This window comes from Bison bison, unplaced genomic scaffold (assembly GCF_000754665.1).
Source record: "Bison bison bison isolate TAMUID 2011002044 unplaced genomic scaffold, Bison_UMD1.0 scf7180017864063, whole genome shotgun sequence".
NCBI classification, from domain to species: Eukaryota; Metazoa; Chordata; class Mammalia; order Artiodactyla; family Bovidae; genus Bison; species Bison bison.
The window spans coordinates 7,472,116-7,544,204 of NW_011494635.1; positions in this window are offsets into that span (position 1 = coordinate 7,472,116).

Below are 72,089 nucleotides of genomic sequence, written 5' to 3' on the forward strand. Positions count from 1 at the left end.
TATAAAGAATTCTTACAAATCACTATAGGAAACAGAAAATTTAGTAGTATACTGGAAAAAAGACTTGTAAAGGCAATTGAAAAAACGTATGCAAATGACAAATAAGCATATGAAATGCACTCAATTTGATTAACAGTCAGAGGAATGAAAATAAAAAATACAATAAAACATAACACTCACTAGAGTGGCCAAAATTTACAAAAAGATTAAAATGTGAAGTTCTACAGAGCATGTGAATGAACTGGGAACATTACTGGAAAATGCTTTGTCCATGCCTACTAAAACTGAACATACCCATCACTGTGTACAGCAATCTCACTTTTAGATTACACTTAATAAACATGTACCCAAATATATATGGACCATGAGACAGACCAGCATGTTCCTAAGCAGCACTATTCCTCACATCCATAAAATGGAACTACTCAAGGGCTCTTCAGCAGAAGACTGGATAATCATGGTATATTTACTTAACAAAATAATATTCATAACAGGAATGAATGTCCTAAAACAATATACAGTAGTGAAATAAACACCCAAACATAAAGTTTAACAAAATAAGTGATACAAAAGAAGGAGTGATTATATAATTTATATCCAGTACATCCAGGAAAACATCTACTTCTGCTTTATTGACTATGCCAAGGCCTTTGACTGTGTGGATCACCACAAACTGTGGAAAATTCTGAAAGAGATGGGAATAGCAGACGACCTGACCTGCCTCTTGAGAAATCTGTAGGCAGGTTAAGAAGCAACAGTTAGAACTGGACATGGAACAACAGACTGGTTCCAAATCAGGAAAGGAGTACATCAAGGCTGTATATTGTCACCTGTTTATTTAACTTATATGCAGAGTACCTCATGCGAAATGCTGGACTGGATGAAGCACAAGCTGGAATCAAGATTGCTGGGAGAAACATCAATAACCTCAGATATGCAGATGACACCACCCTTCCACCCTTATGGCAGAAAGTGAAGAACTAAAGAGCCTTTTGATGAAAGTGAAAGAGGAGAGTGAAAAAGCTGGCATTAAACTCAACATTCAGAAAACTAATATCATGCATCTGGTCCCATCACTTCATGGCAAATAGATGAGGAAACAGTGGAAACAGTGAGAGATTTTGTGTTTGGGGGCTCCAAAATCACTGCAGATGGTGACTGCAGCCATGAAATTGAAAGACCTTGCTCCTTGGAAGAAAAGCTATGACCAACCTAGACAGCATATTAAAAAGCAGAGACATTACTTTGCCAACAAAGGTCCGTAGAGTCAAAGCTATGGTTTTTCCAATAGTCATATATGGATGTGAGAGTTGGACTACAAAGAAAGCTAAGTGTGGAAGAATTGATGTTTTTGAACTGTGGTGCTGGAGAAGACTCTTGAGAGTCCCTTGGACTGCAAGGAGATCCAACCAGTCCATCCTAAAGGAAATCAGTCCTGAATATTCATTGGAAGGACTGATGCTGAAGCTGAATCCCCAATACTTTGGCCACCTGATGTGAAGAACTGACTCATTTGAAAAGACCCTGATGCTGTGAAAGATTGAAGATGGGAAAAGCAGACAACAGAGGGTGAGATGACTGGATGGCATCATCAACTCGATGGACACGAGTTTGAGTAAACTCCAGGAGTTGGTGATGGACAGGGAGGCCTGGCGTGCTGCAGTCCATGGGGTGGCAAAGAGTCAGATACAACTGAGCAACTGAACTGAACTGAACTGATTCAGTACATAAAAGGAAGAAACAGGCAAAACTAACCTATACTATTAGAAGTCAAGATAAAGTTTACCCTTAAAGTATGCAAACAACTGAAGGGAAATGTGGGCAGAATTTTGAGGCTTGGATAATGTTCTTTTCCTTGAGCTGGATGCTATTTACACCAGTGTGTTAAGACTGTGAAAGATCTTTGAAAGGCACACTTCTAGGATATTTGCACTTCTATGTATATTACACAGCAAAATAAACTTTTACAAATAGAATGGAATGCCTCCAATTGCATTTAATTTCCAAGTTCAAAATTAAAATAAAACCATGTTAAAGATATCAGTTGCAACCAAAACAAACACACACAAAAAGGTTAGAGTTACAACTTGAATATCAAGCTTTTATTTCAAGACAGAAAAACAAAATGAAAGAGAGCAGTGAATACCTTTATAATGATAAATTTGAAATACACAATGGATATCTAACAATTTTGCATATACAGGCAAAAAATAACACTATGTTCATCCAAGATGGGCTTATAACAAGCTCTGAAAATTTGCATCTCCATAAAACCAACAAAAAAATGGCAATAATTCTCATAATCAACACTTTCAGGACTCTGGAAATCAATCAAAGACTAGCTACAGTAATAAAAAATTGGTATAGTATTGCCATAAGAATAGACATTGCCAAAGAAATAGATTTGAGAATTTAAAAATAAACCCATAGACCCACTGCCAATTTATTTTTGGCAAGCAAGGCAATGCCCATCAAGTCAGATAAATAATCTCTTTAATAAATGGTGCTCAGATAACTGGACATCCACTTTAAAAGAATGACAGTGGGCCCCCCACCTCCACCATATACAAAAATTATCTTAAAACAGATCAGTCACCTAAGTATATTGAAATTTTGCAAGAATCTTGGGAGGAAATAAGGAATGAATTAGGATAATTCACATCTTAGATCAAAAAGCTTCTGAGTTGAGAAACAAAGTTTATGGTTCAGCTCAGTTCAGTCACTCAGTCATGTCCAATTCTTTGCCACCCCATGGACTGCAGCACGCCAGGCCTCCCTGTCCATCACCAACTCCCGCTCCCACTGGAGCAGCTGTGAGGAGATACCCCATGCCCAAGGGCAAACGAGAAGCCCCAGCAAGATGGTAGGAGGCTGAAATTGCATATAGAATCAAACCCCATACCGGCCAGAGACGTTCGAAGGGTTCAAACAAAACATTGTTGGCACCAGGACCCAGAGACCCCATAGAGAGCTGCAGGGGCTCTGGGTGCATCAGACCTGGCTATGGCATAAGCTCTCTTGGAGGAGGTCGCCATTAACCCCACCACAGAGCCACCAGAACTTACACAGGACTGGGGGAACAGACTCTTAGAGGGCACAAGCAAAACCTTGTGTGCACCAGGACCCAAAAGAAAGGAGCAGTGACATCACAAGAGACTGACCCACCGTTGCCCAGGAGTGTCCAGGAGTCTCCAGCAGAGGCGTGGGTCAGCAGTGGCCTGCTACAGGGTCATGGCACTGAGTGCAGCAGTGCCTGCATGGGACCTTTTGAAAGAGGTCACCATTATCTTCAAAGTTTATGGTAAATAAACAAAGTCACTAAAGAGCCATCAAAAAATCTAACATAAACTCAGATTAAGGCATGTCGTCCTAGGTATGTTTCAAAGCTCAGAAAACAGGAGGAAAGCTACATCACAGCCACAGTCTTCAGAGCCAAAACCCAGAAACACTCGGAATGGTCACAGGGAGGCAGCCAGTGACCCGGCCCAGGAGCAGCCCCGGGGCGGCGAGGACTCGCAGGCTGCAGTGCCCAGGGCTGGGGCGGCCATCTCGGCCAGCGCCCTCCGCCAGCAGAGGAGGCCCTCACTGTCACCCCACTGCGGAAGACGAGCACGCTCACCTCGCGCGGCCTCCTGTCACCGAGGCACCTGCGGGCCGGCGTCTGGTCAGGGCGTTCTGTCAGGCGCAATCGCCTGAGGGCGGGCGTCAGGCCTGAGGCACGGCAGGCGCTGGGCGTTCGCCTCTGGTGCCGCAGAGCGCTGCCTCTGGGGCTCGGCTTTCGTCGGGACCCCAGATTTACGACGTGGGGCTTACCTCTGAGCCCTGGGTTTACGTCAGGACCCCAGTTTACGGCTGAGCCCGCTTTACAACGTGGGGCGTTAGACAAGGGCTTTAGTCAGGTGACGGTGTCCGGCCCCAGACCACGCCCTGAGTTCCCACAGGACCGTGCCCATCGGAGGGCCAAGGGGCGAGCTCTGCGGAGGCAGAGGCGACCCTCTGGGGCCCCAGCAGCTTCCCGGTCTCTACCAGGTGCATGTGCGGGTGACCGGGCAGCTCGGGTGGGAAGAGAGCCGGTCCGCCAATGGTGACCGTGGCCTGGGGTGGCTCTGCTGCCCAGCAGGCCGGGCCGTGGGCGCCCGGGGCCCTCAGGTTTGCTTGGGTTTCGGGGGCCCTGTGGTTCCAGGATTGGTGGTTGTGTGTGTACTATGCGTGTTAAGTATGTAGTTTATATAATACTTATAGTATATGTAATACCTATAACATTATAATGCTTATAGTATATATGGTGCATATATAAGAGTTATGTACAATACCTATAATATATATAATAGCCACTGTGATTCCAGGATCAATCACTGTGTGTGTACTGTGCGTTTTAAGTATGTAATTTAAATAATACCTATAATATTATAATACTTATAGTATATCTATAATATATATACCTATAATATTATAATACCTATAATATATATAATACCTATAATATATAGTATATATAGTAGTTATATATACCTATGATATATAGCATATATTGTGCATATAATATATATAACTGTGTGTACATATGTACATATATATACCTTGTGTGTTAAACACATTTATCAGAAAAGGAAACATGTTTCTTAAACGTAGGAAAAGATGCTCAAACTCCTTTTTAATAAAAGAAATAAAAATTTAAAAACAATTGACAATTTTTCACCTAGTTAAGTGGTAAAGATGATAGATGAATAGATAGGTAGATATACTTCCCACCAGAAAATAGGAAAACAGACTGTCTCATTTACTGTTCACGAAGGATAAGTCAGCAGAATTCAGTGAAAGGTAATTTTTACAATACCCAGTGTGTGTTCACGTATACACAAACATAAGTATGGAAATTACTTTGATCTAGCAGAATTTTTCTCCTTAGCAGTTATTTGCTCATATTCTTTCACCTGTGGGAAACGAGGCGTGCACAGATTGTTGCAGCGTGGTTTATACAAACACAAATTGGATGAGACATAAATACCCGTTAATGGAAGACTTGTTAAATAAATTATGTACATCAATAAAATTGAGAACCCTGTAGGGAGCATTTAAGGGAAAGAGGCAGCTGTATATGTATTTTAAGTAAAACAGTAGGAATAGATGAATGTGTGTCTATGAGTATGTATGCTTGCAAATAAAAATAAATGTGAAATAAGTAAAGCTTGTTACTTCTGAGGAGGAACATTGGATAGATGGGGACAAATGAACTTCACATTCTTTGTATACATTTGTGTATTACCTGTTCTACAGAATAAATATCAGAAAAGTAAACAAACACCCAGGTTAATAACAATGAGATGCTGTGCAGAGACTCTAGACCAGGGCTCTAATCTCTGACTTTTCCTTTAACAATCTGTGGCTTAATTAAGGTCAGTTCCTTAACACCTGGACATCCCTATTCTTATCAGGTAGATGAAGAGGGGACTTATAAAGAGCATTTTAGGGATCATTTGATTTCCAGTCGTCTATCAAGCTATTCATGTCATAAGACAGATGCAGCAAGACCCAGTGTTTTATGGGTATTGTGGTTTTTTGGGTTTTGTTTTTTTTTTTAAGTTGGGCCTGAAAAATGGCTGGGATCCAACTTGCTGGTAAAAAAGGTCAGTTCCTTCTGTGGAGCAGCATCGGTTTCTTCAAAGGCTGAAATTTTTGCGTGGGTTTAGGGTTTTTGGGTTTTGATGTCTCTCTTTTTTTTTTTTTTAATTGAAACCATCTTCATTGGTCAATATGCTTCCTGCACTGTCTGACGGAGGGAAGAGAGACTTTGCTCAAAAACTCCTTTTATTTTATTCATAATGTAGGTCAGTTGCCATACAAACACTGCCTTCAGTTTCTCCCATATTCTAAAAGAAAGACAATAGTCCAATCAGAGTATTATTCCTCATTATGTAATTTTTCTATCAAAAGCTTGGGAGGGTTTTAAGTTCTATCTTGATTTGTTTGCTGCTTCACACATATGTGCTGTAATTACATTCAAATTGACACCTTCAGAGTAAAAAATTTTTTTCTTCATGATCTCACTGCCTTAGGTAGTTTCTCAGAGTGTGCACACCCCCAAAATAAAGTTGTGTGATGCTAAAAATGAATTCATTATGCGCAAATTGTTGCCTAGGAAAAGAGCCATTTAGAGGAAATCGCAGATGCACAGATTTGAGTGAACAACCGCTCATCATTTTCCAATTAGTTCTTGTCTGTGTGTGTGTGTTTTCAGTCTTTAATGCTGTACCTTTCTGTTTTCGCTTTTTTGTGTGGATTGTATGGCAGGCTTATTTCTCTGCCTTCGAGCTGCTGTTGAAAGGTTTATGGGATGTTATGTTTGTGGATGAAAGTCTATTGGCCCCACTCGGAAATCTGTTGAAAACAAGCTATCTTGTGTATTCAATTTGAATCTTAAACTATGGAGTAGAGGATCTGGTGAGAATGGCCTTGGCTTATCCACTGAGGTGTGTGGAAGATGAGTTTTGTGAGAGAGACTGAGGAGTGCTGAACATAGATAGAGAATAATCCTTGATTATTCGACTGACAGGAATACATGGCGAGGCTTGGGAGGCAGGGATTCTTAGGTCATCTACAGTCATGTGTTTGCTTCCAGGACAGAAAATACTTCTATCCCCAAAAAGTGTTTTCTAGTTGAAGAGATGCTTGGGAAACTCAGGTGACTGAATTGACTTCCAAGAGGTTGTCAAACATAGTACAGATGTTCTAGATTTATTTTAAGGGGCATGGGATTTTCACCCTATTGCCCGCGTGCTATAGATGCCAGTAACACAAGGTGTTGCCAGTAGTGCATTCAGTAAAATGCCATCACGTTCAACATTTCATACCGTCCATCTCAACACATACCCCTTATCTTCACGTGTGACATATGGGCACTGAGCTCACATCCATGAAGGTACTCTGGGTGTGAATGGTGTCCAACAGAAACATTGCTTAAATCATGGGCAAATCCATAACGATAAGACGGAGAATATCCACGGAAAGAAGGCCAGCTATGGACTAAGGACAAAGATCTTAAGGCACTGTGTTTGAGACTGTTTAGGGAATAGTGAGCTAACCGTCCAGCTGTTTCTTTGTGAGCGCATACCTGCTAGGTTTCTGCTCCAGCCATGCACCACAGTGGGTGCTGTGATCCTGTGATTCCACCATAACTTGATCAGTGGCACTGCAGCTAAGTAACTGATTGTACATCAGGCAGCAGAGAGATCTTTGATTAATCTCCTCCTGGTATGTTTAAAAGATGGAAAACCCCCTACGGGTTCCCGTTTGCTCTCCTTCTTTGCAGAGATCTGAGACAAATAGTTCCTTGCCGTGTTATTCTTGTCTGTGTAAAGAGGATTTGTACAAGAAAAGTCCCTGGTGTAAACAGTATTGAAAACTTGTCTGAAGGATTAAAGCACCTCTAGTGATCTGCCCCCAGGACTGTCTTCTTGCAGGCTGCACTGATGATGCCAGGAGCAAGCTGCTTTGGATGGTGCTCAGCACCGGCATGGAAAATAAGTACAGACTGACACAGTACAAAATCAAGCTTTGCCTCCACATTTTATTGTAGGTATAAAAGGATGGCAGGCTCAAGATATTAGGATATATGCATAATGTATCAACTGAAATTAGAGATACAATGAGCTGTTTTTTATGGGTTCAGTGGGTGTATTGAGCTATGTAAATAGGACTGTTAAGAATAGAGAAAACCAAAGCAAAGAGAAATCAAAGTATAGGCACAACAAAATACTAACACTTGAAAACACTTTAGAGCTTGTGGAAGTAGGATTCAGGATTTTTTTCCTGCTACATCACAAAAGTAGTTCAGTGTCATTTACTAGTTCCCAAACAGGAAATTTGGTTTGACTGTCAAAATAATCCCTTCAGATCAGTAAATCATTAACAACTTAATCCAGCAAAGCTCTGCTTTTATTTCCAGGCCAAGGTTAGTAAAGAATGTTTGACACTTAAGCTGGGACTCACTGGCAGTCCTCTAATGCACTGACAACATTCTGAAGATTACAGATAAATCTAAAAATCACAGATAGAGCCCTGCCCAGAATGGCACCCATCTGTTCATCTTCTTTGCCCTCCAGAGTGCTCACACACCAGTAACCACCTTTGTACCTGCTCTGTCATGGGTGGGGGTGCTCTACTGACCATTTAAGCTACTCTTTAGGATGGGGAAGTTAGAGTGGAGGAGAGTCCCTGTGAGGAATCTAAACAGTGTCCTTTCTGAATTCACTGGACACTTCTACAGGCTCCCATTCACTTAGTGCTGCTTAGCCCATATTCACAAATATTTGAAGGAGAAAATGACTTGTTGCCAGTAATCGCACCACTTGAGGAGATACATCTATAAATATAGACACCATGAATCAGCGCACCTTAAAAAGTTTTTCCATTTAAAAATGACATTTGAGATGGGATCCTGTGGATTAAAACAAAAGCAGGAACCTGTGGGTTTAACAAGGTAGGAGAGTTGTTGTTTTTTTTTTTTTCACCCCTTAGTTTCCAATATTGTATAATATGATAATGTTTGTTGTGAATCTGCAAGATTACATTGCACATGTGTGCTGTGAGGTTTCTAACTGTTGCCTCCAGCTATTTCACAAGATTATTAAGTGCTCAGAGTAGGTTTACTTTGGATGTCAGTTGTCTAGGGAGCTTTAACTGGTATGCTTTGTCACATATATTTTACAGCATGGTTCAAAGATACTGGATTACTGGGAGCCTTTTCCACAAACTGCTGTCCCATTTCCTTGGCTCAGTGTGTCCTGAACTACATAATGGGGAGGGGCAATCATTTATCTTCCTCATTTTCTCTACAGTTGCACACACACAGGGATGAAACATTATATTCCTTGTGTCCTACTGCATTTTCTAATAGTCTGTAAAAATCATTAACATTTATTGTTAATATGGACTACTGTGGGCTTCCCAGGTGGCTCAGTAAAGGAATCCACCTGCCAATGCAGGAGACACAAGAGATGCAATTTCAATCCCTGGGTCTAGAAGATCCCCTGGAGGAGAGTACGGCAACCCACTCCAGTATTCTTGCTGGAAAATTCCACAGGTAGAGGAGTCTAGCAGGCTATAGTCCACGGGGATGCAAAAGAGTTGGACACGATTCAGCAACTAAACAACAGCAACATGGACCATTATACAGATTTCTACTGAAATGCCAGCATACATTTTCAAATTTCTAGAACACATCCAGTGAGGGACTGTACTCCACTGTGATTTTGCCATTTAGCAATAATTTACATCAGTAAAAAGTCACAAGAATGTTGAGAAGCCTTTTTTTTTTTCAGATTGCGTGTGGTAGGATTAAATGGGAGAATGTTGATGTTTCATTTTGTGATTCCAGAAAAGTCTTTTTCTTTTCTTAGTTCCATAAACTATAGGTATGGCATCATTATTTTTATCTGCTACTTTTACTTCATTTTTGTTGTTTGTATATATTTTTAAACTTCCCATGTTTTGTATATTCAGGGGGTAGATGGAAACTGCCAGAAAATCAGTTTCTTTACTCTTGGGCTCATATCCTCTGTGCTTTCAATAACTGGAAGAAAAAGGAAAAAAAAAATATTCAGTGAGAACATGAACTTTCCCCTTTTGCAGGCTCCCTCAAAGTGTTCAATTGTCTGCCCACTGAACAGTATGCTCTACTATAAGTTTCAAAATATTGCTGTTCTCACTTACTGTACTTTTTGTGTTTGCATAATTATAACATTTTCTTTCTTTCCTGTACTCCTCAGTTCAGTTCAGTTCAGTCGCTCAGTCGTGTCCGGCTCTTTGCAGCCCCATGAATGGCAGCACGCCAGGTCTCCCTGTCCTTCACCAACTCCCGGAGTTCACTCAGACTCACGTCCATCGAGTTGGTGATTCCATCCAGCCATCTCATCTTCTGTCGTCCCCTTCTCCTCCTGCCCCCAATCCCTCCCAGCATCAGAGCCTTTTCCAATGAGTCAACTGTTTGCATGAGGTGGCCAAAGTACTGGAGTTTCAGCTTCGGCATCATTCCTTCCAAAGAAATCCCAGAGCTGATCTCCTTCAGAATGGACTGGTTGGATCTCCTTGCAGTCCAAGGGACTCTCAAGAGTCTTCTCCAACACCACAGTTCAAAATCATCAATTCTTCGGCACTCAGCCTTCTTCACAGTCCAACTCTCACATCCATACATGACCACTGGAAAAACCATAGCCTTGACTAGACAGACCTTTGTTGGCAAAGTAATGTCTCTGCTTTTCAATATGCTGTCAAGGTTGGTCATAACTTTTCTTCCAAGGAGTAAGCGTCTTTAATTTCATGGCTACAGTCACCATCTGCAGTGATTTTGGAGCCCAAAAAAATAAAGTCTGACACTGTTTCCACTGTTTCCCCATCTATTTCCTATGAAGTAATGGGACCAGATACCGTAATCTTTGTTTTCTGAATGTTGAGCTTTAAGCCAACTTTTTCTCTCTCCTCTTTCATTTTCATCAAGAGGCTTTTGAGTTCCTCTTCACTTTCTGCCATAAGGGTGGTGTCATCTGCATATCTGAGGTGATTGATATTTCTCCCGGCAATATCCCGTACTCCTGTACTCTTACCACTCCATATACATATATATATAAAGTCCAGAAAAAATGACAAAAGAACCAGAGAGAAAAATCACAAAATTAAATTTGAAGCAGTTTCTATTCCTACTGCTTCAGCTGAACTTTCATTTCTGCTGCTCTGGGCTCTGTGGCCAGCATGCCAACTGCTTGACCTCCCTTGTCCTCATTCCTGTCCTCCAAAGTTAATTAGTTTGCACTTTGTGACTGGCTCCTGTTGTCTAGAGTCCCTGGAGTTAATCATGTCACGAGGGAGCGTGTGTTCACTCAGGGACTTTCTATCACAGTGCTAATTGTACATTTAGTCTAAGGCGGGTGCAGCGGTGCCCATGTAGTCTCTTGCAGAGGAGGGAGCATAAATCTAAGCATGGGCCGCTCTTCTCTCCGGCAGCTGCATGTGGAGGGCACGAGACAGTGCAGATTGCAATGGAATCCTGGTGTGGATTGCATGTCTATCTGTAATCTCTAAATACAGCTAGAGGAGAGTACTTGTTAAGCATTCAGGTACAGTAACTAAATAAAACATAAAATTTCAGGGAAAGAGTATGGGGCAGATGGCATTACCATATTATGACAGTGTCATATATCAGGACAGACAAGTGTTTCCCATGTTTCTCCAAACATTACAGATATGTGCACTGATGCTTTAGAAGACCCCTGAAAACATGAAAAAAATTTCAGTCTTTTTAACTTTACCTCTCCAGTGTATGTGTAGTGGTAGCTCATGGTTTTAAGTTGCAATTTTCTGATGATTAATGATCCTGATAACTTTCTGTTTGTTACTTATTTTTATATCTATATTTGCAATGTACCTATTCAAGTCTCTTTTTCAGTTTTTATACATTGGTTTTCTTTGCTTCTGATTTGTAGTATTTCTTTATATGATATATTACAATTAAAAGACCTTTGACAGACTTGTATATTGCAAATATCCATGGACTGAGATTCCATTTCTTAGTGTTTGTTGATGAACAGCGATGTTTAACTATGATGAAGCAAAACTTTTCTCCTTGTCTATGTCCAACACTTTTACTGTTTGCCTTGTTTATTTAAAAAATCTGCCAAGCTAAAATTTCTAGTGCTTTCTTCAAGATGGTTTATAGTCATGGTTTACATTTCAATCCACATTACTTGTTCTCTATGTGGTAGGGGTCAAAGTTAATTTTTTTTCTATATCAGTAGCCTCTTTTTTAGCAAAAAAAAAATGAAAAAAGTGAAAAAAATTTGTATGGACTTACCATTAGCTATTGAATTGCTTTGGAGCCTTTGTTGTAAATCAGATGACCAAATTAGCATGAGTTTTTGGACTCCATATTTATTCTATTGGTTTAATTTCCTAGCTTTATTGTAAATATTCTCCCATTCTATTATTTTTATTTAAGCTTAATTATTCTGGGTGCTTTAAATTTCCATATAAATTTTAGAATCAGCTTGTCAGTTTCTACAGATACAAACAAATACTGACACTTTGATTTAGATGCATGGTACATACCAAATAATCAGTGTGTGGATTAATAATAATAATCAGCAAAGATAATAATAATAATTAATAATAATAATCAGCAAAGGATATATGGGAAATCATATACCCTCCCCTCAATTTTGCTACAAACCCAAACACGTTCTAAGAATAATCTATTAAAAATGACTGAGTCTGTAGGTATGAAGGATATTGATTTTGTGTTTGATTTTTTTATAATATCTTTTTCTAGTTTAATGCTGGGTAAATGCAGACATAAACTGAAAGGTTGGTATAGAATTGTAATTATTCTTTCTTGTATGCTTAATAGAATTCACCACTGAAACTGTTTAATTTTTTTAATAGTTACAGAGTTAGTCATACTTTTCTTAAGTGAGCTTTGGTGATTTGTATCTTCCAAGGAATTTTCATCTATTAATACAGAATTATTTTTCCCCTTGTCATTCTTTTACTGGCCATGGGATCCTATGGCCCCCATCTCATTCCCAATATTAGTAATTCGTTTGCTCTTCCTTTCTTAGTGTATTGATCAGTATAGATTCAGATTTATTCACTTCACTGATCATCTTAAAGAACCAGATATTATATTCTCTTATTATACTGTGACTATTTCCCTTATTTTAATTGAGTTGATTTGTGCTTTAATTTCTTTCAGCATACTTACCTCACATTTATTTTGCTCTTCTTGGTCTAGTTTATTAAGGTATGCACTTTTCTCATTGACATCAAAGCTTTCTTCTTGTCTGACGTGAGCACTCGTTCCTATAATTTTTTCTCTATATTACTTTAGCAAAGCATCGAGAACTCTCCTGTGCTGTGATTTTATTCGGTTTCACGTAGGCTCTGTCTGGTCTCTCCCCACAAGGTGCTGCCTACCAGTGGCCAGGGGTGGTTGTAGTGCAGCCCATGGTGGGTATGTTATTCATAGCATTTCTTGTGTTTCTTATCCACATCTAGATCTTTTATAAGGAGTTGCATTTTCTCCCACTTTGACTAGGAAAACTCCAACAGACCCTACCCAATGTGACCTTTAGAATCTCAGTTCTTAACCTCAGAGCACTCTTTTTGCCGGACGTGATTTGCTGCCCCTCACCCTGAGCATAAGAGCCCTGCTCTGTGAGCTCCTGTTCTCCATGGCAAACCCTGGAGATTCAAGCCCCCACCCCTGCTCCACCCCCAACTCTGAGCTCTCAGCTCAGTGGTATCACAGCACTCTGCTCAGATGCCTTAGTTTTATCCTGTGGTAGGAAATTGCCCACAAGTGAAGAACCAGTGTGGTTGTGGCACTCACCCCACGAGCTTCCCATTTCTAAAGCAAATGCCCTCGGATGGATAGTGCCTTAACCACCTTTACCAGTGGTAAGAGCCTGGCAACAGTGCCTCATGTGTCTTGTCCAGCGTCATGGCTGTTGAGAGTGGAAGCAGTTAGCCCTGTGCCAGCTACTTCATCACAGCTGGACATCAGAATCTCCCTTGTACACCTTTCAAGTAGAGGGATCCTTCAAAAGACAGACCTGTTTCCTCCCAGCAAGTGTGATGCTTCTGAATTGTGGTTACAAAAAGAGCAACAAAAGCAAAAGTGTAAACAGCACGTCTGTCTCCCACAGTGTAGCCCTCACAGTCATGTGAAGAGTGTCAGACACACCTGCCACTGTGAGTGCCCTGCCAGACACTGACAGCTGAGAACCCATGCCTACACCAGTCACAGAAAGCCACAAGCCTTTAAAATCACACATCTGGGGGACATCTCCAGCTAGAGCCATTGGCAGTATATATTGCCATGTTTCCAAAATGATAGTAATAACCACAGAGTGAGAGCATTCAGAGGACACACCATGAAAAGACATGTCACTGGGTGCGTCCATCTGGAAAGGCAGGTTACTAGATGCATCTGCCTCTTATGTCAGCACACTGCTCTGTAGTTACGGGGTTTTTCTTTTTTTCCCAGATTTATTGAGATATAATTGACATACAGCCCTGTATATGCTTAAGGTGTACAGCATAGTGATTTGACTTACATATGGAGCATGCAGTGATTATTACAATAAATTTAGCGAACATCCAATTATAAGGTAAATATATGCAAAATTAAAGAAATTTTTAAAACATTTTATTTGTGATGAGAATTCTGAGGATTTACTCAATGTAATAATATGAAAACTGAAAGTGTTAGTCACTCAGTCGTGTCTGACTCTGTGCAAGCACATGTTCTGCAGCCTCGCCAGGCTCCTCTGTCCATGGGATTTCCTAGGCAAGAATACCGTGGTGGGTTGCCATTCCTTTCTCCAAGCAATCTTCCTGACCCAGGGATTGAACACGGGTCTCCCACATTGCAGCCAGATTCTTTACTGTTTGAGTCCACAGGGAAGCCTCAATGTAATAACATACCAGCATTGATTTTATTGTTGTTGTATATTATATTTCTAGTATGTATTTATCTTATAATTGGAAGTTTGTTCCTTTAGATTGCCTTAATCCAATTTTTTCTTCCCTGACCCCTTGATTCTGGTAACCACAAATCTGATCTCTTTTTCTGAGTTTGTCTTTGAAGCATAATTGATCTGCAACACTATGTTACCTCCTATTACACGAAATAAAGATTCAATATTTCTGTACATTTTAAAGTTATCACCATAAGTCTAGTTATAATATGGTTATTGACTATTCCCCACACTGTACATTTCATACCCATGTCTCATTCATTTTGCAACTGAAAATTGGTACTTCTCGTTCACCTGTGCAGGTATGTTTTTTTACTTCCTTAAAGAAACACCTTTGAATAGTCACCACATCCTATCTTTCTGCATCTTTATTAACACTCAGCTTTTCTCTGTTCTTCCTTCCTGTTTCTTGTCTTCTACTCACAGAGCACAGGTGAGTAGAAATCTTGAACAGTTGACATGGTCCACGTGTACTGGGAGAACAGGAAATCTAAGCAACTTGTTTCTCCTACTATAAGCCAGAGGAAATCTCAACTATGCTATCTGTGGAAGATAACCATGGCCTAGGGCATGGGTGCATTATCTAAGAATGGTGTGTCCAAATAGTGGAGTACTTTGAAATGCCATAAAACTCACAGCAACATTTATACCTCAGTTGAAAATTAAAACATAGATTCCTGTCTTTACCAAATACCAGGAATTTGTAGGAGGCATGTGTTTTTCCCCAGAGTCAACTTTTGTAAGATAATGAAAGTTGATATGCTAACCTCTGTTTCAATGAAGTAGTTAAGAATTTGTTGCCTGGTAACAGAGTTAGTATATTTAATATTTCTTGAGAAGTACACATCTTGATATATTGTTTAGAGATATTATGAATCAGGTGAAAATATTGATATTAAAATGGTTTATTTCTAATGGCTTTGAAAATTATAATAATAAATAGTACATGTTAGCTCAAAAATAATAGTTGTCTTTGGGACACAAAAAGCTCAGGGGCATATTTCAGGCAAACCCCAGTGGAAAATGAGTCCCTTAGGACAGCTATTGATTTGAATCTACTGTGGGCTGTATTCCCTGTGTCCATATTTCAAGGATTCATCTTCTTTATGTTTTTTCCTGTTTTCACAACAGCTCTTGCTCCAACTCAGGCTTGATGGGCAAAAATGATGTTTGACGCTGTGTACACATCTGGTCACTGCTGACATTAAGTGCTCTGAAAATCCATCCTTGTTGACAGTGGGGAGGGCCGTGTCCTCAAGGAAGTTACTTGCCACTTCGTTGTCATTCGGTCACTCACTCAGTCGTGTCCGACTCTGCCACCCCATGGACTGCAGCAGGCCGGGCTTCCCTGTCATTCCATTCTCTTATTTGCAGTTGCAGTAAGATAATTTTGTGGCCGATCTGGTGGCAGCGTAGTATAGCTTTTAACTATGTAACACTTTAAAACTGAACAGCTAAAACCATAAAAATACAGTGAAGCTTTATGTTTATTTTTTACACTTGTAACACTAAAAATGCACTAATATGGTGACATAAGACGGGAGAATGTCATGTGATTACATTAACTGTGACAGAAAATAAAGTGTAAACCTCTTCAAGTAAATTTTCATTGATCATTTTTGCTAAGCACCCCATCCAAAGATCCTTTCACTGTACTGGAACTCTGACTCTTCAGGAGAGTCTGATTGCAGGTGTGTGTTAGGTAGAGCTGGCATTGGCTTCCTGGAGCTCCTGGGGTCTCTGCAAAGAGATGTCCCCCTGACACCCACAGCCCCTCCCCATCCACTGCCTCATAGAGAGCCTCCTGCCTCCTGCAGCGTCTGAGCGGGTGGTCTGGGTCTCTGACAGCATACCCCTGAAACTCATCTCAGTTTGGATCATCTTTGTGTTGGGTTCAGTGAATATTTAGTTGTGTATTCTCTATTAGCTCATCCTTACCATGAAGTTCAAGTTCTGAAGTTTTAGTCAAACCAGAGGGAAGAATGGAAGACTCACTTTTACTCACCCTTATTTTCTCCCTCCCTGAGAATAGAGCCTCTTCTCCCATCTCCCACCCAGGACCCCAGGGACTGGCTACGATGCTTGTTTCTTAACATGGTAAAAACATCCTGATGCAGAGGGCTTCATAGGAGGCAGGCCAGGAGGGTCACCTGGATTGTGAAAACTTCGTGACACCCCTCACACCTGACCTGTGGTCAGTCTTCTTCGTCTTGCATTACTTAGTCATAAATCTGGCCTCAAGATATTGGACCCCCATACTGAGGCCAGGAAAAAAAAAAACCAGCTCATCATTGTTTCCTGGGGACAAGTTCACCAGATGTGTCCCTTAGGAGTTATCAGTTGGTTGGACATGGCCACTAAAGCACCTGACAGATCACTCCATCCGTCAGGCCACCTCCTCCACCCACATCCCTTGGACGCAGCAACAGGAAACAGCCACTCAAGAAAGGAGCGCATCACATTCATACCCACGCAGTGGCCTCCCCGACACACCGCATGGGCTCTTGAGGCTGCGGCGGGGCCAGGTCACCTCTGTAATGCGCTGGAGTGCAGTTTTAGCCAGAGTTAAAGGGGATCATCATTAGAAATTGTTTCCTTCCTAATGGCTGTGATGACGACCTTCTACTTAGATAGCTCCGCTCAGCTGGAATGGCCACAGCTTATTATGTACTTAAAATAATGCACTTTATCAATCACTAAAATGCCACTTCTTCCAGGCGGGAAAATCACTGTCCTATTAGAGCCAGTGGCCATTGGACCCCCACACTGAAGAAGAGGGGAAGGACATTACCTTCTGAGGAGTGACTTTGTTCTGAGTAATGTGTTTTGGTTTGTTTGTTTTACTCACAGTCAGCTGTGTCCTTTTCAAACATGCTAATGTTTAATTGTTTTCCTAAGAATACTAAATACAGGCTTCATTTTACAGCTCAACTAAAAGACAGATTCAGTTCAGTCGCTCAGTTGTGTCCGACTCTTTGCGGCCCCATGAATTGCAGCACGCCAGGCCTCCCTGTCCATCACCAACTCCCGGAGTTCACCCAGACTCAAGTGCGTCGAGTTGGTGATGCCATCCAGCCATCTCATCCTCTGTTGTCCCCTTCTCCTCCTGCCCCCAATCCCTCCCAGCATCAGAGTCTTTTTCAATGAATCAACTCTTCACATGAGATGGCCAAGGTATTGGAGTTTCAGCCTCAGCATCAGTCCTTCAGGACTGGTGGTCTTGAGGATGGACTGGTTGGACCTCCTTGCAGTCCAAGGGACTCTCAAAAGTCTTCTCCAACAACACAGTTCAAAAGCATCAATTCTTCAGCACTCAGCTTTCTTCACAGTCCAACTCTCACATCCATACATGACCACTGGAAAAACCATAGCCTTGACTAGACGGACTTTTGTTGGCAAAGTAATGTCTCTGCTTTTCAATACGCTATCTAGCTTGGTCATAACTTTCCTTCCAAGGAATAAGAATCTTTTAATTTCATGGCTACAGTCATCATTTGCAGTGATTTTGAAGCCCAAAAAAATAAAATCTGACACTGTTTCCACTGTTTCCCCATCTATTTCCCATGAAGTGATGGGACCAGATGCCATGATCTTAGTTTTCTGAATGTTGAGCTTTAAACCAACTTTTTCTCTCTCCTCTTTCACTTTCATCAAGAGGCTTTTTAGTTCCTCTTCAGTTTCAGATTACTCATCTATAAATACAAATAAAAACTCATCTATAAATACAAATAAAAACAATTGAAGTTCCCCCCTAAAATCTACTCATCTGCTGCCTATATTTTTTAAGGAAATGTATTTTGGAGAAAAAAATTTTTCTCTTACCTACAACAGTTTGAACTAAAATCCTCCACACTCAGGGTGTCTTCTTTTGTGGTCACCATTTGTTGGTATGTCTGAGACTGAAGTGCAGTGCTGTTCCTAAAGCTGTCCTCTGACAAGTGCACCTCACAGGGTGACCACCTGGAAACATCCTTGGAGAGAACTGCTCTTTCCCAGGCCCCGGGTGTCCAGCTCTGCCATCTCCCAAGGCACACAGATGGTGCCTTAGCTCCTGTGAATCCAGTCCTTTTTCTCAAGAAGTATATGGGGTTCATCACAGACACCCCCAGAACTCTGACTATGGCAGCCCCCACTCATCTCACTCTAGCCCTAATCCTAACCCTGTGACTACCTCCATACTTGTCTTATTACATGGCCCTTTCCTGAGTGTTCCATCAAGTAGTTCTGTTTTCTTACCTGGATCTGAACTCCAAGGGGGCAGAGATCCTCTCCTTTATCCAAACACCTATAGTCCATGGGGTCGCAAAGAGTCACCACGACTGAGCAACTAAACTGAACTGACAGCACTTTGCCCATCCAGGCTGAAATATAGCATCTACAGTGTTGGCTGATTTTGGCCATGTCCCTCCTGGAGTGGGCAGCACTGTCTCCATCCATACCCCATACAGCCAGGTACCTGCTAAGCATGTCACAGCTCTTGGTGTCTTTCTGGGAGGGAGATCAAAACCAAACGCCCCAGTTCCTGTGCTTTTAGTAAATGTATGTAGGACTCTCTTTTGTCAGAATGACTCAATAACATACATCACAGTTTGACAGTGAACATGGGATGGGATGCGGGGCCAGTAGTTGCAGCATTTGAAACTTCGAGGTGAACATTCTCTCTTCGAGTTTCTCTGTCTCTGTCTCTGAGGCTGTCTGTCTGTTTATTCTTTCCCCACTTCCGCCTTCCCTTCCAAACCCTTGAATGCAGACTGACTGACTGTGAACCAGGTGACAGACACCAGTTTCAGGGACAGCTTTCCAGGTCCTCACCACGTCAACAGGGATGGGAAATACAGCTGCCTTTAGCACTTTGTCTCCATCATTATCCACTGGGTTTAATCAAGTGCAGACTCAGAAGTGCATTTGGCTTCCAAGCTATAAATCATGAACAGGAACAGTATCAAGGCTGAAGGGGAACAACAAACTGAGATCAGCCCTACAGCGAAGTACAAACCAGTAACACCCATTGTCCCTCTGGAGAATTGGATGAGATTTCCTCATGGGAGATTGTCCACAATGTATGGCAAAGCAATTTCCACCCTAACCCGAGGGAACGGTTCCCAAGGGATGGGACATGGGTCTGTTTCATTTACATGCAGGTCAAACCTCCAATTGATTTTTAACTGTACATTTTATTGTTTGTCAATAAAAAAAGAGAAGAAGTCCAATTTTAGGGACTTGGTCCCCACAGGCAAGCTACTGTGTATGTAACTGTATCCTGTTTAGCCTCCCTCAGTGACAAGCTTCTCAGCCATGTGTCCTCCCAGCCTGGAGAGCTGTAGGCATGGCTGACAGTTCAAAGGTCATGGGCTGAGTCCTGGAGAAGGCTGTGCACAGTGGTTGTCAGGAGCCACAAAGGCTTTGTCACCTTCTTTACTGCTGAAAATGCCAGTCTATTCACTTCTGAGGTTAAAAGAGTAACAGGTTTCAACAAGTCATCAGCCATTTGTACCTGAGCATGAATTAGGTCCCTCATATTAACATGGAGCTTCCAGTCCATTGGAGGAGACAATGATGACAAGGGCTCAGAAGGCACAAGGAAATACCTAGAGTGTGGTTCTCAGCATTTATACCAGCTGCTCCAAATCACCTGGAGACACTTGTCATAACTGCAGAGTCCTGGCTCCATGCCCAGGAATACACATGCACAAATGGTCTGGTCAATGTGTCTGCTCTTTAATACAAAATATCCCCAAATGTCCTAGTCCAAAATACTGTGTTTTCACTTAAAACATCAAAACCTAATTGGGCCTGGTTGGGAAAATCCTGAGATATCCATGGCGATGTGAAGCAGAAGGCAAGCAGGGAGGAGGTGGAGGAGGCAGGCCAGTGCAGGCAGCCACCGCCATCCTCAGAAAAAAGACAGCACCCTCCATATAAGCATCCAATGTGGAAACAGCATGAGTGGGATCCAGCTGGTCTGATGTTGAAATCCCATGTCTAAGGGCAGAAGCAGGAGTTCTTGCTGATGGCTCTGTGTGTGCCTCAGTATACCTGAGCTCTGGCACCTTGTGCCACACTGCTAGAAATGGCATCTGCAGCCTCCATGATATCAGCCAGTGACGGTGCAAAGAGAAGCCAGGGGGAGAATTGTTGAGGGTCAACAAATCCAACTTGGGCCAAACCCAGCAAGACCTGGTGTCCAGATCAGACTGTCCTATAGACTACAGATGGGGAAGCTCTCTGTGATATTTAGAAGGAAAAGCTACCATGGTGAGGCACACAGATGCAGAACTTGATTCCCGATTGGAAGACATTTCTGATAACTCCTCCTGGCATGAGCTGCTAGGAAGACATTTCTAACACCTCCTCTGGGCATGAGCTGCATTCTGGGAGTGATTTCTCAGCATTTATTGCTAGAGGCTTTGGGGAATATCAGCTTCCAAGTTCATCCAGTGTTGGCAGGATTCGGTTCCTTGTGGTTGTAGGACTGAGGTTCCTGATTTCCTCGCTGGCTCTCAGCCAGGGCTGGTCTTTGCTCCTGGAGACCCCCAAATGTCTTCTCAGGTTTCCATGTTTCTCCATCCAGCCATGAAGGTTAGGTTTGCTTCTCATACTTCACTTCTGCCAGCCTCTCTTGTCTCCAACCAGAGAAAATTCTCTCCTCTTAGAGGCTCATGTGATTAGATGGGCACACTGAAAATCCAGGGTAATGTCCATGTTTTAAGGTCCCTGACCTGAACCACATCTGCAGGGACACTTCGGCCATGTAAAACAGTATATAATTAGGTTGCAGGAATTAGTGATATCACTGGGATCACTCTACTGACACATCCTTCCATGATGCCATCTGTATGGCATATGAAGAGACTGCATTTCAGCCACAGCAGAAAAACTCTGGCCACTCCCTGAAATGAGGATTCAGCAGGTTTGTGGCAGAGCCCAGGGATCTGAATAGCTTAAATGTCTCATTTGATTCTATAAAGGGCTTTGTCTGTATCCTACCACAAGGCCTCTAGAGAGATCTTGGGAGAATTGAGTGCTTGTGGGAATATTTGGAGAGAATAGAAACGATGCAGAGTGAGGTAGGATAAATGTTAAGAAAAATGCCATCTGATTGAAAATGAACGCACCACTAGGAACCTCACTCTGCCAAGGATTCAGCTGTACCTTTAGTTAAATTCCTGGAGGTACAAGTTGTGACGTGTTCCCTGGGAGAACAGGCTGACAGCAGAAGTCAACAGCAGGATGTGTATGGGGGTGGATTCTGAAGGACTGTTGGTGAATGACAGAAATGAAGGTGACAGAAGCAGTGTTTGGGGGTCAGGTGCACCTTGGTTTACATTCAGATAAATTTCTTTGAAAAGAGTTCATGTTCATTTACCAAAACTGACTTTTGATTGATATGAAAGGTAAACATCTGTGTCTATGCTTATCTTCTAATTTAGAATATGTCTTAAATGTCAGATGCCACAAACATTTCTTGATAACATATATTAATTATTCCTAATAATATAATACATTCAAAAATTATGAAAAGGAACTTTGTGGAAATGTTTCTTAAAGGTTTTGGGTCTTACTTTTATATTTGGTAAAGATCTAGAAGAAGTTTGAGCTAACCAAATGTAAAGAAAGATTTTTAGTGTATGAGAGAAAAATAAAATGCAAATTGTTTAACTGATATGACCTTGAGATGAATGCAAACATCACCACATTGTTAGTATATGGTGTGGTATTTATGCACATTATGTGGTGTGGATTTATATGCATTTATTACACTTGGAATATTTCTAATCAAATGAAGAACTGTATTGATTACAATAAATTATCTTTTGGTGAAGTCGATTCTAACCACTTGTTCTTTAATAGAAAACTTTCAGAAACAGAGAAGTTTATTACATAATAACCCTTGGCCACTCTTCCACATCCTGTGGGATTTCACACAGCAGAAACACAATTTCTCTCCATGTCCAGGCTTGATACCTTTATATATCTGATCAAGTTCATCTCACTATTAGGAGCAACCATTAAACTAAAATGGGAACATCTATCTGTGCAAAAATCTCTATTCACCTGATGTAGATACTGAATAAAGAAGGTGAAAGGAGTTTAACAGTTTGTTTGAAGTTATAGGCATGTAATTTACATACATAAATATGCAAATATTATTAAATTATTTAATGTTAAATTGATGTTAGCATATATAGAGACAGGCAGATGGAGAGAGAGAAAGTCACATTTCCTAGTGTCCCATGTTGAGGAATTCCAAACCAGACATTTGGAAAGAAGAGATGGTTCAGAAGATGACCAAATCCTTTGGTGTGGATTTTAAACAAATTTATCTACCATATAGCAGAGTCCTAGTAAAAAGGGAAACAATTTGTGCCACTTCATGGATACAGAAACGGTCCAGAGCATGAAGCACTCTTCAACAAGCAGCCTGGGTCGCTTGAGCAGAAGGCGATCTGAGGGTATGCAAAGCAGAAAAAGTACAAAACAAAACAAAGTAGAAGCTCATTCCCACATTGTGTTTACCCTCAAGGAAGTGTGTATGATTGTGTTTTAGGGAGTTCTATATTATTTATTACCATTACTCTGGTTATCTGGATGAAACTGAAAGAATGTCAGGTTTACAGTAGACAGTTTGGGTTTAAGGCCAGCTAGATTGCTGGACAGGCTTGGGCAAGTTGCAGACACACTCTGAGAACCACACAAAATGATGGAAACAAGCCATCTGCAGTGCCTGGTTTATGAAGGGACTGTAAATGTCTGTGATTCATCATATAAACCCTCGCTCCTGCCTGTGTTCACTATTCATACTTCAGTAACTCCTGTATCTTATTATAACACTGTCCTCATCTTCCAACCCTTGGCTCCTTTTGACTCCTCAAAGTGAGTTCTCGTTCATCAACACAGACCAAAGCAAGGTCTGACTGTCGGGAAAGGTCATTGTATTTGACAGGATGAGTCCCATTAGCTGCGGTCCACTGAACTCCAGGGGGAGAAAGTGGACAGCTTCCTCTCAGGCAGGATGAGCATGGACGCCTCCGGAGTCCTGGTGACAGCTGCATTCCTGCTGCCGTGCGGCTGGGCCTCCTCCTGCAGTAGAGAGGACTGGGACCTGGCCCCAGCTTCACCACTGATTCTGATATGACCACGGTCAAGTTATGCAGCTTCAAGCTTGACTCTCTTTATGTGTGAAATGGAGGCCGTGACAACCCCTGTTGATGCTGGCATTGAATGGGGGAGTCCACGTAAAAATCTTCAAGCTCACACTATTTAACACAGTGGGCCACTCGAGCAGGGCTGGTGGGTGATGGCCTCCTGGAACCCCATCCAAGAACATTCTGCTGTCACAGTGAGTCCCAGCCGTCCTTCGAGATGGGCACGATCATCCCGGGGGTCAAGGGAAGAAAATGAGACTCCAGAAACTTACAGCCAAAACCAATCCCAATTTGCACAACCAGAAAATCACCCTGGGCCCAAACCCGCATTGCCCTTGCGACTGTGTGTGGAATAGTCCTCCCTTACCTGTGAGAGGGTTATGTAAAGTCCCCGCCCCGTTAAGCTCAAGAGTGCCCTGACACATGGCTTTGGCCTATGAGCAACACATGGAAGCAGGTGTCACCTGTTCCCAGAAGCTTTCAGAGCTTGTGTAGGCTTTCTCCTCACCTGTCCACCTGGTCCAGAGAGAGGGAAGACATGGGCATCAAGACACACAATTAATGCTCCTTTCTGCTGAGTTACCCTCCCTCAGACTGAACCACATTAAAGGCCTATTGTCTTTACCATTTAGTACCAAGAAATGATCAATCAATCATGTCCAGTTACCAATAATCTCCTGCTTATTCAATTTGCAAAGCTTCTATGCAGTGCTTAGTGATTGGGATGAAGTGAAATTTCCATGTAACATAAATACTTGTTATTTTCACTAAAGTTGTGTTAGCAAACGTTTCTTCCTTAGGCAGTGAACAGTGAATAAAGCTAAATGTGAATTTAGTTATTTGGGATAAGGCACAATTCCACAGATTTAGCTTCAGAAACTGTTGAAATTTATTGTTATGATTATACATCTGAGGTGAATTAGTCTTTGAGTCTTAATTTTAAGAAATCCAAATTCAGAAATGAAATTGTTAGTCACTCAGTCTTGCTCGACTCTTTATGACTCCATGGACTATAGCCCATCAGGCTTCTCTGTCCACAGGATTCTCCAGGCAAGAATACTGGAGTGGGTTGCCATTCCTTTTTCGAGGGGATCTTCCCAAACCTAGGGATCAAACCCAGATCTCGCACATTGAAGGCAGATTCTTTACCATTTGAGCTACCCAGGGAAGTCAGAAATAAAATTAGATTTGGATAATTCACATTCAGTAGATTCTGGTTTGAATGTAACTGAATCATGATGCCATGATCTGATCTGGTAACAGCATTAACCAGTTACAGGGTAAGCTAATCAGATAATCTGATAACCCATAATATAATCCTATGAAGGATTCAACATTTAAAATGATGGGGACACAATATGTAAGGATTAAAGGTATCAGGTCAGAAGAAAATGACTAGTCACATGGAAAAAATGACATTTTATATAGTATCCTTGCTATGTTTAGGATTGGTCTCCTAATGTAATTTTTAAACTATAACACAAAAGGAGCTAGTAGATTTTTATATCACAGTGTAAATCAGAAGATTCCTATGCCAACTGCATCACCTACAGAACGAATGGGAAAGTCTTCCTAATTTTTTTTTTGTTTTATTGTGTGATGACTTTCTGTGTTTCTCCTGCAACTGCTGTATGGGGCACTTAGGAAGCACTGGTATGAAAGTAGGGTCAAAACCAGGAGCAAAGAAAAAAATGCATTTTTGTTCAGCAATACAAAGCATGAAATAGTAGAAACATTTGAAATATAAACAATGAATATATTGTAAACCCAAGAATACCTAGCATTCTGAAACACAAGAGCCAGTGTTTGAAAACACGCAAAAGTGACCATCAGGATGCCAGAAAGATGTGTGTGATACTGTAGAATATTATGCTCACTTTGCTCTCAATTTGATATTACAGAAATGGAACTTGAGCTGAAGAGGAAAGCAAGATCCATACTGACACTCCAGGATCTTACTAGCTCCTCAGAAAGGTTAGTGAAAGTCAGAAGCATTCTTTGAAATGGAGGAGTTGAAGGAGATACAGCTCCTTGAGGGGAGTAAACCTCTTCCGGGAGCAGAGGTCTGCAGTGGGTGCTGGAAGGCTCCTTGGACAAAAGTCATTGCGTTTGAGGTAAGAAAAGGATGAGCAGCAAAGGAGCCCAAAGGCTTCTCTCTTTCAGAATAAAATTCTGTGGAGACTTTCTCGCCCGTAGTTGATCTGGAAGTGTAGTTTCTGAGACCTTTCCGATTCAGAAGTCTAATACAATGACTCTGGCATCACAAGTCTTTTGCCCCATGTTAACTCCATTTATGCGTCATCCCCTCTTCATCAGTCAACAAACATTCGCCAAACTGCTCTCAACTGCCTGAGCCTGTGAAGGCACAGAATGGAGAGATGGAAGGGGCATCATACCTCTCCTCAGCAAAGTTTCTGAAACAAGGATACGTGTGCCCTGAGGACCCCAGAGGTAGGACTGCACTCTGAGCACCTATCTCAGAATCTGACATGAAAGGCCCAGCCCTCAAGTGGGGCTCGCTGAGAACAGTCCTGTGGCGCCTCAGAACATGGTCTGAAAAGAGCCACGTGAGGAAGCTACTGGTACCGTTAGTCAGTTTTTACCAATGGCATACAGAGATCTGGGATTTTAGGCATTTTTAATACTCTTCTTCATAAGAGATTTAACCACCAAGTTGAGCAAGCCAAGTACGTCTCTTGATAACTATTTCATTACATGCCTCCTGCACATGATTTAATTACACATTTTGCTGGGTGGTGGTGGAAATTTTAAACATCTGATGTGTTTTGATGTGGAAGATCTCAGTGACCAAATTAGTTTTATTATCTATCCAAGTCATGTCAATACAATCAATAAACATATGCTAAGGTCCATTAATATACAGAGATTATATAGATTATATCATAATATAATACAGGTAAAGAGATTATCTCGATAGATGATAAATAGATAGAGATGGTAGGCAGGTAGATAGATGACAGGTAGAAATGAGACAGAGAGACAAAGGATATCCATAGCTTCCACCTGGAGTACAGGGAATTCCCTTTATTTTTGAGGGTATCCTGTGACTACACTGGAGAATCTAATTTCATCCATATATTTTGTTATGAAAACTTTGAGGGAAATATATTAACAGTTGCCATTTCTGAGTTGTGAATATTCAGTTGTTTGCATCTCTTCCACATCTCTTTCACCTTTTTTTGTTTAGCTAGCAAATACCTTACAATTTTAAACAAATCTATTGATTTTCCAAAACAATTTTACATTTCCATATTTACATGCAGTTGAAATAGCTTCATCTGTCACATATAAAAAGCTTTCCTAGGAAGAATGTTTCTGAAAAGTTTACTTCCCTGTCATGCTAGTTTACTCCCAGAAGCTCTCTGCAGCAGGCATTTTATGAGGAAAGAAAGATTCAGCCATAGGGAGGAATGTGGATAAACATAAATGTTAGACACTGTTAAAAGAAACAGTTACCTTAACAGTACTTGCATTTATTCATTGGGATTCAGCACATACAACCCTATAAACAGACTGGGAGCAGAGGGTTATAATACGAGGCTGTTCCGATGGGATGGGCTAGGACGAGAGTGGGAGTGGGCCAGACCCATGGAACAGAGATGTTGCCTGGTCAGGTTAAGTGCACATGGTGACTTTCATAAAAGAATATTTTGAGAATGCAGATTGTGTCGGAATTTTAATGTGATAACAGTGGAACTGGCATACAGAATGGACCAATAGTGGATATATTCAGTTCCCACCATGACATTCTTGAGCTGAAATTTAATCTGAGGAAGAGACAAAACTTCCATGTGTGTAGAGTCTGGCATGAGCTTGAGAGAGCATCACTTCAGATCTTCACTTCACCCCTAAGAAGGAGAGGCCAAGAGAGACTGGCTCAGGGTCCTCCTCTGGTGACTTCCTGGCTCATGAAATCTGCAGAGCCTCTAGAGACCCCAGCCAGGACACACAAGCAGGGACCATGACCTCCTGTTTGGTTCTCTGCTTGTGTCTGTGCCCTCAGGGACCAGGCAGTAATCTGCGGAGGACCAGGAGGGCCACAGAAGTGAGTGTTTACCTCACTAGAGTGCTGTGGTGCTCTGGGAGTTTTGTTGTTTTGAGAACATTTATGTAAGACTGGCCAAGGGAGCTGAGACTGCAGGTGCCAATTTTATGAATCAGATAAATCCTTACTTGTTAGCTGCAGTTGCATACATTTTCCCCTAAAGACACTGTAGCTTCCAGTTTTATTAGTAAACATGACACACTGGAGATCAGGTTCTTTGTGAGGCTGGCCACGTGTCTGGCCCAGCAGTGAGTGTTGCTTGTGTCCAGACACACTCATTTCCTGTGAGCCAGCCGTTCAGGATCCATGCAGTGTCATTTGATTTTTTTGCCCCACTTTGTTCAGATATCTAGCTTTTGCCAAGAAGCTGGGAGATACTTCCGTCAGAAATGCAGAGCAACAGAGCCATTCTGCGTTCTGGAATCAGACTTGGCTCCCATTGTGTGCTCCCTCAGACTTAAGAGTTAGATGCCCTTGGCAATCACTTAAACCTCACAGCTTTAGTTTTCTCATCTGTAAGATGGGTAGGATGATATTCTGCATGGTTCTCAGGCCTGATGCATAGTAATCAAGAGCCAATATATGTTCATTTGGGGCATGAGAGCAGCAACAGAAAAATGTTAGCACAAGCAGTGCTTCTGTGAAGAGGAGGTCGTAATGTGACTGACCTGAGGCATGGCTGAGTTGAAGCATTCTCGGGGGGAAGCCACCATCCCATGAACCCTCCACAGATTGTCTACAGAACAGTTTCTTAGAGCAGCTCCTCCCCACACAGGTATCATGAAAACTCATGGCCATCCTCGTGATAAAAGCAGAGAAGAGGAAAACCATGTGGTTACCAGGACAACTTCAGAGGCTACTAACTGAGCAAGGGTTTAACTGACATCCTTGATAGATGACAGTTTAAGGTGTAGTGAAGACATTTGAGTATGAAATATGAGTGAATCTCTCTACCCATCTGGACTTCCAGAAACAATCTCAAAGGAAATGACAACAGCAGGCCAAAAGCACTAAATGTGGGTGTTTCCATAAGAGGAACATGAGGAAGGGAGAGTGGTGATGAGCTGGTTAAAGGAGTCTCTAATGGAACAGACACTTCACTGGAATCAATGGAAGATTGTAATAGGAATGACTGAAGAGTAGGCTGGGAGGTAGAGAAGTTTGGGGTTACATGAAGATTGTCAGGGAGCATAAGCCCAAAGTCCTTTGTCCTAAAACTTCTATGGTTTACCATGCTTTCATGCTAATTTCCCATTTCTTTGGACATTTCACCCACAGTGCACTGACATTCTGCTACCAAAGTTCATAGCTGAGATTGTTCCAATGCCTCAGATAAAGATGCGGTTAGGAGTGACATCATTATCATTGAAAATTAAGAGTTTTTACCTTCTGACCCTCAATTTAGACAATCGCCTGTGGACTAGAGGGCTTTTGTGAAGTCCAGGGTCCAACAGAGAAGCTCCACACACCTTTGGAACAAAACCAGTAGAGGAGCAGATGCACTGAGAGGGGCCCAGGAGTGGTCTGGCTTTGCCCATGTGGGGCATGGTCTCTCCCTGGGGGAGAGTGTACAATGTGCTGCCCCCTAGGAGTGCCGAGCCTTGTCACAGAGACCCATCTGGAGCACTGAAAGTCCATGAAATCAGGAAGACAGTACACAAAATACAGCAAAGTCCTAACCTGTAATAAACATGCTGTTTTGTTTGTGAGTCAGTCATTTGAAAAGAGGAGCAATAGAAACATGGGATGGTCCAGAATAAGACGGGTCATCTGTGTCCAAATGTGAGACCAGACAGGTCCTGCTTGAACAATTTGGGAGGAAAATCATGTGAAAGTTAAAAGATGTGAAACATGACTCCTGACTCGGACTATGTGAAAGACAATAGCATAGGGGAAACACCAGGTCTTCCCTGCGGCCATGGGGCAGACTTGACCTGCCACAGGGGCCGTAACTCCATCTGGTGAGTCGTGACTTGCTCTTAGTGAACTCCCAGCCATCAGATGCCCACCTGTGCACTGGTTTGAGAAGTTGAGATAATACTGAGACCTGCTCACAGCCATGCCCCTTAGGGAATCAGAGAACAAGAGAATGCTGCTTACTCTGCTGTTAGCATTATTACACTTGTTATGAAAGAAATGCAGTGTCTGTCAGATTATTCTTCCGCTCGCTCCTGTCTCAGATGGGAAGCCTGAGCACCTGTCTGTATCCACATATGTGACCAAGACTCACGGGAGTGGGTACGTGTGAGGGAGAAGAAGCATGAGCTATGATATATGTTTAGAATGTTAAGAAAGGATCAAATGGAAGAACTTTTGAGTCAAGATGTGAAACTGAAATTTTCAGAAACTGAAATCTCAGGCCAGTTTCAGGCAGGGAGACAAAAATCCGAGTAACGCTCAGCATCCAGCTTCAGATCCGACAATTCGGGTACTCGCAGGCCTGTGTTTCTGAGAGTCCCTGGGAGGAGGAGCCCCCAGTCTGATGAGGTCCAGCTCTTCAGAGGGCATGGCCATACCAGACACAGTGCTCATCAGCACTTACATGTGGTTCATTGGCACTGCAGGATGGAAGGTCCCAATTTTGTTCAAAAAGAAAGAGCCACCGCCTTGTAAGATGCCACCATCTGGTTAGCTTGTGCAAGTTCATGGTGCTCTGTCTCACTTTCTTTCCAGTAGAGCACCACATTCTGCATTGACAAGGAGGCCTTCCTGCTCTGCTGCGCCAGCCAATTTTTTCTCTTTTTTAGCCATTAGCAGGGAGGGTGTCCTTGTGGTGCCAGCGAGAGCATCCAGGGCTGTAATTTTTCCAAATTGCTGGTTTTGTTTAGCAGAATGGAGTTGGCTGTCCACAGCGATCCCGACAGCACCATGGGGGATGTTTAGACCCGCAAAGCAATTAGGAGACTCTCAGAGGAAATCCCACACGCAGCTGATCTCCTGTGAGAGCCAAGCTGGTGTCTCAGAACCAGGTCACACAGAAATGCTTGTCGACCTTCAGCTTGGATCTGCTTTTTTGTCTGTTCCTGGAGGGTCACTCTGCCCCACAAGGCTCGTGGGTCCCTTCCCCATTTGCCCCTCTCCTTGGGTCCTGAGTAGGGGAACTGACCAGCTCCCCGCTGTGTCTTGTTAGGTCTGTGGCTCCCAAAGGCTGACACTCTTCGTTCTGGCACATGCACCTCTCTCAGAGATCAGCATTTTCTGCTTGTCAAATTCCTGCTGATCCTTCATGATCCAATTCAAGTATCATCTGTTTTTAAAATTAAAAGACCCCTGCTCCTTGGAAGAAAAGCCATGACAAACCTAGGTAGCATATTGAAAAGTAGAGACATCAGTTTGCCAACAAAGGTCCATCTAGTCAAAGCTATGGTTTTTCCAGTAATCATGTACAGATGTGAGAGTTGGGCCATAAAGAAGGCTGAGTGCCAAAGAACTGATGCTTTTGAACTATGGTATTGGAGAAGACTCCTGAGAGTTCCTTGGACTGCGAGGAGATCAAATCAGTCAATCCTGAAGGAAATCAACCCTGAATATTCATTGGAAGGACTGATGCTGAAACTCCAGTACTTTGCCCACCTGATGTGAAGAGCCAACTTATTGGAAAAGACACTAATGCTGGGAAAGATGGAGGGCAGGAGAAGGGGGTGACAGAGGATGAGATGGTTGGATGGCATCACCAACTCAAAGGACATGAGTTTAAGCAAACTCTGGGAGATAGTGAAGGACAGGGAACTCTGGCATGTTGCAGTTCATGGAGTCGCAAAGAGTTGAACACTACTGAGAGACTGAACAACAATTTGTAGTTACCCTAGCCATGAAATTAAAAGACACTTACTCCTTGGAAGAAAAGTTATGACAAACCTAGATAGCATATTGAAAAGCAGAGACATTACTTTGCCAAGAAAGGTCTGCGTAGTCAAGGCTATGGTTTTTCTAGTGGTCGGTCATGTATGGATGTGAGAGTTGGACTGTGAAGAAAGCTAAGTGCCAAAGAATTGATGCTTTGAACTGTGGTGTTGGAGAAGACTCTTGAGAGTCCCTTGGACTGCAAGGAGATCCAACCAGTCCATTCTAAAGGAGATCAGTCCTGGGTGTTCTTTGGAAGGAATGATGCTAAAGCTGAAACTCCAGTACTTTGGCCACCTCATGCGAAGAGTTGACTCATTGGAACTGTGATGCTGGGAGGGATTGGGGGCAGGAGGAGAAGGGGACGACAGAGGATAAGATGGCTGGATGGCATCACCAACCCGATGGATGTGAGTTTGGGTGAACTCCGGGAGTTGGTGATGGACAGGGAGGCCTGGAGTGCTGCGATTCATGGGGTCGCAAAGAGTCGGACACGACTGAGCGACTGAACAACAATTTGTAGTTACCCTAATTTCCCCAACAAGTTTCTTGGTCATGAATGTTCATTACATAGAATCCACAGGTGCCTTGATCCCAGACACCCAGCCTCTGGAACAGTGAAGGGTCCCTCCTGGCTGTCAGCTCCCTGCCTGTGGTGTCCTACTGGAACATCCTGGGTGGGCTGAGACAGGAGTCAGGCTCTGTTCTTTCAACACAGTGTTGTCTAAACTCACACCTCCCATGAGAGACTCCTGGTCTCCAGTCTGTCATGAGGCTATAACACGATGTCCTTTATAGGGGAAGACAGTTGGCAGCTGATAAAGGTTTGAAATCCAGGTCTGAGTGTGAGGCCAAGCAGTTGCCCACCTGCTTTTTGCTGCCCAGTCCCTTTCTAGTCTCTCCCAGTGGACAAGAGGACCCTAGATGAAGCGAAGAGGTATGTGTGGACACAGATGAGTCTCCACTTAAGACTCTATGCCTTGTGGACAAGAGTCAGGTTACTGAAGTGACCAAGATCTTTGGTACCTGAATAAAGACTGCATGGGTCCTTCTGCCCCACTGCAAGCAAAAATAATAATAGATTGTCTAGTCTATTTCACCCATTTAAAAAACCACACTGCCTTTTTCTTACTGTTATATTTAAAATATGATAAATATCACATAAATATTTTAAAAGATCCACATAAAGTTGACAAAAATATCAGTAGCTGCTGTTTACTAAGCATCTATGCATAAGCCACTGTGCTAGGAACTTGAGATATGGTTTCTCAGATCTTCCCAGTAGCCTGGTATGGTGATTATTGTTATACTCTGTGTTATAGAGGAGCAGGCTGAGCATCATCAATTAAGTGAAGAACTGAAAATCAAACCTGCTTCTTCTAGGTTTAAAGGCAGTGTCACACCTGGATGGGTTTCCTTGATGTGTTCCTGGGCAGTAAGGTTAAGCCCACAGGAAGTCGGCAGCTTACCGGAAGGTTGAAGAAGCCAGACACCTGATGTGCTTCACTTTGGGAAAACTGAAGTCCACCTTGAGGAGACGGCTCCCAAGACCTGTGCTCCATTGGCCTTACACCGGTAAGGGGCCTCAGGATCTTCAACTTCATTGTCCTGCAGACGTGTGAGTAGATAGATGCTTTGTCAGTGTGGAATGTGTGTGTGTTGATCTAAGGTAAGGGGAGACACCGCAGTCCTCTGACTGTGCCCCAGTGTGAGGAAGCGTATCCCGGACCAGGAGGCAGCCCCAGGCATCGTGTGTATGTGCTCAGCACTGGTCTCCCAGCCAACCTGGGCCCCTGCTCCTGCTTTGGCCTATTGGAGAAGTTGGGTTTTATTTAGGGAGATATGAGGTTATTCCAAAATAGTTGAGTTCTGTGGGGAGGGCGAAAGCAGTTGTGAGAATATTAAATTTCCATAGGACATATTAAGTGCAACAGACTGTACAGGGTTCTCTCATGGGTGGGATTCCTCAGACTGTGAGGATGAGTGGAGGTCATCAGGACTGGGCACGTTACATCATTGAAGATGAAGGTGAGAAGTATTAATAAATATTCCAAGAACTCAGGGATTCCATAGAAAAAGAAAACAAGCTCTGATAAAAGATACTGGCTCATGAAAAGTATTTTATGCAAAAGGACTCTGAATAAAACTAGGAAAAGGGTGAAAATCATTCACCAATACTGAAATATATGGGAAAAGTCCCTCTTTTTAAGTCCATTATCAAAAGTGCTTAAAACCCCACTGGGCAGAAAGAGTTCAGTCCATCTGTTCCTTTGTCCCTGGAAACAGAGCCAGTAAAAGCCAAAGAAAGCATTCTCTTTCTACATTTGGAAAAGGAAGAGGCCTCGAGGTAAGTTTTCCTGCTGTTACTGTGAGACTACAACCCTGGAGCCTCTTGTGAGGAAGAGGTTTCAAGGTAGGTTTTCCTGCTTTTACCATAAGACTGTAACCCCGGAGCCTCTTGCAGGCCTGAATCCAGGTTCAGTGTCTTTTTATTCGGTTAACTGTTCAGAGGTGGGGGGCCTATAGAATAAAAACACTGGTTAAGCTGAGATAATATTCTGAGCTTCTTTTGCTAAAATGTGACAGCACTAAATGTGTTACCATACTTTCATAATTTAAAAAAAAAAGTTGTTATCCCTTTTGGCAGGGGAGGGGGGGATAAAATGGGACTTTTATCTTAAAAAACAAAATGTTACCATTAATGTTAAATGTTTTTTTAAAAAAAGGGAATGTAAAGATGGATATAAAGATGCCTGATCCTGTTACTCCTGCATAAAATCCTTAGCAGATTAAAAAACTTTCAGATTAAAGAATAAGATTCAAAACTGAAAAAAAAAGTGCTAAAATATTTTAGGGTCTTCACTTAAGTGCATATGAAAATGACTGATGTTTATGGAATTACAGAAGCACAGAGCCATGTTTTGTATCTTCATTCTTTCAGTCATCAAATTGGACATGGCACTGATTCTGGGCAGGCTCGCTGCCACTGACCCACCTCACTCATTCCCACCACATGCACCTTCTTCACTTTGCAATCCATGTACACATTGTAGTGAGAGATTTCAATTTCTTTTTTATCTGTTTGTTAGATGCATACATGAAAAGTGGGGTTTGGTTTTTTAAAAATTTGGTGATTGCTCTGTTTGTTTACAAGGAATACTGTTTTGTAATATTTTTTCTTGTAAATTTTTTATGGTTTGGCTTTCAGAGTAAAAAAGCAAAACCATTAAAAAAAAAAATTAAGCTAGGCTTTAGTACGTGAACCAAGAACTTCCAGATGTTCAAGTTGGATTTAGAAAAGGCAGAGGAACCAGAGATCAAATTGCCAATATCCACTGGATCATAGAAAAAGCAAGAGAACTCCAGAAAAACATCTACTTCTACTTCATTGACTATGCTAAAGCCTTTGACTGTGCGGATCATCACAACTGTGGAAAATTCTTAAAGAAATGGGAATACCAGACCACCTTACCTCTCTTCTGAGAAATCTGTACGCAGGTCAAGAAGCAACAGTTAGAACCAGACATGGAACAATGGACTGGCTCCAAATCAGGAAAGGAGTACATCAAGGCTGTATATCATCACCTTGCTTATTTAACTTGTATACAGAGTACATCATGCGAAATGCTGGACTGGATGAAGCACAAGCTGGAATCAAGATTGCTGGGAGAAATACCAGTAACCTCAGATATGCAGATGACACCAACGTTATGGCAGGAAGTGAAGAGGAAGTAAAGAACCCCTTGATGAAAGTGAAAGAGGAGAGTGAAAAAGCTGGCCTTAAACACAACATTCAAAAAACTAAGATCATGGCATCTGGTCCCATCACTTCATGGCAAATTGATGGGGAAACAATGGAAACAATGACAGGCTTTATTTTCTTGGGCTCCAAAACCACTGCAGATGGTGACTGAAGCCATGAAAGTAAAAGATGCTTGCTTCTTGGAAGAAAAGCTATTCCAAACCTAAACAGCATATTGAAAAGCAGAGACATTACTTTGCCCAGAATGGTCTGTATAGTCAAAGCTATCGTTTTTCCAATAGTCATGTATGGATGTGAGATTGGACCATAAAGAGAGCTGAATGCCAAAGAATTGATGCTTTTGAACTGTGGTGTTGGAGAAGACTGTTGAGAGTCCCCTGGATTGCAAGGATATCCAACCAGTCCATCCTAAAGGAAATAAATCCTGAATATCTGTGGAAGCACTGATGCTGAAGCTGAAACTCCAATACTTTGGCCACCTGATTTGAAGAACTGACTCATTTGAAAAGACCCTGATGCTGCGCAAGATTGAAAGTGGGAGGAGAAGGGGACGACAGAGGATGAGAGGGTTGGATGGCATCACCGACTTGATGGACCTGAGTTTTAGCAAGCTCCAGGAGTTGGTGATGGACAGGGAAGCCTGGCATGCTAGAGTCCATGGGGTTGCAAAGAGTCGGACACAGCTGAGCAACTGAACTGAGCCAAACTTTGCTTTCAGAGTAGTTTTAGTCTCATTGTGCAAGTTGAAAAATGTTCTTTTATTTTCTGGAAGACTTTGTGTTGAATTGCTATTATTTATTCCAAAATTGTTTGGTAGATTTTACCAAAGAAGACATCTGGAATTGGAATTTTATTTCTTTAGTGGAATCATGGTTACTCTGGTCATCTCTTCTTGGGTGAGACTGCATAATTTCTATTTAATCTATCAAATATATTGCCTTACAATTTTTTAATATTCTTTTATCTTTTAAGTGCTAATAAGGTCTATGGTGAGCTCACACTTTTACTGATAATATTGGAAATTTGTGTCTTTTTTTTTCTTGATCACTCTAGCTAGACTTTTAATAATCTTCTTAATCTTCTCAAAAGGTCAGTTTTGGTTTAACTGATTTTCTCTAAGTTTCTGTTTTCTTTTCACTGATTTTTGTTCTTTATAATTTTGGGGGTATGGAATTAGCTTTTCTTTTTTCTAATATCAAAATTTGGAAACTTACACCACTAATTTGAGACTATGCTTCATTTTCTAATGTAAGCATTTCATGAATTAAAGCCCCCTCCAGGCACAACTTTAGGTGCATCTCACCCAGTTTCATAAATTCTGCTTCATTTGTATTCAATTAAGATATCCTGTAACTTCCCTGAGATTTCTTCTTTGGCTCTTGGATTTTATAAAAGAATATTGTTTAATTTCCAAGTTTGGGGATATTGTCAAGATACCTCTGTGTTTCTGCCATTTTTAGTTTAATTCTGTTGTGTTCAGAGAACATACTTAGTATAATTTCAGTGCCTTTACATGTGTTGATATCTGTTTCATGGCCAAGAGGACAGACACTCTGTCCTCAAATGCGTCGTGTACACCTCACGATCACGTGGTTCCTCCTCTTTTGGGTGGCATATCCTACAGAATGTTGACTAGGAGAAGTCAGCAGGTTGGTACTGTTCAGGGCTTCCATGCTCTCATGTTTTGTGTGTCTATTTATTCTATCAGTTACTGAGAACAAGGTGTTCAACCCTCCAGAAATGATTTTGAATTTGCCTATTTTCCTTTTCAGTTCTATCAGATTTATCTTGAATCTTTATGATTAGTTCCATGAACATTAATCACATTAATTCTTCTTAAAAATTATCTGTTTTTATATAACATCTCTCTTTACGTGATAATAGACTTGTTATACAGCCTACACATTTAATGTTTACACCTTAGATATACATGTTTAAGTGTTTAAAATAATGCTTCATAATTTTAGTACAGTTTTCAAATACATAATAAAATATATAAATAAAAACACATACATCTAATGCAATTTTAAAGTAGTTTCTGATTTGAATATAAAACTGACAACTTTGAATACCTTGAAAATTATATCAAGGTACACATTAAGATGAAATGTTCTTCTACTTGATCCTTCTTAACAAATCTTCCTGCATTTCACCCAAGCAGGTCATGTATCACAAATATGTAATGGAAAAATTGTTTCTGCACTATAATTATTCAAGAAATTGATAACTAAGAGACCATTTAATCAGTTAAAAATCAAATTTGCAATGATAGACCTGAAGCAATTCAGAAAATAATCACTATAGCATCAAATCTGAATTCTGAAAAAGGATTTGGGATTCAGACAGCTTATTAATGGTTGTTATTTAGTCTGTTTGAATGTTAGTGAATGTACTTAACATTTATACTACCTGTAAAAGTTACAAAACTGCCTTTACTTCTCTCAGAAGCTGGATTTGAGACGAGATTTATTTTCTTTCTTCAGGACCATACTACTCTTGCCTCGCAACAGTGGTCCTCTGTCTGCACTGACCGCAGCCCTGAGCATGAGCACGTGGGAACAGTAACAAAATTCTGGGTCTAGACGGCGGGATGGGTCATCGCAGGCAGTGGGATTTGAGATGTGGTTCACTTTCCTTTTAAACACATCGACACTCCTCTCGACTCTGTTACTGTTCTCACATGCTCACATCCAGGACTGTGGTCAGTGCAGACAGGACCACTGCTGCGAGGCAAGAGTGGTGTGGTCCTGAAGAAAGACCCCAGCAGGCTTGTCGCTGTGACCCAAGCTCCTATGACACCCACACGTTTAACACTGCTGGAGAAGATGGATGTACCCTGACATGTTGGCAAGGCTTCTTCCAGTCACTCCTGGGACCTGCTTTGCCTCGTCCACTGGACTTAGGAAGAGGCGGGTTTGTTGGTCTGGAGTGGAGGTCAGTGGAATAACTTGAGCTCCAGAACAGAGCTTGCCATCAAAAGAGAGGAACTTGCCAAGGGGACAGAAGGAAGCTTGAATGCAAAGAAACATGTGGGAGGGGTACATGAGAAGGAAATTTTTAACATAGAAGCCTGATCACGGATTTGCCCAGATCTTTCTTACATGCCTAAAGCAGTTAGACTCTTACCAGTGCCTGCTGCTGCTGCTGCTAAGTCGCTTCAGTCGTGTCCGACTCTGTGCGACCCCATAGATGGCAGCCCATCAGGCTCCACTGTCCCTAGGATTCTCCAGGCAAGAACACTGGAGTGCGTTGCCATTTCCTTCTCCAATGCATGAAAGTGAAAAGTGAAAGTGAAGTCGCTCAGTCGTGTCCGACTCTTAGTGACCCCATGGACTGCAGCCTACCAGGCTCCTCTGTCCATGGGATTTTCCAGGCAAGAGTACTGGAGTGGGGTGCCATTGCCTTCTCCATTACCAGTGCCTACCGGTAGGTAAATAGCTTCAAACCACAGTGCCCCAGCCTGCGTATTGGCAAGGGGCTTGGTGGAGGCCCTTGTCCAGTGTCCGATGTTTAAACTCCCCATAGCACCCTCTGAGTCTGTGCAATTCCTCAAATTCACAGCAGCCCATGGCAGCGTTTCACCCTCAGACACTTCTGAGGAGCAGCATCTTCACAGGGAGCCAGGATCTGCCAGCTCTGACCATCACGTGGTGGTTTTGGTTGACAGCGGAGGTCAGATGGAATGAATCGCCCTCCTCTTCCAGAGGTCAGCCCTTCATATGCTTGAAACCCTGCTGCACCTTCACCAATTCTCCGTGTCTCCTTCCACAACAAGCTCAGTTGTCCATGTTCTTTCAACACTCAAAACATTCACCATTCCGGCCACTGCTATAAAAACCCCACTTTGTCCATGTCCTTATTAATGTGTGATGCTGGGAACTAAAGAAGTATCTTTCTCTGTTGTCTGGGAAAGGTAGAGGAAAAGAATCGGTCTCTTCCTAAACAATGCTTCCAGAAAAATCAGCGTTTATTATTGGGGTCATTGTACACTATTACATCAGAGCAGGTGATAAACATGATTCCACCCCTTTGTGTTTTCAGAAGAACTCCAGAGACAAAGCTCTCATCTGCTTCAGAAAGGTTACATGATGAGGAGGAAGAAAATGTCGAGAATTCCATTTTATTTCCTCACTCCTACATTTTTTACTTTTAAGAAAATAGATTTTTCAACTCCCAAAGGAAGTAGATAACAAAAATAATTCTCAGAAATTTTTGTCCCGAATGCTATGACTGGATAATTTTTTTACTTTAGAAAGGATTTTTGAGAAGTACATAACCAAATGCACATTCTGAGCACTTGAAGAGACACCGTTTTTCTGTTACACATACATATTAATAGGAACCTTTATAGAATGCTGTATCCATTGAACTATATCTTCATTAAATCTCAGAAATGTAAAAATCCCCATCTTTGAATAGGTCATCATTTCAAGAAACATGAATTACGCCAAATGTTGACTTTTTTAAAGTAATATCAAGATGATAAAAATCAGTGTTCTTTCATTGCTCTGCAAAATGTACCTTCTACCTCCAAACCAGTAATTGTATCAAGATAAGGAAGAAGACAGTGCTGAGTGACAATGGGGAGAATTCTGCCTAGCGCAGGCTCTGGAGTTGCACAGGACTGCCTCAGAATTGCAGCTTCCCCATTTAGTAGTTGTATGAAATTGGGGAAATTACTTAACGGCTTTAGGACTTCATTTTCCTATGTCAGACAGGGGCAATGAAGAGGATTCTGCTGTAATGATGTAGAAAACTTCTCAGAAGACATCTGTCACCATAAGCAGCACCCAGCACCCCTGTCATTTCCTATAATGAAGGCCTGGGCTAATGCTCACCCTCCGAGCCTCCCTGCATCTGTGTGACCAGCACAATTAAGAAACGCTGGGAAGTTTGCAGAAAGGCCTTTCTCATGCATGCGCACCAGGCTATAGGCTACTGCCCATGCCTGTGTTTGCCTTCAATACAAATGCCTTCCTCTTTCAAAATATACTGTTTTTTCCCCCAAAAAAACCAATCTGTAAGTAGAAATCCAGATGGGCAAATGTAGAGCACAGCATAAGCCAAACCCTGGCTACTCAGAGCAACCCCAGATACAGAGAATACCAGCATCACCTGGAGCGTGTTAGGAACACAGATTCTCCCTTATCAGCTTTACTAAGGCATCCATTGCCCAAGAGATGGATGGGTGTACCCGAGCCTGAGCACTTGTGGTCTGGACGCCACCCTGCACGTGATGAAGAGGATAACAGAACAAGGCAGCTTGTGGGCTCCCGGAGCAGCCCAAGTGAGAGCCATGCAGCGAGAGCTGGTGGAGCCCCTCACTTTACATACAAGGGAACTGTCAAAAAAAATTGCTTTGCACAGGTCTGAATCCTTGAAAACTGGATCCCAATTCTACATGATTTTTGTAGAATGATAATTCTGCTGAGGGACACGTGGAAGAAAGAGGACTGAAGAAACAAAACCAGAGGATAAGTAACTTCAGTTTAAATCCCCTGTGTCTACTCAGCACTAAATACTAAATTGAGGTCCATGGAGATGTCATCCCTCTTCTTCACCAGAGGATCTCTGTGCCTGACACCGAGTGTAGGAAGCAGTGTTGGATGAACAAACTGGAGCCAAGGAACAGGAAGTAAGAAAGCTTCCTGGCGTTTACAGTGGAATAGTAGATCTTTCAGCTTCTAGGAAGGATCTGTGGAAGAGTTGGCTGGTAGCAAGAATACTGGGAGATTTGTGCAGACTGATTAATTGAACATTTAAAAGCTTGTTTTCATGTACAGTTTACTCAATTTATATAAGCAATTACCGAATTTGCATGTACAAATGGATGCAGCTGCAAAACCTAAGGTATTTTTTTTTTCATTAGATCTACTAAATTTGAATCAGAAAATAGGTTTAAAAGTCGCATTTGGCATAGCTCTCTGCTAATGATAAACACAGCCCAGCATCCTGTACTCTTGAACAAGGTTACCGGGAAGGTCACTTACAGCAAATAAACTAATAGGATTTGAAATGCATGAAATCCTGTTTTACAGTTAAAATGCAAGAAGAGAACGGATCTTAATCACTTCCTACCTTGATCAACTCCCAACGCCTGCCTCAATGATTAGTTACATAGAAATAGGCCAGAGGAGTTCAGCAGCAATCCAGTGAAACATGTTTACAGTAATGACAATAACACACAGTTCGAGTTGTTATACAAAGTTGATGCTATTTTCTTTCCATTTTTTTTCTCAATTTCACAAGGGAGTTTAAAGGATGGGCAAGAATTTTAAGGCTGTGGTAGATAAAACTATCAAAATTTGACTAGGTTCATATTGAGAAATTTTGACTATGTCTCCCTAATTTTTCTGAGCTCTTTCTCTGGTACTGACATTTTGCACTGCATAAAAGTGGCTTCATGTATAAATAAGAAAAAGGATGTTGTTTTTAAGTACTGATTGCTTCTGAGCAAAGAGAATTTTATGGTGGTCACCTCCAAACTCTTAAACCTCTAAAATCTTGACCAGATATTGAATGTACAAGGTTATTAGTAAATACACATTCTTGGGAGTTTCTTCATGTCCTAATAGTAAGTTAATACAGGAAGCATCTATCCGATAAATTTTAATGTCATTTGTACACAGACAGGAGTGATGATCTTGGTTTTCTTTTGAGGCTTTCCAAACCAAACTGAAGTGCTCCAACATTTGTGTATTTTAAATTGTGTCAGGCATTGTAAGCTGAAAGGGTTGCTTTTCCCTCTTGTAAATCCAACATAGCTTTTTCATCCCAGATAGTTCTAACATTTTTATCTTCGTTAAAGTACATCAGACAGGGTTGAGGTGACAGAGACTCCCAACCAGATGAAACAAATCCAATAAAGTTCAACTTGTTTGAGGCATTGCCACAAAACCCAAACTGCCCTTATGAGAATATATAAGGCAATTTGTTCCTGCGAGCTAACAAGGAGGTTCTATCTTACTGTTTTTCTTGATTTATAAATTTCCTTAAAAATCTTTGACCTTGGAGTCCCATAACCTTGCCTTTAGGATTTCGTGAACTCCATGTTTCCCTCTGATGAAAGAATTTCCTATGTAGTGGAATTCAGCAACAGCCCACCTCCACAGAATGATTTGACATCCCCTAGTAGTCTATCCAGAGAAGGCAATGGCAACCCACTCCAGTACCCTTGCCTGAAAAATCCCATGGACGGAGGAGCCTGGTAGGCTGCAATCCATGGGGTCATGAAGAGTCGGACACAACTGAGCGACTTCACTTTCACGTTTCACTTTCATGCACTGGAGAAGGAAATGGCAACGCACTCCAGTGTTCTTGCCTGGAGAATCCTCAGGGATGGCGGAGCCTGGTGGGCTGCCGTCTATGGGGTCGCACAGAGTCGGACACGACTGAAGGGACTTAGCAGCAGCAGCAGCAGTAGTCTAGACATAAGTGAGGCTTAGCTGACTTCCGTGTGGAAGCACACACTCATACTCTGTATGTTAGTGTTTCACTTACATCACTGAGATTTCTCACTGCCATTGTTTCTCATAACAGTGGCTGTGTGAGTGCTCACAGGTGTGCCTGGCTTGTGTGGTCTCTGCTCATATAACCTGCAGCACAGCTCTGCAGTATAGGTAGTATGATTATCCCCACTCGACAGATGAGAAAATGCAAGTCACTTGCAGAATTCACATCTAATAAATGACTGGTTGATGATCTAGGAAACGAGATTGAAACCCACTTATCTCAGTTGCATAACCAACAACAGCTAGGGTTATACTTGGGATCACTGGATGTTAAGTCCAGGCACTACTGTTACCTAGGTTTCTGGGATTGGCTTCTGGTATATATAGTTTTTCGTATAGTAGTGTAAAAGTTAGGCTTTTTAACTGCTAAAGTGTGTCCCAACTGAAAAATCCTAAAGAGAATCTAATAAAAACAATAAAATCCATTTTTTCAAAAAAAGTTCTTTGGGCCCTTTAGATTATTATTCTGAATTTTATATCTCACCTTTAAATAATTAGATTAAAAATGTTTCACAGATTGGCTTGTATATGGTCTGCTAAGTGCTACTGCTAAGTCACTTCAGTCATGTCCAACTCTGTGGGACCCCATAGACGGCAGCCCACCAGGCTCCCCCGTCCCTGGGATTCTCCAGGCAAGAACACTGGAGTGGGTTGCCATTTCCTTCTCCAATGCAGGTAAGTGAAAAGTGAAAAGTGAAAGTTAAGTCGCTCAGTCGTGTCTGACTCTTAGCGACCCCATGGACTGCAGCTTACTAGGCTCCTCCATCCCTGGGATTTTCCAGGCAAGAGTACTGGAGTGGGGTGCCATTGCCTTCTCCAGTGGTCTATATATGGTCTATATATGGCATATGGTCTATATCTCTGTAAATCTTCTGACAGTTATACTGGCTTTAAAAGTGTATATTCTTGGTTTTAACTTACCTTATCAAAATTCTCAATTCCATTATTCCTAATTAAAGCTACTAGTTGAATTCTGAAGCACAGTGCTTGGCATCCAAACATACTTGTCCTGTCTCCGCTTCAACCCCTCATAGTGAGAAGAGCCGCACCCCGAGTTTGCAGCAGTGGTCAGCAGCTGGGTCAGATGCAGGAAGCTGCAGCCTGTGGGTGCCCTCTGAGGCAGTTCCTAATTTTAGCTTCAGCGTGTGTCTGGGAACTACATCCCAAAGTGTTTTAAAACATCTTTGCTTATCCCCTACTGCTTTCATTTACTTATACCTAGTTTAGCATCATCATTAGTCTCTTTAAAAAAGAAGAACAGAAAGAGCAGGATTGTGGTAGGCAGGTTAGAAAAAATGAGGGACTGACATTTGGAACTAATTTACATGAGGACTATTTGAATGCAACTACCTGTGACTCTATCCTACTTGCTTCTTCTCTGAAAACCATGGCCTGTGGCTATAGCCCTGGCCTCAGGCTGACACAGTCCTGATTCCTCTGCTCCCCATGGCCACCAAGGTGGCTCGCCTAGACTTCATCACAGGTCAGCCACTGCTGCTGACTGACTCTGTCCAATAGCAACTCAGAAGCGTTAAGCCTCTGGCAATTAAAATAAGGTTGTCCGTGATTCTCCTGATCTTTTGAACCAAATCCCTCTTTGAAAGGAAGCTCACCAACTATCACTCTGATGACTGCATGTAGAAATGAGCCAAGACCAAGCTTCATGGACCCAATCCATTAAATCAGCATCGATCAGATAGAGCCATTTCTTCTATATTGCCTGCAATAGAATATATTCAGAGCACTTCATATTTCACTGTAATTATCAACAAAATGATTTTCATTGAATTTCATTCCTTCTCTTAATAAAAAGAGCCTTCAAAATGAATAATACAAAATTTTCTGCTCATTTTTTATACTTATAATCCACAAAGCATTCACCGGAAAAGAAATGACCCCTAAAATTAATCACAAAGGTCATTCACTATAGGGTTAAGACACTTTTTAAAAAAAATTCTACAAAGCTTTGTGAGTTTTTCCGTGGATTGAACTATTCAGACCCCCACAAATTGTTAGTCAGTGTACGAAATGTGATACAGTTTTTTTGTTTATAGATTTTCATACTGCTTCTGAAGTGCAATTTAGAAAGCTCGAGCATATTTAGTTCATTCGCTTATAAAAAGTCTGTTAAAGTCTTGTCAAGAAGCTTTGTATAAATTGTGAAGTTTGTGTGTTTTCAAAGCTGTTTGGAGAAGTGAAAGCTGTGACAATTAGATTATTTTAATATGATGTGGTCAATGTGTTTATTCAAATTATATCTGTGAAAGAAAGATTTAAATAATCTCAGAAATATATATGTATGTATGTGTATATATATATATGTATATACACACACAAAGACACACACACAGAGAGAAAGAAACCCTATTGTAGATTTCTGACCTGAAATTCAGATTCGTATTTTGAATGATCACCTCCTGCCATCCCCTCTCCATCTCTGGTTCCATCAGTGAGTTTACTCTTCCCCACTTTCCCAGCAGATTCCCAGTTCCTTCCCAGCTCAACTCTGTCCTCTGGAGATGCTGGGACTGCACTTTCCGTGCCCAGTCGCTGACAGCTGCGTTGTTGAAGGTCACGGTGCCTCCAGGAGCCTGATAACCAAATATATTTCTTCACTTGGTTTAGTAGTTCAACCAGTCATGATTTAGTATAGAATATAACCCTGAATGTTCACTGGAAGGACGGACACTGAAGCTGAAGCTCCAATACTTTGGCCACCTGATGCGAAGAGCCAACACATTGGAAAAGACCTGATGCTGGAAAAGATTGAGGGCAGGAGGAGAAGGGGCGACAGAAGATGAGATGGTTGGATGGCATCACCGACTCAATGGACATGAGTTTGAGCAAGCTCTGGGAGACAGTGAAGGACAGGGAAGCCTGGCATGTTTCAGTCCATGGGGTCGCAAAGAGTCGGACATGACTTAGTGACTCAACAACAACAACCTTTTATAACTATCGGTTACTGATATGTATACAGTACATGTGCTTTATAATCCCAGTAAAGAATTCACCAACTTAAAGATTTTGTTTTGTTTCATTTTCCATTTACATGAAACATCCAGGCTCTATGGTTAGATTGACTGGATTCAAATAAGACTCCCACCACTAGTGCTCTGTGCACCCAAAGAATTCACTTTCTCACTGTGCCTCAAATATATATAATATCCAGGGCATTAATAGAAGCTACATGCATAGTTGAATATTTAAATGTAGGTAGGTAGATAGACAGATGTTAGGTGACAGTACAAAGAGAGAGATCATAATAATGATGAAGACATAGAGATGTACTGAATCATATCAAAGACTTCAGTAAATATTAGCTATTATTGTTGCTATTACCATCTATCATCACCATTGTCATAAGTATTTAACTCCAGGCATTCTGAAAAGCAAAATGTTAGACTGCTGCTTAGTCGCTTCAGTCGTGTCCGACTCTGTGTGACCCCATAGACGGCAGCCCACCAGGCTCCCCCGTCCCTGGGATTCTCCAGGCAAGAACACTGGAGTGGGTTGCCATTTCCTTCTCCAATGCAGGAAAGTGAAAAGTGAAAGTGAAGATGCTCAGTCGTATCTGACTCTTAGCGACCCCATGGACTGCAGCCTACCAGGCTCCTCCGTCCATGGGATTTTCCAGGCAAGAGTACTGGAGTGGGGTGCCATTGCCTTCTCCAATGTTAGACTATTATTCCCTAAATTTGAAGAATGTATTTCAGAGCAACTGAACAAGGAAATATATATATGTATACATACTGTATTATAATGTATTTATTTGTTACCTGTTTATTATATACACACATATATAAGTTCAATTGAGTTTTCCAGGCCCCTCCCTCCTAGGAATGTCTCCCATCTGCATTCTCAAAGCATGCACCCCCTCACACCCTGCCACACAGATGACCGCTCTGGGGGGGTCCTCTGAGCGTCTGTGCTTCTCAGTGGTGGTGGCAGTGTGGATGACAGTGGCAACGGAGACAAGGCTAGAAGCTGGCTTACTGAGGACTTACTGAGCACCCAGCACCGCATTCTCAGCTGTATTTTTCATCAAGTGGTTTATTCCTTTCAATAACTCTGACACAACTGCAGCACATTCTTACCTTACAAATCAAAGTGTCAAAGTTGGAGAGTCTGAGTAAGTAGGACCAGCTCAAGAAGCTGGAAGCCAGGGGCTGGAGTTTGTGTTCTCACAGAGAGACTCAAGGCAGCTGCTGGGGCTCAGCTCTGGGGCAGTGATGACGATCATGATATTTTCTATGAAAAATAAGACATAATAAATGCAGCAGCGTTAATGTTGGAGTCTTCTTGATTTTGTTCCCTGTTGGAATCAGAATATTGACCGGAACTCTCAGGCTTTAGGCAGCTCAGAAATCTCTGTCAAATTAACTGGATTCTAGTTTCAAGACTCTCTCCACACACAGACCAATCAATACATAACATGAATCATTGGAGAATGGTTATGCCTCAGCCATGAGATGGAAGTATTATGCTTGAGTGTGAAATGCTCTTTGTTCTCCAGCCAGCTCTTGTGCATTTCATGGAACAAAGAATAAATGATGTAAAATAGGACTCTAGTTTCATTTCCCCTTCACTAAGGGACCGGTGGAAATTCTTAGGGTTCTTTGTGTATTGCTCCTTTCCATCTGTGGGATGTCCTAGTGTTCTGCTGTTCCACACTGTGTCGTCCTATTGGATCTACGTTAGGCTGTCACTCGCTTGGTTTCCAGGATCTTACTCTCAACCCTGGTTTATAAATTTTCTGAAAGTTTATATTAAGTACAAACTTACCAGGGTCTCTATAGAGATTTGCTTTATACAGCGCCTTACATTTCTGTTATTACTCTAGAAGATGATTTTTCTGCTAGATGGTGATCCGATCCTTCCTGCCACCTCTCCCCAACTTTGTTTTATTTCTGCCCCACTGTGGAAGACCAGAGTTGTTCTCTTCAGCAGGACTTCTCCCCCTCAGCTGAACCTGAGGCTCCATTTGGGTAGACATTTAGTCTTCATGAAAGCTGCCTGAACATAAAGTGTTGAACATCTCATGGATGTACAGGGTTTAGTATTTATCGTTTTATGCTCAGTGAATATCATTGCAGGCCACACTCCTCCAAATGACCACTGAGTCCACCGCAGACCTGCAGGAGTCAGTCACTGGGACTGACAACCAAGTATCGTTATATGTGCTTTCCCACCAATAAATACATCTGAATTATTTAGAATCACTCTGCCAGTTAACAGCTCTTTATACAGGTCCTCATGTATGATAGGCACTATTCTGTCCTAGATCCTTAAAATGTTTACGAAACTGAATCTTTTGGCTAATATAATTTTCTGATTAACTGAGGTTTATCTAGAAATGTTTTCTTAACTGTCATTTACTCATGGAATCATAGAAGTGGAAGAAATTTCAAATCCCATTCTGGTTGGTACCCTTACAAACCTTTGAGCTGCAATGTCAGAGACCCAGCTTGACTTTGGCCTGCAGTGGGTCTTCCAAGATGAAATGTGGGAAAGTCAAGATGGGCTTTCCCTCAGGAGGTCTGGAATCTGGGACTAGGCCTATGATTTCTTCTTCTTTTGGTGGCAAGCTTCTCCCTCTGAGCCGAACCTTCATATGAGATGCGGAGTTGGCCCTTAAAATTCTGGGCTCCTAATCTTGAGATCTCATAAGCATTAAAAAAAAAAAAAGAAATAAAAAGATCTTTCACAGCTCCAGCTTAAAAGAAATCAACCTAGATGAGCCCTAGGTCCAGTGCCCACCCTCACACTAGCTCAGGGGTAGTGATGGCTGGGTGCCCAGGCACTGGTCACTCCTCCTTAAACTCTGCCAAAGCAAAGGCAGGATGTGTTTCCCCAAAGGAGAGACTGCAGGACTTAAAAAAAAGAAACTCTGCTGTTCACTTTTCATTTTGCAGTTGCTGATACCATGCACAGATATTTAAGGGGCATCTCCTGGGTTCATGTTGACCATTGGTTGCACAGCTGAGATTAGAATCTGGAGTTCTCCAGGCTCTAGGAAAAATGTGTGTGTCCCTGATGAAAGTATTTCTAAATTTTCTGACCCCCATAGAAAGAATTTAAAATGTGTTCGATGACTGGCAATCATATATGACCTTGGCTGCCCCCAGATAGTCACCTTATAGTGGTCCATGTTGAAGTATGGAGTTCTTCACTAATTGAATACCCCTTGACATTTCATAATCTTGGACACCCAAGTGAAATGAAGCTGTTTTTCTATCATTTCATTTCTCTTGTAAAATAGTAGGGAAAAAATCAGTTCAACTGTGGGTTCCAGTTAGACATTTTAAAACTTTTGAAAGATCTATGGCCCTCATTTGAACTTGGGAGCTCCTTAATAACCAGATAACATTCTGTTAACTAATAAATACACTTCCCTGCCTCTTCAGCTAATAAGCCTGTCATAGCTTGCCCCCTGTATGAAGAGGACGACAGGAGTAAACAGACTCCCAGTGAGAGGTGTGTGCTGTGCTTGTGATGAGTCAATTCGTGTCATGATCTTATTTTTAATGAGAGCATTTTCAAGAAGCTAAAAATAAGTCCATAAATGTAATACTATACGTGATATACACAAATCACCTCCATCTGGCTAATATCTAACCCCAGTCTTTGAAATGGTAATTACTGATTCTAAAAAGCAGTTGAGGAGAAATGTACAAAAAGCGTTCTTGGCATCTAATAGATGGGATCTAACTGCAAAGCTCACACCTCTACAAAAATCTTGAAGGGTGTGTAAGCAAAGGTATGTTTATGCAAGGTTCCTGGGGAGGGAAGCAGGGCTGGGGAGCAGCTGTGTGCTTATTTCTGAGTGTCCCGTTACCTTGCTTTTATTCTTAGTTTTTTCTGCTCATATCCACCAAGTGCTCTTGTCTAGTGCTCCCTAATGAGGGCTTTAAAGACAAACTGTGGGTCATAAGCATTCACTGCCCCTCAGGGAGCTGAGTGAAATGGCTCTTCTCTAATCTCCGTTCCAGTTAGGACCTGGGTCCCTGAACCCAGCCTGGGGACTGATGTCATGAGACCTGTCAACCCTATTAGAGCCACTTAATCTCTCTATGCTTTTGTTTTCTGAATTTTAAAATGTATGTCATAGAACGTAGGACAAGATAAACTCTTGCAGTTTGTGTGAAACACTGGGGCAAACACACATCGTACACACTTAAAATGTTTTTTGTACTTGATATGCCTGTGCAACAGAATCACTAGAAAAGTGCTGTAACAAGCATGTCTTTCGACATACACTGTAGACAGGATCCTCAGAAGAGCGGGAATAAGAGAGGTGTGGGAGGAGTCGACCCACATGGGTTGACAGTATGGGTCAGAGGTCAGCTAAGTCTTGCTTCAGAAACAGCAGGTACCTCACCAAGCAGGACTGCTCTATAAAAAGTAACCGAGATTGATCTTTTTTATTGCAAACTTGGTGATAATTCCAAACAATGTATAGAAGTTGCTATGAGATCATTGCATAGCAACCACATGATAAAACCTGATTGCCCCATAATTTTTTTCATCTGGAATATTCCATCTGAACTTTTAAATACACCCTCCCATGCCCTCTGAAGCTCTCCCTCACACAGCAGCAATCTGGCTCCTGAAAGAAGTGTAGCCGAAACATCCATGGTGGTTTTAGGAGATACTCGAACAGTCAATGGGGTTTATATTTCAGCCCAAAGTTTTTCCACAGTGCCCCCTGTGTTCTGGAATGTTCCATGCTGCACCAGATGTTGCAATCCAGGAGCGCAGTTTAGCAATGACCGCTGCATCATACCAGAGCTCCTTTGGCATCTCTCATTCCTGCAGTAGGAAAGCCAAGCCTCAGAATCAGAGAAAAATTATGTTCTTCTTGTTAGCAGTTTTGCAACCCTGTTAGAGTTACTTAATCTCTCTATGAGTTCATTTTCTGAATTTTAAAATGTATGTCACAGACTGTGGGGCAAGATAAACGCTTGCAGTTTGTGTGAAGCAACTGAAGCATGGTGTCCCCCTTGGGTGTTGCATAGAGCCCAGCCCCTCTGTGAGCCCACCCTGCCCCATTTCCCTTCGTGTCCATCAGAGGCTCCTCCCCTGCCGGCCCCCGGACAGCAGACTCTCGGGAGAGGGAGGTAAGGACAGAAGTGGACAGGCTCAGCCTCTGCAGGGACTTTGGCCTGTGGCCTCTGGGGGCTGCTTCCAGCCCGGATGTGGGAGCCTCCCTCTGCCTTGCGAGGACGTCCCACTTACCTCCACATCCTGTTCCATCACCTGTTTAACCAGTTTCCTGCTAAACTCTCTGCATTACAAAGTCTCAGAGTTGCTCCTGTGCTCTTGGCCCATCACCATAGGTCTGTTTCTGTGCCACACAATTAACACTTGTAGATGGCCATCCGGCTTCCAGGTGCGCAGGGCGCGCTCAGTTGGGGTGCCCCTGCCTCCAGAAGCTTCCTGGTCTTCCGGGCACAGTGCTGTCCCACCTGGGCCTTCACCCAGAACCCCACTTCTCTTCGCTGCTCCCGTGACATTAAGTACTATACAGTCAACTTGCTGTCATTTGACTTTCATTTATTTTTGTTATTTCTTAAAAACAATCCCTAGAAGGTACAAATTGTGTCTTTACATTTTTTCCTCCCTCAAAGCTATCACAGGCACCTCAACACAATATCAGAGGTTAACACTGTTGAAAAAGTCTCAGCAGTTTGTGTTTTAATTGCTGGGATGTTACTCACAACAACACAGAGGGCCTTAAAGAGATAGATGGAAAAAAATATAAAATCTTCCAGCTGAAAGAGGCACTGTGGGTAATATCATTTACTTTTTATTTTATACATGGGAAAGTAGAGATTAAGAAAAGCTGGTGAGTTTGTTTAATGACACAGAGCTCTTAAGAGAGACTCCTGCTTCCTAACCTGGTGTGCATTCCAGCAGAAGAGAGGGATGTGCGTCTCGGACTTCACAACAAGGCTGGACGTCCAGAAGGAACAGTGTTTAGTTATTGATCTTTATTCTTTTTGAAAACATTTTTTAATTTTTTTAAATTTATTTGGCTGAGTCAGATCTTAGTTGCAGCAGTTGGGATCTTTAGTTATGGCATGTGGGATCAAGTTCCCCAACCAGGGATCGAGCCTGGGCCCCCTGCATTGGGAACACAAAGTCTTAGCCACTGGATGACCTGGGAAGTCCTGGTTCTCATTCTTAAAAGTGAAAATTTATTACAAAAACAAGTCTATATGGCATTAAAAATACCTTTATACATTATTTCAAAATATCTGAATATCATACTATTTTAGGTAAATGATTGAGAAATATCTAGATGAGTTTGAAACATGACTGTGTGCCCTCTGTTCTGTTACTGTTTGAATATTTATATTTTCAAGATAGTCAATTCTGCTGTGTCATGGATCTAGTTAATACACTATCAGCATGGTTGAAATACTGATTATTTAGCGGAGGGTGGGGGGCGGGGGGAGTGGTTTTCACAATGAAAAGTGGGGAAAAAATTAAAACAAAATCATCTTGACCTCTTGGAGTGCTGGTTGTGAAGGGGCTCCAAGGGTATTCTCAGAACAAGTTGTTGGACAGGACCAGACTGAGCCGAGCAGATCTAGGATCAATTCCAAAGTTATTCCTCAATGGTGGTCCCAGACTGAAGTGAGATACTGGCATTTTAAGAAGACACAGTAATCTCAGCCATATTGTTGAGTATTGATCCCTTTGAAGCACTTCAAGTGTAGCAGACACGAAATACTTGGGCTCAGAACACCAGCAGGATCTGAGCCTTTTCCCTTGGACGTAAGATCCTCATAGGAGAGATATGAGGGAAGCACCTGGGCATCCTGGGATGTCAGTGGCACCTGCCATGACGTGGAGCATGTGGTCAGGACCCGTGGTGGGCGGTCGCCCAGCATCCTCACGATGGCCTTCAGCTGGTGCAGAACTGTCCTGTTGAGGGCAGACAGACGAGCCAGCCAGGCCACACAGCAAGGGCACGCCTGTCAGCCTCCACCCAGGGCTGGAGAAGGGAGGGCCTCTCTCCTCTCCTTCCGGCCAGCCTCCTTTCCATCTAAAAGAGTGAATTCACACAGAAATGGATATATTTGTTCTTGTTAATAAGTAATAAAAAGAGGCATCAGTTTCATCAGTATCACTTCTGATCACAAGTAAACACATGACTGGCCCTGTCAGAGAGCCCTGCAGGCAGGCTGCAGCCCAAAACAGCAGAGTGAGGTAGACAGAGGGCCTCCATACCACACTCTGGGTACCTTGCTTGGCCCTTGAAGCAACTTGTTGGGGCATTTTTTTTCCTGGGCAAGAAATGGGATCTGGTCCCCCATGTTGGCAATCTAGGAAAAATGCTGAAATTATCAACTCTGCAATAAGGAAAATGAAAACAAAACATGACTCTAGCCATTTAATTTCTGCCGAGGACACTAAAGACAGGAAGCAGAATTCTGTCTCTCAGTAGAAAGAACATGTTAAAATGAAATCAGTGTTTAGAAGTTTGTCAAGTACAGATATCATTCTGATAGCTTTGGACATCACTTTTAGATCAGCTGTTGCAACAAGATAGCTGTGGCAACAACTTTCATCTGTGCTCAAAATAGATATTTATTTAACAGTCTGCATGTAATATCAACATGCCGTGTGCAATATAAACAATAAAAGGAATTTTCAAGAAGTACCAGAGGAACTAGAAAGTCAAAACATAAAATACTTCACGCACAGAGTTTATAGGTCTACTGTGAGGGAACACGACACAAGAAAGATTTCAGGGAAAATAGCTAATTAAATGTGCAAACTTTAAAAATGTAAAGAGTGATCACTGAGTAAATTATCCATAATGCAGTCTCCCTGTGAGAGAGAACACAGAGAGTTACACAGAGAAATGGGACATTCAGTATACTCCACAGAACTGGGTGTGAAACAAAGCCACCCAGGACTGCTTCATCCATCGCGTCACGGCTGCCAGATGTGGTCACGCTTGGCTCTGGTCCCTTCTGCTCAGACACTCATTGTACCATGTGTCACTCTGAGTCACAGCTGCAGGATGGGTCCTGACCCATTTCCATAGCTCTGGGTCCCTCAAAACTCCAGTTCTCCGAGCCAGGTATACTGACATGTGACCCGAGACTAGTGAGGATGGGCCATCTCCTCACTGCAGTTCTGTGATGTGAGGAACTGGCAGATGTCGACACAGGCCCCTCAGGGGATGGTGAAATAACAGAAGACACGGAGCAGGATCTTCCTGATCTATTGCTAAACCAGTCCTCTAACTAGAGCGCCTCCTTCACAAACATGAACTTCGTACATGTCTGTGGGAGTCTGAGTTCTGCAGCACACCCAGACCCCTCAGTTCCAGACAGGCAGTTAAGGGCCTGTACGAGTGGCCCACAGAGCCCTGAAGATGAGATTCGCCTCCCATCATGTCCGCTTGCCTCCTCATGGTTCCTCCATCTCCCTCCAGCTCACCAGACGCCCTCTGTCTCAGGATTTTGCACTTGTGCTTCCCACTACTGGGAAACCACTGTCACCAGGTATTTGCCTCACTCCCTTCCTCACCACTTGAAGGACTCCCCTAAAACCTAGCTTTCCCAGTGAAGACTCCCCCCAGTGACACTATTTCAAATTGAAATTTTTTTTCAATTCTATCATTCTCCATGGTATTTATCACACCTTCAAATGCTCTACATTTTACTCATCTTGTTTGTTTTCTCCCATGCCAAATCCGAGCTCCCCAAAGGACAAGGATTTTTATGATGCCTGTCCTATGATAGGCACTTGATAAACACTTTGGTAATTTCTGTCTGGAACATATGTGTGTGTGTGTGTGTGTGCATGCTTCAGTTTCTTCCAAATAGTATGTATAAGCCCCACTTTCAGACATTTTGAACCCAACTTTTTAAGAAAAAGTCGTATTGCATGAGTTGGATAAGCTGGCTCATGGTTCTTCCTTCTAACTCACATTCAGAGGTGAAGATTTGATTCTCCAATAGGGTATATTAATAGTTACTTTCTCTAGGACAGAAGGCTGTCAAATAACCTACTGATTTCATCTTTTGATTTTCCTTGAGTGCTGTATTTTTTAAGCTCTAAAAGACCTTGGTTTCCAGGGGAGTTAGAACTTTGAATACATCATCTTTCAACTCCAGTCGCTTGGGATTTGGGGGCACATCAGGAGAGTCACAAGGGATTTGTTCAAGGTTCAGTAACCTTTCCTGTTTTATTTTTCTGGGCACAATTTGACAGATGTTTACTGAGTGCTGTGCTTGAGGCTGAAGATACAGCAGTGGGCATGACGGAAGTAATCACCCCTCATGGAGGGTGCAGGCCGTGGGGAGAAAATGAAAATAATAGAATCACAACTTCTTGTAAATGCAGCAAAGTAGAAAAATGGACTGTGATGATCTAGGCAGAGAGCCTCAGGGAGAAGTGAGCAGGAACCTGTGTGCAGTGGTCCTTGAGCCGACCTGAAACACAAAAGGATTCATTGGCCTTGAGCCTGGACCAACCCCGTGGCTATGGCCCTGATGAGTATGTTCCTCCCAGAGCCTGTGTTTTGTTGACCCTCAGGGGTCAGAGGTGAACCCACCTTCTGCAGAGATGAAGGTGCTTCCCAGAAGCTCCAGGCCAGGACGCAGCTTCCAGCTGTTGGGCTGTCTGTTAGTGCGGCTGCCTGTGTGTCTCCTCCCTGTCGTGTGGTTCTGGGTGCTGGGACATCAGCTCTCCAGTATCCCTGCCCATCTCCCTAAGTGGTTGCTGCCCGTCAGTGTTTCCTTTCTCCTCCAGCACTGTCCACTGATGGCCTTCATGTTATTAAAGTAGCCCAGGCTTAAGGTCATGAAAATCTTGAACAGAATGACATAAAACAGAGGCAGGGAACATTATAAAACAGGTGTTGAGTTGGGTAGATGTCACAAGAACCTCTGATGAGTAATTAGGAATAACAAATAGTCGGTGAAAATGCTGTATCTGACAAGTGACAAACAGCACAGGCAGAAAATCAGCCAGCTTACCAACTAATGAAGGATCATTAAGTAATTGAGTTCCCTGTGACCTTCTTGATATCCTAATACGGGGGTCAGAAATGAAAAACAGCACATATTTCAAAGACCATGAGACAACTTTGAGGGAATGGTAATGGCTTCATCTAGAGTAGTGTAGCTACATATCTTTGAGCGCGTCTTTTCTTGTGTAAACATTTGCAGGCAGTGATTAGCCTGTGCCCTCCTGTGCAGCCCATATTAACCACTCTGACAGAGCAGAACACGTTCTAGTGGGGCACAGGGTGCTCATGGCGAAAGGATTACAGCGTTCCTCGCAAGTGTTCTAAGCATCACTTTCTCCCAGAAAATTGTTGATATAAATGCATACTATCTTTGGACACGTTTTCTGTTCTTCATTTCAGATTCTTAAGAGAAAGGTACAAAGTTAATGTTGCATATTATTCACACTTATTTTCAGGTTAGCTCAATGCCCCTTTGTTTAGAAAAATAATACAAACTTTTGCTTGTAAAACAGAATTGTAACATGACTTTGCTTCCTGTCTTTGGTTTCTACTTACTGTACTAATTATAGTGTTGCTTATGCAAATATGAAAAAAATAGTTTTACTATTTTATAGCAAACCAAAGACATAACTTTCTGTTCTCTATTGAATTAATAGTACATTTATTTCCTGAGAAATGTCTGCTTATTTTCTTATGAGAGTCCCAGTAGAAATCAAGCCATCAGAATTCCATTTGAGATGGCACAATTTACTCATTTTAAAGTTCTCCATGAAAATGTTAATTCTCCAGGGATTATACAATCAAATACGCCAATTAGTGTAAGCACAGTCAAATATATGTGACATAGTTCAGGACCATTTTCACAGAAAGATATTTTTGGATCATCTCTCCCCAAATGGTTGTTTAGAACAAGCAGGTCCTCTCTAGAGCCACTCGTGTTTCCTCATAACAACCAAGACCAGGAGAAATTCGGCCTTCGAGACAAGCAGTGCCCTCACAGGAGATGTACATTTCTTTTGCTTTAGTCTGCATTTGTTCTAAAGAGATTTTCTTTCCTAACCTAAAATCAGTTATGAATTTAAGGACAAAATTTTTTAAGATCCTTTATAGTGTATTACGGGAAAAACCAGTAGCCAGCCATCAGGTGCATACACACATGCGCCTGCTGAGCCGAAGGTGTTAATGGCTGGGCTGATCAGGACTAGCCTATGAATTACTATCAGTGTGGCCCCGTGGCTGGGGGCATGAATACAGCACCGGATATCTTGCTTTCTATTCCAGGGTTTACCACTTACTAGCTGTGTGATCACAGGCAAGCTACCCAACTTCTCTGTTCTTCAGCTTCTTCATAAAAAGTTAGACATACTAGTTGTAGTTATATCACAGAGCTCTTGTGAAAATTATATGGAGATAATACTTAAAGCACAGCCGAACTCTAGCACATATTAAGCACTAGATAAATATTAGCATTTATGACTTTTGGGGGACTCTGAAGACCTAACCTGAAGTATGAATATGAGTCAATGTAAAAGTATGTTTACATTGTTTCCTCTGAATTAACTATCTTTTGGAGCCTACCACGTTCACAGAGTGTCTGTCTGGTTTTACAAGTCATCAGCCAAAGTGGAACAATATCTTCCCCAGTGTAACCTTATCCCCTCCCTCACCACCGCCTCTAGACAGCTGGGACCTCTAGAATGACCTAGAAAAGACAAAGATCAAACCAACTGTGAGTCGCTAGGGAAGCTTTCATATCCTAGTAAAATAGACAGCTCAGGAAAGAACAAAAGGACATTTAAAGGAGATGTGGAAAGAGTAGCGCTGAACGAGGAAGAAATCACTTCCCCTCGACATGTAGGAGGAAGGAACATCTGCTGTCCATCAGAAGTTCAAATCCATGTTTCTTCTTCCATATTCACGGGGAAAAGTCCTCTAGGCATCAGCAGTCAAGACTTCCGGCAGCCAAGACCTGCATACGGCACTGATGAATAGTCAGGAATGGAAAACACGGCAACTGAAGGGCTCCAGAAGTTCAGAAGGTGACTTGAACAAAATGAAATCCAATCACTATCAAAAAACAAAGGAGGAGGCTCTCTCAACATTCCTCTGGTGGTGCGTGCAAGCTGTATCCCTCCATATTTAAATGGTAAGTATTTATAAATGTGATGCTTGTCAACATGGATATGTTTCCATGAAAATGTTTCCCTCTCTGACTTCTCTGATTGGAGTCTTTGCTAGCCTACACTCCCAGCCTGTGGACCCCTTGGTTTCTGTTCAAGTCCCAGTTCAAATGCCCCCATAATACGATCATAGTATACTGTGATCCTGACTTTAATCTGCAGTCCCTCAGTAGCAGCCCCACCCCATACAATTTTTATGACATCCCACTGGGTAATAAAGGTATTTGTATTCCATATACAAATGATTGTCCTAACCTCCCAGGTGGACAGCCTGGGAGCAGAAATGTCTGACTCACTGATGTAAATTTCACAACTCCATCAGAGCACCTGAGTAGACACTGCAGAGTTACGTAAATGCCCTTGTTAGAAGTATATGCTGCTGCTGCTACTGCTGCTAAGTCGCTTCAGTTGTGTCTGACTCTATGCGACCCCATAGACGGCAGCCCACAAGGCTCCCCCGTCCCTGGGATTCTCCAGGTATATAGATATTAATAATTCCCTGAATCTCAGCTGAAGGTGAAACTCAAGGTTGTTTATGAGAGAGAGAGAAATATTCGATGCCTCATGTTTAGCTGATGATGTGAGAAAGTAACAATTTCAGCCAGAATAGAGAAATTGATACAAAGCATTAGACAAAAGTGAAGATGAAATGACACGGAGTATGGGGCTGATGAGAATCAACTGAGAGATTCATTGCTGAAAGAGGCACTCAGCTGACGGTAGGTGAGCTCCACCTCGTCACTGGGAACAAATACCCAGCATGAAATAGAGAATCAGAGTTAACAAGGCAGTACGCTAACAAGCAGAGAAAAATTATGTGCAATGCTTGAGGGGATAATAGGATTGGAAAAGAGAAACTGAAAGAGAAAGCGAATGAGGCAGAGAGGAGCTGTATAACAATTGTATCTGCAGTAGTTTAAGGGGTAACTTCTGCGTGTATGCAAGACAAAAATAGCACACTCTTAGGACTGGAAGTTATGAAGAGTGAGAGGGACTGGGCCAAACTTTGAACAGCAGGTCCACCTGTCAGACTGTCTCTTCAGAGTTGCCCCTTGGGACCTGCACTCAAGCAAAGCTCAGAGATGCAACAGGGAGAAGAGGCATGAGGTCCCATTTATCTTATCTCCTCCAGGGTGAGAACATCCACAGGGGCAGGGTTCTGGGCCAGAAATAAACCATCTTACTGAGATTCAAAAAAAAAAAAAGACCAGAGATTACCAATTTCACTTGGACATTTTCAGGAGTGTCTGAATCATTAGGGACTGAATATTTCCAGATCACCTGGACCTTGACAGCAGCCAGGACTGCCCCCCACCATTCGCATTGTCCCCACGGTGCTGCCAACTTTCCCCTGTACCCCTATGCGCTCTTCCCACCTCATGTTCCGGGCACTCAGGGTTTTATACCCTTGGATCTCAAACCAAAACCCATCTTTATTTGTGATGATTCACTTTCCATTTCTCAGCACTGGGGTGGCCTTGCACACTTCCCTGTGTAGACATTCCAATCTCCTTGCTTTACCTCAAGCCCACCACTTGACGCTCCTCTCTCATGTCCTTAAAGGATCACCTCAAGTTCAAATCAAGGGCAGGTTCAGTCTGCTCCTGCCCAGAGGCGCTCAGAGTTCTCAGCTGGTGGGATTGGTGTTTGTGGGGGATGCAAGGAGTGCTGTGTGACCCCACAGCCATGGGGTGGCAGCGACCATTGTCCAGATCGCTGGTGGCACAAAAGAGCTTCTCATCTCCGGGGTATTTACAGCCCCTGAGTCACGTGGCCCAGAGGTCTTCAGGAAGCTTCCTGTGATGGCATCTGAATAACCAGGACGGCCTCATCTCAGAATCCTTAGCCTGACTCTACCTTCGGAGACTTTCCCCACGGGAGATAACATTGTGTGATGACAGTAATACTGGCCTCACAGCACAAGTTGTGAAGTTTTCCTCCTCGTCTCTTTTTTGGAAGAGTTTGAAAAAATTTGTGTTCTCTATTACATATTTGGTTGAATTTATCAGTGAAGCCAACTGGGTCTGGGTTTCTCTTTTTAAGGTAGTTTTTGATTACTAATTCAATTTCTTTGTTTTGTCTATTCAGATTTTCTATTTCCTCTTGAGTCAGTTTCAATAGTTTACTTCTTTCTAAAACCATGTCACATGGTTTGAGTTAGCTAATGTGTTGGCATGCAGTTGTTCATAAGCAGTCCCTTATGATATGTGTTATTCCTGGAAGATGGTCAAGAAGATTCCTGTTTTATTTCCAATTTTAATAGTGAACTTTTTTTCTTCTTCACTCTAGCTAAAAATCTGTCCATTTCATTGTTTCTTTCCCATAACTGCCTTTTAGTTTGCTGGTTCCCTATTGTTTTTCTATTCTGTTTCATTAATTCCCACCCTAATTTTCATCATGCTCTTCCTTTGTTTCACCTTAAGATTATTTTGCTCTCCATTACCCTGTGTCTTAAAGTGAAAGATTAGGTTATCAGTTTAAGATCTTTCTTTTTTAATGTAAGCATTTATGTATAAATTTCTGTTTACATACTGCTTTGGTTGTATCCCATAATTTTTAACATGTTGTGCCCTCATTTCATTGATTTCATAGTTTTTTTTAAACCATTAAAGTATTCAGAAACTTCTCTTGTGATTTGCTGTTTTATCCATTGGTTATTTAAGAATGTCATAGTCAAAGCTATGGTTTTCCCTGTGGTCATGTATGGATGTGAGAGTTGGACTGTGAAGAAGGCTGAGTGCCGAAGAATTGATGCTTTTGAACTGTGGTGTTGGAGAAGACTCTTGAGAGTCCCTTGGACTGCAAGGAGATCCAACCAGTCCATTCTGAAGGAGATCAGCCCTGGGATTTCTTTGGAAGGAATGATGCTAAAGCTGAAACTCCAGTACTTTGGCCACCTCATGTGAAGAGTTGACTCATTGGAAAAGACTCTGATGCTGAGAGGGATTGGCGGCAAGAGGAGAAGGGGACGACGGAGGATGAGATGGCTGGATGGCATCACTGACTCAATGGATGTGGGTCTGAGTGAACTCTGGGAGTTGGTGATGGACAGGGAGGCCTGGCGTGCTGCCATTCATGGGGTTGCAAAGAGTCAGACGCAACTGAGTGACTGGACTGAACTGAACTGTGTAATAGTCACATATGTATGAGTTTCCCAAATTTCTTCCTGTTATTAATTTCTGACTTCAAGCCTTTATGATCAGATAACATACTTTTTTATGTTTCAGCATTTTAAATTTATTGAAGTTGGTTTTATGTCCTCCTATGGTCTGTCTTTGAGGATAATGCATATCCTTATGTTGTCAGGTGTTTTCTGTAGGTGTCTGCTCTGTAGAGTTGGTCATCAGTAAGCTGTTAGTATTTCATTATTAAGCTCTATGTGTCTCTGGAGGATAATAATGGCAAAGACTGGATCCAACTGCAAAGAACTCATAACTACCTGGAAAAGTGAATATTTGAGAAACTGATGTACAATAAGCACAGTAGCCACAGGACTGGAAAAGGTCGGTTTTCATTCCAATCCCAAAGAAAGGCAATGTCAAAGAATGCTCAAACTACCACACAATTGCACTCATCTCACACACTTATTAAAGTGATACTCAAAATTCTCCAAGCCAGACTTCAACAGTACGTGAACCATGAACTTCCAGATGTTCAAGCTGGTTTTAGAAAAGGCAGAGGAACCAGAGATCAAATTGCCAACATCTGTTGGATCATTGAAAAAGCAAGAGAGTTCCAGAAAATCATCTACTTCTGCTTTATTGACTATGCCAAAGCCTTTGACTGTGGGGATCACCACAAACTGTGGGAAATTCTTAAAGACATGGGGATACCAGACCACCTGACCTGCCTCTTAAGAAATCTGTATGCAGTTCGGGAAGAAACAGTTAGAACTGGACATGGGAAAATAGACTGGTTCCAAATTGGGAAAGGAGTACATCAAGGCTGTATATTGTCACCCTGCTTATTTACCTTCTATGCAGAGTACAGCATGAGAAATGCTGGACTAGATGAAGCACAAGTTGGAATCAAGATTGCTGGGAGAAATGCCAATCACCTCAGATATGCAGATGACACCACCCTTATGGAAGAAAGCAAAGAAGAACTAAAGAGCCTCTTGATGAAAGTGAAAGAGGAGAGTGGAAAAGTTGGCTTAAAACTCAACATTCAGAGAACTAAGATCATGGCATCTGGTCCCATCACTTCATGGCAAACAAATGGGGAAACAGTGGAAACAGTGACAGACTTTATTTTGGGGGCTCCAAAATCACTGCAGATGGTGACTGCAGCCATGAAATTAAAAGATGCTTACTCCTTGGAAGAAAAGCTGACCAACCTAGGCAGCATTTTAAAAAGCAGAGACATTACCTTGCCAACAAAGTTCTGTCTAGTCAAGGCTACGGTTTTTCCAGTAGTCATGTATGACGTGAGAGTTGAACTACAAAGAAAGCTGAGTGCTGAAGAATTGATGCTTTTGAACTGTGGTGTTGGAGAAGGCTCTTGAGAGTCCCTTGGACTTCAAGGAGATCAAACCAGTCAATCCTAAAGGAAATCAATCCTGAATATTCATTGGAAGGACTGATGTTGAAGCTGAAACTCCAATACTTTGTCCACCTGATGCGAAAAACTGACTCATTGGAAAAGACCCTGATGCTGGGAAAGATTGAAGGTGGGAGGAAAAGGGGACGACAGAGGATAAGATGGTTGGATGGCATCACCGACTCAATGAACATGAGTTTGAGCAAACTCCGGGAGTTGGTGATGGACAGGAAGGCCTGGCGTGCTGCAGTCCATGGGGGGAGCAAAGAGTTGGACATGACTGAGCCACTGAACTGAACTGAATTGTACAATGAAGGGTAATGTTTGTGTTAGAAATTTTGAGTAGAGAAAAATTGTTCAGAAGTGTCTGATAAACTGAGAAATATGGTATTTGAAGGACAAAAGATTTTAGGGGAAGAGGGATTTGAGCTGTGTGCATCAAAGATGGGTAGGACTTGCCTGAGGTACGACCACAGAAGAAGTAGATATAAGCCATTAAGAGTAATAGGAGTTAGAAACTGTGTGGTTAGTACAAATCAAACTTGAGAATTGTAGATTAACGGAGTTGACAACTGGAATGCAAATAAAAGGTAAAGTGATGGAGAAAGGGTAGACAGGAAATTTAGAAATACAGTGAAGACTGTGTGAGTGGTTGGTCATCAGTCATGTGATGGACTAGCGTGACTCCCAACCACTTCTTATTTGATGGTGCCATATTTCGTGTCATATCTTTTCTCTTGTGCCCTTTTTTACACTTGGCTTGATTAATGCTCAGATTATTGCTTAAAATCTCTGTTACCCACCTGACCTCAAAAGTTATCTGTTTTTAAGTAACGCTGTTAAGAAGCCTAAACCCCCACTTCCAGTCTGAGGGGGCATCCACATTCTTTCTCCTATGCTCTTCAATCTATCAACACTGATTTTATTGAATAGCTACGAAACCACCAATAATTGATCATTTTGACTTGCAAACACATTAATTTCACATGGCTCAATTTAATATGCTCCTTTCTTGGGCAGTTCCAACACATAAAGCCCTAAAATATTCATCCTTGTTGAGGATTGAGCCTTTCCCTGCATTTCTTTATCATTAGATTGGGGCTGCCCATCACACAAAGGAGCTGTGTGATTTTATTAGTTATAGGAGATAAAGGCACACAATCTTGGGTTCTCCTTCCATCCAAATCCTCTGATTTACATAATAGATTCATTCCAAATTGTTTCTATTTGTCTCTCAACACAGCATGCTCCATATGGAGGCCTAATGAACACATTAACAGAACCTGTGGTGATCCATTTGTAAAGGACAAATTGGTTCCTCACGAGAAGAATCATTCCAGACATATATCTACAAGTTCACACACACACAGCCCTGTGGATGAACATAGGCCATACCCATTTTAGGCAGATTTAATGTCTTAAAATCCAAAGTAGTATTTTCTTTCTCCTTTAATCTGAATTTACTTACACTTGAAGTAAAGAAGAAAAGCTGTTTCTAAAATGTTAGCTTCATTACATTTGCTTTATTAACTCAAGTAATTCTTGATACTTCTATGCCACATAATTTATATGTATTACATAATGTGTATACATATAATATGTAGTTGATACTATTTCCAAGATTTCTTCCTGTTGTATATGGTAAGAAAATTTCGACCTGTAAATCTGAATGCATGTACACAGCTACATTTGGTTGAATATATTAGCAAAAAATGGAATGCTGAGATGAAAATGTGTTCTAATGAATGGCCTCACATAAACTCTTTCTGAAATGACAAGGTAGACAAATCACTTGGCCTGCTCTTGAATTTCTTTGTACTGAAACCAACAGCACCATTCTACTCACAGAAACATTGATTGTCCTAGTGTTAAGGGAAAAACATAAAAACCAGGTTTTAAATCATTCAGAACTAGAGAAAAGTGACTGTCTTTTGTGTGTTTCCTCAAGATTGCCTCGTATTTTAGACATTTTTCAGCTGCTGTATTGTGGATATATATTGGTTAAAATTGTTTTTTCTATTTGAGTTCCTATGAATGAGTCTAAAAAGGTATTTTGTATGTAGTTGAGGATCTATAACCCTGAAAGGTTCATGAATCTCCACCTTCTTCAGAGCTGGTCAGTAGCAGAGTCGCCTCTGGAATGCTAGGGTCTTTGCACAGGCCTCTCTCTCTCTCTTTCTCTCTGTCCACACGAATCCATGTCTGTGTCTATCCCTGTACCAGTATCTATAAATGGAGATATGAAATGATGGTTCGTTTTCTTTGTGAATTTGACTGGGCCACGGGGTGCCCAGACATTTGGTTAAGCTTTGTCCTACGTGTGTCTGTGAGGTGCTTGTGGACGAGGTGAACAGCTGGTCAGTAAACTGGGCACTGCAGATGGCCCTGCTCCGTGTGGGTGGGCCTCCCGCAGGTACTAAAGGAAGGCCTGCACAGAGCAGAAGGACTGAGTGAGCAGGCGCTCTCTCCTGCCCGTCGTTGCGCTGGCTGTTGGGCTTCTTCCAGCCTTTGACTCAGACTCTCAGACTGAAATCACAGTGTAGGCTCTCCTGTGCTCCAGCCTGCAGACTGCAGACCCTGGGACTCCCGTGTCCATGAGCGCTGAGCCAATTCTTACAGCAAATACATTCCGTATGTTTGCGTGTGTGCCTAGTAGGTGTGTGTGTGTGTGTAGTGTGGACATATGTATGTAAATGTTCGTATTGTGTGTACATGTGCACAAACGCCTCGTGCATGTACACACACCCCCCCAACCCGAGCCCCTGAGAGGGTTAGGACACACTCCCTGAAGTCCTTGCTAGTTTGAGGAGGAACGCTGTGAGTCGTCATCCACAGAGACCCAGGACACTAAATGTGATGGTGACAGTCCATCACTCAGGCCTGGAATGTGACACGTGTACTGCCGGCTGGTTTGGGCCTCTGAGCTTTTACAACAAACATAACTTGAAAGTTAATCTCATATTTTTTCCCTTTAAAAAAAGTCAGCAGTTATGACACTCATTTATGCAGTGTTTTCTCTTCACTGTTGTCACAGATTCTGCCACTCTTCCTGAATACTGTCTCCGCGCTGTGTTGCTAGGCAATTCCTGACTTGACTGGATTTAAATAAACACGTGGACGAACGCAAGTGACTGCATCCTCCAGAAAAAGCCAGCAGCCTCCACCACCGAGCTCTCCTCATGCCACACTGAAGCCACAAGGGCCCCTTCGACACATTTGGAAAAGTTATTTTTTTTTAATTTGATATGGAAACAGTGGTAAGATTTTTAAAATTGTAAAATATAAAAGGATATATTTTAATAAAAAATTGGAATTTTGCAACTAGTGATGGCTCATCATATCCTATCCCAAGAAAAATTTTAGTGCTGAATCTTCTTTATTAAACTTGACTTGCATTTTCAATGAAACTGATATTAATACCTTTAATTGGTATTCAGCTATTTTACTAATATTTCATGGGAATGAAATTTCTTATAGAGAATATCTAATGTCTTTAGACCTCAGAATTGGTTGTTCAAAAGTATTTGCTAGAGACATATGTGAAAATCCTCAGCTAGACATATTATGGAGAAAATGTAGTTCTTGCTCCAGAAAATTATAGTTGAATCTTGTTATACTCATTCATATTTCACAGAGAACATGGCTTCATTTTATGGGTTTTTTTTTCTATCTAAATAACATATGCTTGTTGTAAAAAGTAAATAAAATAAAAAGAAAGTAAGAAACAGAAATAACAATAAGAAAGAAAATATTAATCCATAAAAAATCTGACCCCTGACATGAAGAGGCCATCCTTGGTTGATGTGTCCTGCTCTGCATACGTGGGCATCCATGGAAACAGGGTCACACCGTCACACTATTGCAGCAAATATGCCTTCCCACTTTAAGCCCTCCCCAGCAAAGGCAGTTCCCCCAAACAGGTGGACACTAAAGCGTAGATTCAGCTGCCAGACGACCCAGAAGGCAGTGGGGCCCCTGGGCCATCTCAGCCTCAAACAATCGGAGCTGAGCACACCCACATTTTAACAATGAAGGAGGTGAGGGACCATGTCTCTCGGGAGTCCTTCACTTCTGCCTGGAAGAGGGGTCACTCTCGCAGGTTCTCCCAGGCCCTAAAGTCAAATCAACTAGATAAATTAGATGAAATAAGAACGCCTTCTATTTGTAAGTGCTATGAATGTTTCAAAGTGCTTTCCAGTTCATTAGCTTTACACAGCACCTCTCTAAAATCAGAACCCTGGAGAGTATTAGAAGAAACAGAAGTGGAGACCAATGCCCTCCCTCTGCTCAGGGAGGCCTGGTTCTGGTGTCACTCACCCACGTGCAGTCCCAGGGCAAGGAACCCAACACCTGGTGGCCCTCAAGGAGCGTTTGGTGGAGGAGGGACAGATGGAGTGAATGGACACAACCTGATGGACATCAGACGCACATAAACTGTCACCACTCCTACCCCACCTGACCCCCACGCCCTCCAGTCTCCCCAGGGAGGCGCAAGATACAAAGAGATGCAAAAACACTGGCATCTGTAGATTCTCATGTGAGTGGACAAAATCAAGTTAAAGAAGGAGGAGCTGTGCCCTAAATCACTGCAGATGGTGACTGCAGCCATGAAATTAAAAGACACTTGCTCCTTGGAAGAAAAGTTATGACCAACCTAGACAGCTTATTAAAAAGCAGAGACATTACTTTGCCAACAAATGTCCGTCTAGTCAAAGCTATGGTTTTTCCAGTAGTCATATATGGATGTGAGAGTTGGACTATAAAGAAAGCTAAGCATCAAAGAATTGATGCTTTTGAACTGTGGTGCTGGAGAAGACTATTGAGAGTCCCTTGGACAGCAAGGAGATCCAACTAGTCCATCCTAAAGGAAATCAGTCCTAAATATTCATTGGAAAGACTGATGCTGAAGCTGAAACTCCAGTACTCTGGCCACCTGATGCAAAGAACTGACTCGTTTGAAAAGACCCTGATGCTAGGAAAGATTGAAGGCGGGAGGAGAAGGGGACAACAGAGGATGAGACATGGCATCACTGACTCAACGGACATGAGTTTGAGTAAACTCCGGGAGTTGGTGATGGACAGGGAGGCCTGGCATGCTGCAGTCCATGGGATCATAGAGTCAGACATGACTGAGCAACTGAACTGAACTGACTGACTGAGCAGAGGTCACACACAGTCGCAGACAGCTTCCTTTTACTGTCCTGAGGTGAGGTGTCCAGAGTGAGGCGGTGTACTACTGTCGCAGGGCCCATGGTGGAATCCTGGCTCGCCTGCAGGGGCTCATCCTGGAGTCTGCTCTGGAAGCTTCCTGCGTTTGCCTGGCACCCTAACTTTACTGGTCACAGCAGATGCAAGTTGGGGATAGGACGCTTAAGAAGAACATCATAGAAACAAAATATTGTTTGTGACCGGAAAGGTTCACTCAGCTCTGACAGAGTGGTACAGAATGCTTCATGGGAGCAACAGTGGGTCTTAGTTATCAGGAGAAATGTCAGTGGAAGAAGATTTTAATCATGAAGTGAAGCCTTTTTTTTTTTTTCCTTTGGATTTGTTGCTTCCCAAAAGAAAGTGTGCAACAAACTTAGGAAGAATTTATGGGGCATTTCCCACATCATATTTTATGCAAATTGTAATCATTCCATATGTTGTTTGGCTTGTTTATGAAGTTTGAGGGTAACTATTTAGAAAAATGCATGCCTAATGGGATCTGAAAAAGCTTATGCTTTTAAAGAGAAATCCATATGACACTGCTAACAGATACATTTTTCTAAGATATAGATTCTCTCTGTAAGTAATATCTTCCTCCATAAGCTGATTCTCCTTAACCACCTTGGCTTTGGTTTTATATTAAAAAGGCAAGCTATTTCATTGTCTGAAATAGGAGTTAGATTGAGTAGTACATTTGGTTATTCCTTTCTGTTCAAGTTTGTTGCAAAAAAAAATCTTAGGTTATTTTTATCAGTGTTTATCATCAGTTGTACTAACATAAGAAATGTTATGGTTTTTTAAAGAAAAGCCTGATCTTTATGTATCTAATTGCACTAAAAGATAACTATCTTTGCATCAGTGTGCCAGCCAACCAAATGTATAGTGAGAATCATAGTGAAACAACTTGGACTCCACCCGCTTCCCAAAGCTGAAAGTGTGTTTTATTATAAATCCATACGTTCTGGAGTTGGTGCCTAGAGAAACAGAGGAGAAATGGCAAAAAAAAAAACATGATTGCCCTGCTTCTTCAGTTCCATCACGGGCAGTTCCATGGGCCTATGTGGGCTTTGGGCTGATTTAAGGCGGAGCAGGATGGGGCTGAAGTCCCAAAGACCTGGAAGTCAAAGCTTACATGGCAGAACAATGTCATTCCTTTAGAAGCAGAAGCTGTCAGTGTTGGGAGCTGAGGACAGAATGTGACTGTGTTTGGAGATGGGTTTTTAGAGAGGTGAGGAAGGTAAAATGGGGTCCCTGGAGTGGGCCCTGATCCCATAGAACTGGTATCCTTATAAAAGGAGGAGAGGACACAGACCTGCACAGAGGGATGACCACGTGGGGACACGGGGAGAAGACGGGATCTGCACGCCCAGGAAACTGGCCTCAGGAGGAACCTGCCCTGCAGACACTTCTGCTACAGATGCCCCACCTCCAGGACTGGGAACAGTGACTCCCAGTCTGAGCTCCTGCTCCTGGGGTGTTTTGCTAAAGGAGCCTGAGCTCACTGACACAGGGGTCAGTGGTGGGCTGTTGTCCATAGGGTCGCACAGAGTTGGATACGACTGAAGCGACTTAGCATGCATGCATTGGAGAAGGAGAATGCATTTGAGGGGGCTCTGTGGGCTCAGAGGGATTCTACCAGGACAAATTCCCTGCGAGGTGTAGCTAGGAGCAGCTTCCTGGTGGGTGACCCAGATCCCAGCCTCCAGAGGGGATCGACGGGGCCCTATCTTCTTGGTCCTTAGAGGTTTACAGATGTGCATGGAGCATAATGTGGGAAGTTCTGCTTCCCTTTCTGCCTCTGTAGACCTGCACTACTTACTGACCATAAGAGATGATGCGGATACCTGCACTACTTACTGACCATAAGAGATGACGCATCCGTGGGAGCAGAGAGGAGAACCCTGAGTGACCACAGCTATGAAGCATAAAGCACAGCTACCGATGGCACCGGTATCCATTTAGAACAAAAGTGCAGCCTTTCCACGGTGTTCAAAGGTTTTAGCTGTGGCTCTGAGTCAGAAAATAGGAAATAAAAATAAATCAGGATTACTATTTGGGGGTACATTTTATGCATATTTTTCTGACTCTGTGCAGACTAATTTTTTTCAGTCACAAGATTTGAAAATGTCTTTTGGAATGCCAAGAGGAAGGCAAGATTTTATTCTCAGATATCAATCAGAATCGCTCCAACTTTTTAGTTATTTTGACTAATATCGCAAATATTTTCTTGGTATGGAAAAATAATCTCTATATTTCTGCTGCTGTTGCTGTTTAATCTCTTCAGTCGTGTCTGACTCTGTGCAACCCCATAGACAGCAGCCCACCAGGCTCCTCTGACTCTGGGATTCTCCAGGCAAGAATACTGAAGCAGGTTGCCATTTCCTTCTCCAATGCATGCATGCATGCTAAGTTGCTTCAGTCATGTCCAACTCTGTGCAACCCCATGGACAGCAGCCCACCAGGCTCCTCTGTCTACAGGATTCTCCAGGCAAGAATACTGGAGTGAGTTGCCATTTCTATATTTCTAGGTAGCAACTTTAAGAGCTCCTATAAATGACAGACAAGAAATATACATGTTCCTTCCAATGAATTTTTACAAATGTCAAACTTTGATCCTCCGTTTGTGCTGCTCCTGCTGCTAAGTTGCTTCAGTTGTGTCTGACTCTGTGCGGCCCCATAGACGGCAGCCCACCAGGCTCCCCGGTCCCTGGGATTCTCCAGGCAAGAACACTGGAGTGGGTTGCCATTTCCTTCTCCAATGCATGAAAGTGAAAAGTGAAAGTGAAGTCGCTCAGTCATGTCTGACTCTTAGTGACCCCATGGACTATAGCCTACCAGGTTCCTCCACCCATGGGATTTTCCAGGCAAGAGTACTAGAGTGGGTTGCCATTGCCTTCTCTGGTCCTCCGTTTACCTTTTCTTTATTCTAGTGCTGAAGAAAGAGAAATAAGGTTTATACAATAAATGAAGATCTTCATCCATGAGATTTCTTACAAAAACGAGTAAGGAGAAGCAGTAACAGACCTTTCAAAATACATCAGAACAAACATATTATTTTCCAACACTGAGTAACAATTTCTAATTTCTTGGCAGCTAAAAGTAATATGTATTTATTGTCTCAAATTTCCCATGATTGGATCTCAGGGAACTGCAACAGAGACATCAGATACTCTGCAGTCTCACCTGCTACTTGAGCTTTTCTCCCTGGTCCTTGGGGTTGTTGGCAGAAGTCAGCTCCTTGCAGCTCTGGAGATGGAGACCCTGAGTTTTGCTGGCTGTCACTGGCAGGGGCTGTGATATCATGCTCTTTGCTATAGGCCATGTGACCACAGGTCCCACCTGTGCTCATAGGGAATAGACTCCATGAGGTCATCAAGACACCTCCTCAGCAGGGAAAGGGAGCCCTGAGGATTGGGAAAAACATGTAATGCAACCAGAGGTGAGTTCCTGAAAACAGCTGGGTAAGCATTATACAGGCAGAAAATGATACTTTACCAATTATGCCCAAAGAAAACTCATTTGCAAGTACAGATGATAACCATACTGTTTTTCTTTTGTGTCTTTATTTCCAGTGCAGCCCTAACCCTTCAGTGTATTGTTTAGAATAATGAGAGGATTTATAAATGTATACATTCATTTACAAGCTTCAAACACGGAAAGAGTAGTTGTATCATGGATAAAAAATCATTTGGGTGTGTAGAGCATCTTTTGCTTAAATATCAATGAAAATGTTAACTGTTTGGTTGATTCTATCAATAGCAAAACATTTTGGGACTTGGGGATGGATTCTGGAAGGCAGATAGGTCAGTTCAGACTCAGAAACGCCCAGGCTGACCAGGAGTGAGGCTATCCCTCTACCCTCAGCAAACTGGGGAAAGAGCTGCTATCCATCTCTGTTTCCAAAGAGCTTGCTCAGAAAACTCCGTGGTTCATGAGACAGACACTGAGGAAGAGAGTCTGGTGCTGGGAGCTGTCCCAGGTGCTGAAGCCAGAGCAGGACACAGAGCAAGGGACTCGCCCCTCTCTCCCCACACAAACTAGACAGCGTATTAGAAAGCAGAGATATGACTTTGCCAACACGGGTCTGTCTTGTCAAAGCTATGGTTTCTCCAGTAGTCATGTATGGATTTTGAGAGTTGGATGTTAAAGCAAGCTGAGCGCCGAAGAATTGATGCTTTTGAACTGTGGTGTTGGAGAAGACTCTTGAGAGTCCCTTGGACTGCAAGTAGATCCATTCAGTCCATCCTAAAGGAAATCAGTCCTGAATATTCATTGGAAGGGCAGATGCTGAAGTTGAAACTCCAATACTTT